The sequence below is a fragment of the Pinus tabuliformis genome, chromosome 5_1 (assembly GCF_031772625.1).
Source record: "Pinus tabuliformis cultivar Carrire ecotype Pingquan chromosome 5_1, CPIR1, whole genome shotgun sequence".
In the NCBI taxonomy this organism is placed as follows: Eukaryota; Viridiplantae; Streptophyta; class Pinopsida; order Pinales; family Pinaceae; genus Pinus; species Pinus tabuliformis.
This window is the reverse complement of record NC_142305.1, coordinates 996,322,367-996,394,455: the sequence shown is the minus strand read 5'-3', so window position 1 is coordinate 996,394,455 and position 72,089 is coordinate 996,322,367. Positions and strand designations below refer to the sequence as shown.

Here is a 72,089-nt window from a genome sequence, read left to right as displayed (position 1 = left end):
TCAAAACTTCCCCGGATGCTAAACCCATCCGGCAACGTTTGCGTTAGATCCACCTGCGAAAAGCTGCTGCTATTAAAGCAGAAGTTGAAAAATTACTCAAAGTAGGTTTCATTTATCTGATTCAGTTAACGGATTGGGTATCAAATATTGTTCCTGTTAACAAAAAGTAAGGGAAACTAAGAATATGTATCGATTATAGGGATATTAATCAAGCCTGTCCAAAAGACAATTACCCGACTCCCTATATCAATCAAATCATTGATGATTGTGCTGGCAGTGAAATATTCTCATTCATGGATGGTTTTTCCGGATAAAATCAAATTAATATTCTACCTCCTGATCAACCAAAAACGGCTTTCATTTGTCCATGGGGGACATTTTCTTATTGCAAATTACCTTTTCGGCTCAAGAACGCTGGGGCAACGTTTCAAAGAGCCATGTCTTACACGTTTCATGACATCAAGCACATTGTGCAACCCTATCTCGATGATTTACCTGCTCGTTCATTACATAAAAGCTGATCATCTCAGCCATTTATGAGCAATCTTTATGAGGTGTAGGCATTATTGAATTAGGTTGAATCCACACAAGTGTGTTTTCTATATAGAAACGGGTCGGTTACTGGGGTTTTTTGTTTCGAAAGCTAGCATCCACGTTGATCCCTCGAAGGTTGAAGCTATTGTCAAATTGCCTCCTCCTTCGAGTCTTCGCCAACTCCAAAGTTTGCAAGGGAAAGTAAACTTTTTACGACGATTCATTCCTAACTACACTGACATCACAAAGGGTTTTACCCGATTGTTGAAACAGAATACTCCATTCTTTTGGGATGAGATAGCTGATAAATCTTTTGATGCACTAAAACACACGTTGACCCATGCACCGTTATTACATTACAACCATGACTACTTCTTGTATCTCGTCGCCTCGCATTCCACCATTGGAATGGTGTTAGTTCAGGAAGATGAATTCGGTAGTGAACATGTGATATATTACCTTAGTCGAAATTTATATCCAACTGAGCTAAAATACTCACATGTGGAGAAATTGGCATTGGCAGTTGTTCAAGCTGTCCAACGTTTTCGTCATTACATTTTACTACGCAAAACTACATTAATTTCTGATTGCAACCCTATGATCTATATTTTGATCAAATAATTTCTAGGGGGCAAGTACTCCAAATGGATTGTGATCCTGTAGGATTTCGACTTGGAATTTGAAAAGTCTAAGTCGAAGAAATCTTTAGTTTTTGCGGAGTTAATGTGTGACTTCCCGTGTGCTGACACGGAAACTATGGCGGAGGAGCCCATTGCGGACGAATCCTTGTTTCTAATCAGCACTTTAGATACATGTTATGGGGATATCATATTTTATCTCCAGACCCAATCCTTTCGGATCCATGGTATGGGGATATCATAGTTTATCTCCAGACCCAATCCTTTCGGCCAAAAATTTCAAGGTCAAAACGTCGAAAAATATGATTCCAGTCCCAACAATTCAAAATTATTGGAGATACTCTTTATCATCATGGGGCGGACTGTTATAGACATTTTTGTGCCTTGCAGCACCAAGCATGAAATGTCCATAAGCCAAGGGCTCCTAAGTCCCTAAAAGTGTTGTTCCAACCCCTAAAGGAACAAGGTCAACAAATTACAGCTTCTCCCAGAAGTTCTCCACCAGAAACTGCTTAGAATCAGTCAAATCAAGATCATTTCAGCTGCTCCACTAGCAAGCTGCGTTTCATAGCACCTAAATACACTAGCTGGGTGCATTGCAATGCACCTAAATGCACTATCAGGGTGCGTTGAGCGGGAAATGACAAATGGCAGTGCCATTCTGCAAGGTGGAAAGACAATGGAAGCTTCCAGAATCTTCTCCTATGACACTTGCCTCACTGAATTCGACCAAGGATGAGTAAGAGGCTTTCAGTCTCCAAGTGGAAGCAAGAACTGACAGAGAGAAGACACTAATCAAATCATAATCTGACTCATCCTCCAATCTATATATGGATCCCTCATCCCAGAGATCCAGAGGCTGGAATTTTGTACATTGCAAGCAATTGCTGTTGGTTTTGAGATAGATATCAGAGTATTGGGTGATTTATGCTTTGTTGGAGGTGAAGAAGGGGCTTCTTTGCTGGGAGGTTGATGCTGGGTCAGGAATCATCGGTTGTAACTCCTCCTGGATCTTCTTGTTATATCAATAAAACTATTTGAGTTTTTCCTACATGCTTGTGTATCATTGATGTTTGTTACATTTGTATGTTTAGCATAAATCTGATCCTAAGCTGTTTATGAATATAGATCCATGTCTTTGTGTAGTTTTCTTCTTATGTGATCTTACAGGAACTTGGTGAAGCTGGGCAAGTAAGGGAGCAGGTAGCTGGAAGCTGTCAAAGAAGAGAGGGATTGGATCAAAGGATTAGCGCAAGACACAGGTCGGTTCTTTCTATCCCCATCTATCTTTAATTCATAAAGGAAATACAAAAGTAGTTTTCTCTGTTTGTTTCTAAGGCAACTGTCACACCTTAGTGGGATAGAGCAGTTCTAAATAGACACTTTTCCCAGTGACAAAATGGCGACTCCGCTGGGGACAATTGTCTAGTTAGTTTGTTTGTGTATCTTTTTGTTGTTTGTTCCATAAACTTATAAGTAGCATTCGAAATGCATTTGCCATAACAAATGCAAAGTAGACATCTTCTACTTCAATCCATTCACTAGATCTGTTTATGATTTGAACAGCTAATTCACAAATGATCTGATTACCCTTTGTGATAGCTCTTAGACCCTCCTTAGATCTACCCCCTGATTTTGCATTACTGATTGCTTTTACTCGGACAAAAAGCAAAGACTAAACTGCAAACCGTGGCCCAGAACCCAGATAGAATTCTCGTTTCTGCCCCAGCGCAGGCACTGTTAAGAGTTCCTGCATATCAGCGCACTTCCCGAAAGGGCAACCTACGCTGCAATCCAGTTTCTTTGTGTTACAGGTGCGCTGATCAGACTAGCCCTGGGCAGCTGAGGTTCTTGTGCTTCATTCTTTCCAGTTTTGTCTCTGAATCTTGCAGCCTATGATCAGTATATGTATGTCTGTTTAAAACCCCTTTTCCTTACTGTTATTCCGCCTCCTTTGTACAAAAGAACTGTAGATGTTTTTGTGTTTTTGTTGAGTCGTTTACAGTTTTCCATTTCAAAAGTAGAATAGTCGTACTGTCGTCCTTTGATTTAGATCTGTCGCAAGTGTCGATTTCGATCATAGGAGAAAGTTTGACTGTTGTTGATGGTCGATTATACTTTTACTTTTTCCTTTGGTCTGAATTTGTGACTTTCTAGTGTCAAAAACGAGTATTTATTTCAAAATCTTAAAGTGTCGTAATCGTCTTTATCTTTTGATTTCGAAAAGAAGCTTGTTTGTGTTTGTCGCTTGAAAGCAAATTCAGATTTGTACATCAACTTTCTTTTTAGCATCAATACTAAGAAAGTCGAAAACAAATACATGCATGTGCATTTGCATATTGACAGTCTGTTTTGCTTGATTTAGGAAAGTGCATTTACAGTGTGCTCTTTGCTCTTTGTGAAAAGATTGTGTCTTTCTTTTCCTCTAGTAGCTAGGATTTTCATTTCAGAAAAGAGATAAAAGTTTGTTTATCATCTTTAGATTGCATTTTAGGAATTACATCTACATCTCGTGGTGAACCCAAAAGGAAAACTTCATAAGCAAGATCAACTTAAAATAAATTCAATGAATCTAACAACGCTTTGGAACTTAACGCACAACATTTAGAGGTCTAGGCTAGAGACGTATTCCGGTGTCGTAAAGCCTGGTAACTGTTGTCCTCATTGATGGTTGGGTGATTCCTCCACTTTGAGACGATAAGTGCCAGTACGGACTTGTGCTCCCACGTACCGTCGAGTATATTTTGGGAGACCCATATAGGCTTAAATCCTTTATCCATAGGAAGCCGTGTCTGCCACCCTATCGATCGCAATGCACTGAACACAGCATTCAGGAAGATTGACTGCCATACCGTAAAAAGTATTCTGCAGTTTTGCAATTGGTTTGGTACTCCCTCTAGCTAGATCTCCAGAGCAGTCCCTTTCGTTCCTTTTCAGACTCCTTAACGGAAAAGGTCCATCTGAGCACTTGTCACTTCAGGCTCATTAAAAATCGAAGGAGACTAGAGTCATCTTTTGTTTTTCTCGACTCTTAAAAACTGAAAAAATAAGTTGTGTCAAAGCATCTAAAATTTATTTTAAACGGAATAATCATCACCTTTCCCTCGTTGATCTTCGAAGTTAGTCTCCCTTCATCGCAAGTTCTTGTAGAATCGCTAGGAAATCTTTTGGATAGACTAGATATGTCTGAACAACCGTCGACATCTAGGACTGTGTCATCCGACACAGCAGCAGCAGAACCTCCTGCTGCTACTCCAACAATGTTCGCCGGTACACCATCTGTCCCGGCAAGTTATCAACAACAAGCCGGAGCCCAATCAGGGACTGTTTCGACGACATGGTTAGTTCATATTTCTTCATCCGAATTATCATCTGGTATTTCTTATGTTGAAACTCAACAAATTGATCCAATGTGTCTTCAAAGGCCAATTTACCCTTTAAGTACTGGATTTACACCATATGGAGGGCAGTATGCCTTTTCATTGTTCCCCCCCAGAGAACAACCATATGGGAGTTTACAACAAAGTTCAGGTCAAACTGGAATTACATCCAGCGGTTGGGTACCAATACTGCCTCAGCAACCAAGGGTTGTATATTCAATGCAATCATTCCACCCTGTGTCGAATATTCCCACTATACCTGCTATCGTGACTGCATCGCAATTACAAGCGCTACCTTTTGTATGTCAACCCCAAGTTTCTTAGTTTGCAATACAACAGCCACTTGTCTCAACAACTCAATCACAACCTCAGATTAGTGCCTCCTTCTCTGGAGTGACTCAGGCTCAAACAAGTACTATGACTCCTCATCTTGGTTAATCATCCAGTATTGGACAACAGCAAATGGTCCAACAACCAGGGCTAGTTCAATCTCAACAACTGCAATTCCAGCAATCATATCAAGGGCCTGAGCAACAAGTATTTGTAAGTAATGGGCAACTGCATTTCCAAAGCGGTTATCAACAACCATACTATAATGGTTATGCCCATCAACCTTGTCAAAGTTACCAGCATCAAATACATTATGCTGGTATTCAAAGACCCACTGCTCAGGCGATTCCATCTTATCCTGGGTATGCTTCGCCTAACCTGAATCAACAGTTGCCCTTTGTAGCAACTCTAGAATTACCAGATCTAAACCGGCTGACGAACAATCCAATTGCTTATGCCCCTTGGTGGCCATCGATTCTGCATAAACTTCCGTCAGATATTCCTAAATTTAATGGAAATCCGGGTGAAGACCCATAGAATCATGTGATGACATTTCATCTGTGGTGTTCATCAAACACCCTAAACAATGATTCGATTAGGCTTCGCCTTTTTCAGAGGACGTTAACTGGTCCGGCAACAAAATGGTATATCGAATTGCCCAAAGCTTCGTTTGACAACTTCAGTACCCTAGCCACAACCTTTTTAACCCATTTTCAGTTACCGATAAGGTACGAAACGGAACTTCTTACCAACTTCAAACAAACGACAAGCACTCACATATCTGATCATATACATGAGTGGCGACGTCGTCGTAGAATGGTGAAAACGTATGTTCCCGATCAGCTTTTAGCTGAATGGTTTATTAAGTCATTACTACCTTCCATCACGGAAGATGTGGCAAAAGGGGGAGTCGTCGCAGAAGAGCAAGTTATCGCTCATGCACAATATTTGGACTTGATTTACACTCAGTTCGGCACGCTCTACGATAAAATACCTGATGCCCCTAGACCGGAATTCTCAGTTCCTCCTCCTCCTGAATCAAACAATGACTCTCATGCCGGCGATGGCGTGATTGGCGCGACAGACACAAAATCGACAAAGGCTACATCCAAAAAGGCCTGTAATATTTCTAGTCAAAATGAAAATGAGGAACTTCTTACCTCGGAAGTAAATGCCGTGTCGACCGACAAGGGAAAACAACTGAAGCAACCAGGGGGCAAGAAGAAAAAGAAAGGGAGAAAAAAGAAGCAAGATGAGTCATCTCCTGAAAAACCTTCTACAAACCCTTATGGGCAAAGGAAACCCCCTGCGGGGTGTCATAAATGCGATGAGGATCATTGGACGAGAGATTTTCCACATAAAGCTGAAGTTAAGAAACTCTTTAAGAGTTCAAAAACCTCAGCAGTATTGACTGATCCATTTCCAAACCCGAGAACCAAGCTGGTTGCTAATAAAAATGCTTCCCGATCCCAAGTGCTTATGTTGTCTATATCAAAGCAGCAAAATGATGCTTTGACAAGGAATAAAGATTACAGGAATCCACAACTGTCGAATAACAAGGCTAATGAACAACCTAGTAGTTCGACAACAACTTTGACCGAAGTTGTGCCACCCATCATTCCTGAACAAATGATAAAGCCACCAAAGGGAGTAGTACACAAATCGACATTTAATCCTCGTGCAAAAATAACACAGAATTATAATATAATAGAGGACCTGGCCCAATCGCCATCCGCTATGTCGACACTTGAGGTACCGCAAAATTTCCTCTCCCAAGAGAAAGCTTTATTATCAGCAATAGGTAGGATTGACCCAATGGATTCCAATCTTGTGGCCTTTGATCATAAAGGATATGACCCTCAGTTACTAGCTCAACAAGCTTTCCTTATTCAAGTGAAAGCCCTCAACAAAACTGTTCATCGAACAATTATTGATGAGGGGGAATCCACATGTATTATGTCGATGAGTTGCTGGAAAAATTTAGGCTCACCACCCTTGTCGCGATCGTAAACAATGTTAAAAGCATTTGATGGACAATCATACACTCCATACGGGATTTTAAGTAACTTGCAAATTGAACTGGGGGGTAAAACAGTAGAAATTGATGTTGAAGTAATCGACGAAAACCTCGATTACAACATCCTATTAGGAAGGCCCTGGATATATGCCATGGCCGCAGTTGTGTCGACCTACTTCAGGAAGATTGCATTTCCCTTCCAAGGGGGAATTACAATCGTCGACCAACAAACATTTCTCCCCAACAGTTCACAAGTTACGGGAAGCATTCCAATGATCCATGGAAGCAATCATTCGCTCCAAAATATCGGAGTAGGTCTCCTAAAAGACCCTGCCTTAATGGGTACTTTTTCCCTACCGCCTCCGAGTAATCTGGCGGAAGTGGCCACAGTGGAATATGAAACCTTCTATATCTAATGGATTTAGATGCCGAGGACGGTTCTTATCTCGTGTCGACCTCGTTAAAAAATGAAACAAGGAGTCATGAGGACAGTTCTTCTACTGTGTCAACCTCATTAAAAAAAAAAATGAAACAAATCCCCTTTCCAAATCTCAAAGGTAAACCTTCATTCCAACCACCAAGTTGAATGCAATGAAGCTTGGGGGGCATGCACCTCGATTTGTGTTATTATGCTGGGGGCATGCAAACTTATCATCGAGCAGTTTTAGCACATAGTTCAAGCTCGTTAAAAAATAAACATAAGACATGAGGAAATGTTTCCACCTGCGTTTAAGCTCATTAAAAAATGAACTATTCCCCGGTAAATAACCACCGTGAATGTAGTACTTCAGCCATTAAAGCCTTGGTCGTGTTTGCACCGTCACCTCCACTTTTCCATTGGCCGATCATTCACCTCCATTTGATTGTTTACCCATTTTGAGGAACAGCTGCGAAGAGTGATTTCACTAGCCATCCTTGTGACACTGCCATGATTGGAAAATTCCAAACCTTACCTGGAATCAGCTGCTACCCATTTTATCACTCGTTCCTCAAAAGACAAGTCTCCTTTAATCTCTTTTCAACTGACTCGTAAAATATGAAAAGATTGCCGAGTCCTTGGCCTTCTAGCTCGTTAAAGGGACAGGAAGTGCTATCCCTCTAGATTTTAATCTTTTTGGACCTGAGGGATTATTGCACAAAAATATCAAGCGCTTGTTTTGTTCGGCTCGTTAAAACTATCGAAAATTCATCCCTTCTGTATTGTTTTATACTTTTTCGGACTTAAGGGATTATATGACGAAAAAAAATTTTGGAGTTACCTTTACGTACCTTTTCAGACTCTCTAAAAATGAAAAGGACCGAGTTATCTTTGTCGTTAAACTCGTTAAAAAGATTAATAGCGACAAACTTGTCTTTAGATGAGAACGAGTTTCACTATCGCTAGGCTCGTTAAAACATAGCGATGGGTTTGCCCGAAGGGCAAATTATAGAACAAGCATATGTTATCCTCCTCAAGCTTGACAAAAATAAAGAGGTACTGGTCAGCAATGACTGGGGAAAAATTGGGAAGAAAACTCAAAGAATCTTTGTTGGTAGCAAGTCGCTCTTGAACATGACACTTCCACTCAATGTCCGAGTCGGGTCGGGTTGTTTCATTCACCGGACACATCGCCATGGTCACGCCATACCATCCACATTTGGGGTTAATGCTACCAATCCATCACGTAAGTGTCGCCGACATGTTCAAGAGAAGTCACCTGTGTCCCACCCACTACCATACATTATGCTCCATTCTTTCATGACCGCCATCCTGAACCATATATCATCAGATTGTTTTCACCTCCATCAAAATCATTTGCTCCGTTCCGTGTCATTGATGTGGGATTCATTAAGGCCCTCCTTTGACAGATCACTTCTTGTCGACATCAGCTCATTATCCAAGAAGTTGGTCTAGGAACACCCCATTCAGTACTTTGAAGCTTGCATGCCTCAATGGCAAGTTTCTCACTTCCGGCGACAAGTTTACATCAATGGCCTTCGACCGAAAGATTTTGCGTGGTGTTTGACGCCAAGTCCTTTATTCACACCACGTGAATTGTACTGTAGTACCTTGAGGGTCATTATCATTATCGGTGATTCCTCTCGCGCTTGTTAACAGTTTACATCATTGACTGGTAATCAAGCGATGTCTTTCCATGTTCGACTTCAGAACATTTCTCACATGGATCGACTTGTACTTCGAGTGAAGATCGGACAAGATTGAAGACCCCGGATCTAGTTTCATCCATCCGGGCTGGGATATATATTCAGGAAAATAAAGACATTAAATGTACAGCATTGCAGCACAGATAATCATCCTACCAAAAGGATGATGGCTCTATCAGAATCATCAGTCTACACTCAGACGATTGTCTGTCCTATGTACATGAAAATGAATTTATAAAGCTGAGCATGGGAATGCCCGCCTTAGCTAGATCATGAAAAACAGAATGAAGATAATGTATTGTATTGTATCTTATTACAGGTCTCCTCCCAGCATTGAAAGAACTTCGGATCCTCATAATAAAGCATTTCACCCGATTAACGGCCTCATACTTTAGGGGGAAACTGTTATAGACATTTTTGTGCCTTGCAGCACCAAGCATGAAATTTCCATAAACCAAGGGCTCCTAAGTCCCTAAAAGTGTTTTTCCAACCCCTAAAGGAACAAGGTCAACAAATTACAGCTTCTCCCAGAAGTTCTCCACCAGAAACTGCTCAGAATTAGTCAAATCAGGATCATTTCAGCTGCTCCACTGGCTAGCTGCATTGCATAGCACCTAAATACACTAGCTGGGTGCGTTGCAATGCACCTAAATGCACTATCAGGGTGTGTTGAGCGGGAAATGACAAATTTCAGTTCCATTCCGCGAGGTGGAAAGACAATGGAAGCTTCCAAAATCTTCTCCTATGACACTTGCCTCACTGAATTCGACCAAGGATGAGTAAGAGGCTTTCAGTCTCCAAGTGGAAGCAAGAACTGACAGAGAGAAGACACTAATCAAATCATAAGCTGACTCATCCTCCTTGCATACATCTATATATGGATCCCTCATCCCAGAGATCCAGAGGCTGGAATTTTGTACATTGCAAGGAATTACTGTTGGTTTTGAGATAGATATCAGAGTATTGGGTGATTTATGCTTTGTTGGAGGTGAAGAAGGGGCTTCTTTGCTGGGAGGTTGATGGTGGGTCAGGAATCATCGGTTGTAACTCCTCCTGGATCTTCTTGTTATATCAATAAAACTATTTGAGTTTTTCCTACATGCTTGTGTATCATTGATGTTTGTTACATTTGTATGTTTAGCTTAAATCTGATCCTAAGCTGTTTATGAATATAGATCCATGTCTTTGTGTAGTTTTCTTCTTCTGTGATCTTACAGGAACTTGGTGAAGCTGGGCAAGTAAGGGAGCAGATAGCTAGAAGCTGTCAAAGAAGAGAGGGATTGGATCAAAGGATTAGCGCAAGACACAGGTCGGTTCTTTCTATCCCCATCTATCTTTAATTCATAAAGGAAATACAAAAGTAGTTTTCTCTGTTTGTTTCTAAGGCAGCTGTCACACCTTAGTGGGATAGAGCAGTTCTAGATAGACACTTTTCCCGGTAACACGGACTCTATTTTTTGACATTGTTTAACTCATGAGGAAGCTGAAAGGGTTCTAAATGACTGTCACTCTGGAGCGTGTGGCAGTCATATGTCTGGGTTTGCCACAGCCCAAAAGATATCGCGCGCTGGCTATTTCTGGCTGTATTTGTTTAAATATTGTATTAACGCAGTCCGAAAATGCCACAACTACCAAATTTTGATCGAAAGATGCGCGCTCCACCTGCTCCTCTCCACCCTATAATTGCTTTCGGTCCTTTTGCGAAATGGGGTATCGATTTTATTACATGTAACCCTCACTCGGCCGAGGGGCATGCGTATATCATCCTTGCGGTAGATTATTTTACCAAGTGGGCCAAGGCGATGCCTACATTTGAGGTAGATGGAAAAACTGCTGCGATTTTCGTGTTCCATCATATAATTGCTAGGTTTGGTGTTCCACAAGCGATTATCACTGATCATGGGCATCATTTTCAAAATATTATGATGACTGAACTTACAGACCAACTTGGCTTGCGTCATGACAGTTCAACTCCATATTATCCACAGGCTAATGGTCTGGTTGAAGCCATCAACAAAGTACTAGTCATCATGATCCGACGAATCATTGGGATTCATAGGTCGAATTGGCATAACATGCTATTTTCAGCGCTTTGGGCGTATTGAACCTCAGTAAAAATGTCAACCAGGTTCACTCCTTTCCAACTAGTTTATGGTTGGAAGCTGTGTTACCCATTGAATGTGAAATCCCGTCATTGCAAATGGCCATCGAATTATTTCCAGCCACTTCCGAAGAGGAAAAACGTTTGTTATACTTGGCTCAGCTAGATGAGAATCGACGTGATGCTACATTAGCGATTGAAACTCATGCCAAACGTATTAAAGCTCAGTATGATCGAAATGTTACCCCTCGAAATTTTTCGGAAGGAGACCTCGTCTTATTGTACGATCAAGCAAATGATAAATTAGGAGCTGGAAAATTTGTACCCATGTGGCATGGTCCTTATGTTGTTAAGCGAAAGCTAGCAAAAGGGGCCTATGAATTGGTAGACTTTGACGGGGTCTCTTTAGGTAAACCCAGAAATGGTCTTTACCTGAAGAGGTATTATTCTTAAATCGGGGTGTGGATATTTTTAGTTAGGGTTAGTTTTCTTTCTAGCTGGTGTGTTTTAGTTTAAAAAGTGTGCTTAGCTTAGAGAGTGTTTTTGTCATTATTCCTGCTTATCTTGATTTTGCTCTTGATATTGCAGATGTCGACGCCTCTCCAAACATACATTGGTTTCGCTGATGGTGCTTGTCGTAATACACGGAACATTTCTTCCACAGCTTGGATTATCTATTCGCCCTTTGACGAGTTGGTATCTATGCATGGGGTAAGCCTCGGTCAAACAACAAACAACATTGCAGAGTATAGTGCAGTGATTGAGTTATTATCTGAATCTATTTCATTTGGGATTCGGAGTTTGATAGTGAGGTTAGATTTTGAACTCGTTGTATTAAAGCTTAACAGAGTATATGCCATTAGAAATCCAGTGTTATTGAGATTATTTTTGAGAGTTCGTCTCTTGGAACGTGAATTTGACTATATTGAATATCAGCATATTCCAAGATATTTAAATACATTAGCAGATGCAATTGCTTCTCGAATGTTAAGTAGACATTTGAAATAATCATACAAGTAAATTTAAAAACATTTCATAACATGTTTTACGAGATAAGCCGGTAATAGTGAGATAGTATAGCATAGAAGTGTGTCAAATATACATCGTCTTTGATCATAGGTTGAAAAACACCTTATGATCGGCAAAAATGATAATACAAAAAGCAAAAAATGTCATATGTGTCTACAATAGACGATCATCCTATCACTGGTGATGATCATGATAAGAAACCACTATACGTGCCACCTTACAAAGGAACCTCCTGAAAGGTCCTGGGACCCCAATAACATAGCGTTGTAGCCTAAGAGGAATGTCATCTATGCTGGTCTCTAGAATGTCTACTGTCAAACACTCTAGATGACTCTCCAATTCGGCCAAAGTCTCTGTGGATTCGTCCTATGGGGCTAGTGCTGCTGCAGCTGGTTGTTTCTTCTCATAGGGTCAGAGAGTGGCTGGTTGCCATGGACCAACATCTGCAGTTGAAACTTTTACTATCAATTTTGGGACGAGATAAAAACAAAAAAAAAAAAATTAGAAAATGTTGAAAATGATTTTACCTGAGTCATCCCATTGCTCTCCTGGTGGAAGAGCCATGTCTGGGTCACCACGATAATCTACCCTAGCGTAAGGAAAGTCTTGAATAGAAAAAATTTGGTTCTCCAACCAATGAAAGTAACTAGGAGTGAATCAAACGACTTTTGTCCCCTCCTCAGGATGACGGGCCATAACTGCAACCCAACGCATCAGTTTGGGCTCTCGGGGAAGTCCAGTTCCAATAGTGAGATGCTGTGGGACCAACATTGGGACCCTCTCCAGACCAAAGCTCACGACTAAAGCACCATATCCAAAGGTCTTCAATTTTCCGTTCTTTGCTCTAGTCAGTTGGTCTTTTATATTAGCCAACACACCATCGCACCAGTTGAAGATGGTGCCTCGAAAGCAGTCTACTGCCATCCGCATTTGGGATCGAGTGGCTATATGTAGTGCTGCGCTTCCGCAGAGCCTGGGAACAGTAAACGAAATCACTTTCAGTTCAGGAAGGGATATGGTTTTGATATCTATCCCTTTGTCTCTAGTCTGGTCGTTGCAAAACTCTAGGCGGAGGCTATTGAGAGACTGGCCACCTGGCCTAGTCCCGAATAGAGTCAAGTGTTCACCTCTCTTAGGCAAACCAGTTAAGAAGTAAATGTCTTCCGGCTCCATTTCGAGCTGGTGAACACCAATAAAGAAGCACTGGTCCTGTATGTTCCATCTATCTACCAACCACTGCAAAAAGTCCACCTGGGCCCTCATGCCAGGTATGGCCCAGAATTTGTATAAGCCACACGCCTTCAATGCATCAACCGAAGGTTGATGATTTATCGCGGCGATATCTACATCCTCGTGCTCCCGTTCTCACCAATCAAGCATGATGTATACCCTACATTCAATAAAAAGGCAAATTAGAATATCTAAAAGCAAAACTTTTGGGTGGAATTTGAGAAAATTTACGTTTAGAAACCCTTTCTGCGGGGACCGCACCCTCTCTGTTAGAGACAGTGCGTGGGTCTGCACTTTGCCTTCATGGCAGGTGCAGACCCCTGACTTTTTTCCTTTTACGAAAAAGTCGGGGTCCGCAGGTTACCTGTGCTATGCCTGCGGACCCCCGCGCGCAGGTTTCTAACCTAAAAATTCCTTAAAAAATGAAATCAAAGCCTAAAAACAAATTTGAAATGGATGAAATGAAAGAGTAGGATGATGTAGATTACCTAGAGGAGACGACGTTCGATTCCAACGGACGGATTTTCCGCAATCTTCACAGGAAGTTTCTGACCAAAAGCTCTCTTTTCTCACTCTGAAGTCAAACGGTAAAAATGAATTTACAAAAGCCCTTTTTATAAGCTTTTTTGAATAAATGAGTTTTTAATTTGTTTATTTTTTACTTTAAGGAGGCAACTTTTGAAGCATTTTTATCCATTTTAAATAGGTATGGGTAATGTTTGAGTTTTTGTGCAGGATAACGGATTTTTCAGGAAAAATTTGTCATTTTCGACGAAAAACATTAGAGTCACCTTTAAGCTCTTTTCTGATTCTTAAAACATGAAAAGATCGCCAAGTTTTTCTTTTTAAACTCATTAAAATGGAACTAAAAAGACGGTCCACTTACAACCCTTTTCTGACCGTAAAAACATGAAAAGATTGCCGGATTTTTGTCGTTTCAAATTCGATATTGATTATAAAACGACGTGTCATTGATCAGTTTTTACTTTTTCGGATCAGAGGCACTAATTATGAACTCCTTGGTCATAATGATCAAGCGGTTCTCTCAAGTATAATTTTATACTTTTTCGGGCTTGGGAGACACAAATTTACGAAAAATGACAACCATGGAGTTTTCTTAAGTTTTTTCAGACTCTCTAAAATTGAAAAACGCTGAGTTTCTCCTATACTCGACTCGTTAAAATTTAACAATAAAGGACCTGTTCAATTACAAACAGGAACGGACCACTCCTTCTTAGGGTTCGAATTTAAACTAAGTTGGACTCATGCGAAGGATGAGCTTATAATCAAGCAAATGTTATCCTCCTCAAGCTTGTCAAAAATAAAGAGGTACTTGCCAGAAATGGTGGGGAAAAAGAGAGAAAAATGAGCCTGTTTGTCATACTTTGTAACCACTCTTGAACACGACACTTTTATTCACCTAGGTTGGGAAATCCTTTGCCTAACAGTTGATCAAACCATATTGAAAGTCTTCAGCCGGTTTCTGGGTATTAACTTTGGGTCAATTGTCACCAAACCATTTGTTGTGTCGTTATGTGTTCAAGAGGTCAGTGCAAATAAACCATTCATCTACGAAATATCTGTCATCCATCTTGACCATCCCTAAGTCAGTCCTTGCAACTAAATTTCTTCAAACTTGATCTATGATTTCGTGTTGTGGGCTTGCCTACGACGGATCGCTTTCTATCGACTTTAGCTCATTATCTAGGAATATGATCTAGAAATCGTCAGTACCTTGGGATCTACATGCCTCAATGGCAGGTTTCTCACCTTCAATGATAGGTTGCATCATTGACCTTCAATCAAAGAATTTCGTGACATGTTCGACATCAACACATCTATTCACATTTCATGGATTGTACTGAGTACTTTGAGAACCATTGACATTACTGGTGGTTTCTCTCACACTTGTTAACAGTTTACATCATTGACTGGTAATCAAGTGGTTTCTACCATGTTCGACTTCAACACATTCATTCACATGGTTAGAATCGTACTATTTCGGGAAGTAGAAAGCAAGACCCTGGATCTAGTTTCCACCATCCAGGCTGCGAGGAATTTTGTATCCATTATACAGTGGACTATTCATAAACAGATGGTTGCGTCCATACTATGTCTACATGTGTCTATACTTGTGATGTATTACAAGATCATTCCTATATCAGAGCAGTAGTTAGTTTTCTAGTCAGTTTTAATCTGAATATGGGAATGCCTACCTCAGCGATGATATGGTCTCCTATATATATTTTGCATTGAATGTTTTTACAGGTTCCAACTGGGCTCTCCACAAGATGATCCTCGAAATGATAAAGTACTTCACTCTTCTTAGATGATAAATGAAATCCTCATCTACTACAGACTTCGCACTTTAGGGGGCAATCAGTTACACAGAATATTGTCACCATGACTATTTTCAGTCAGTATGGGTCTATCATCATTCACACTGTCCTCCTAAGCAAGTCTCAAACCTCAGCTCTTCATGTCAAGCTTTGAAAATGAGAGAAAGACCTTAAAAATCAATAAAGCTCTGGTTCCGCACTTTCTCTCACTGTTGCCTGCGGTCCCGCACCCCCTGTTCATGTTACCTGCGGACCTGCCCACTCTGTCTCTAAAGGAGTGGGTGCAGACCCCTGTGAAAGTCAAAAAAGCGCAAGTTTATTCTTAAAAACTCACTTTGGGTTAATTCTAGATGATTCTAGAAGGAACCTTGACGTGGATGGTTCGCTCCTAGGTGGTTCATGCATCCCAAAAGTGAAGGAGCTAATCCCTTCATGAGAGGAGCTTATCCCTTTGAAGGAGGACCTAGTATCTTCCCTCCATTGCACTATACATTAAGACATTGGGCTGGTTGCTAGAGAGGTTAGAAGCTGAACATTTTTTAGGGTAAATGTTGTTGGAATTGAGACTTCCTACTTAAGCTTGAGAGGGGAGATCACATACCTTTTGGCTTCATTGGGAAGAGAGTGAAACTTGTCAAAGTAGAGGAGACTTCTTGCTGGACCCTGGGAGGAGCTTGTACAGCATCAAGGCACAGGTTGTAAAGTTCTTCTTTGATTTAAGTTAATACAATCAGATTCATTTTTCTCAACAAATTGTCTTATGTGATTTGTTTCATGAATTCCTTGATCATCATGATAAGTATGCTTTATTATATTGGCTTTTCAAGTGCTATTTAATTTGTGTGCTTGTTTGTGTTTGCAGATTCTCTACAAGGGAGCTTATTTGGATCAATGGAGCGAGGCTTCCAAAAACTTGCATTGGACCCAAGGTAGGCCTAAAACACTTGTTTGCCTTTATTTATAAATTGCATATTTAGAGAAAGATAGAAGTTTATTGGTTTGTTTGTCGCTAGATATCATTAGATACTAGGGAGGTCGGTCTTGTCCGCAAGAACGACTCATCCGTTTGACAATTTCATCCATGGTGGGAAGTGGATGGTTCCTTGATAGTGGAGTTTCTTTCCACATGATCGGCGACAAGAGTTTGTTCAATAATTTGGAGGAGAAAGATCTCCAAATACTCATAGCGATGGGTAATGATGAGAAGTATAGTGTCTCAGGAGTAGGCACGGTTATTTTTTAGAGGGAGCATGGATCTCGCCTTACCTTGACCAATGTCAAGTATGTACCAAGACTGAAGAGAAACTTGGTGTCGATCGTGATGCTGGAAGATAGAGGCTATGATGTACTCTTCAGTAAGGGAAAGGTTTTCCTTAGACACATCATCACTAGATAGGTGAAGCAGATTGGTTCATGGGTTAAGAACCTGTATGCTGTTCAAGTTCAAGATGCATGCAAAGCCTTGAGAAACAAGGCAATTGATGGAGACTTGGTGTTTGAGAGGGAGGGTATATTACCTCTCAACATGTAGAGCCAGAAGAAGTCTCAGATGATTATGGAGGAGCCACAATTGGTGCAATAACTTCAGGAGGTTGTGGAGGAGCCACAATAGGGGAAGCTGAGTGGAGATCGAGTAGAGACATCTACTCATGCAGAGACCTCTAGTAGGGGGAAACTTCGAGCCAGGTGGGTAAGGGATCACATGCAGCCATACCTCCAGGTAGGAGGTGGGGCGATATAGAGTGATCGTCCCAAGGAGGAGGAGCAGTATCCTTGAGGTAACCAACCTCTTGGATGAGACCTTGCTACAAGAGCCCCGATGTGGAGTAGCAGGAACTAACTGATTGGGTAGAGACAAATGCGGATGGAGCGGCAGAGAGAGAGACAGTGCAGGGAATCCCAGGACAGTGCATAGCTAGTAAGCTGCAGCAATGCGAGAGGCACAAGTGTTTTGCACAGTGCTAGGTGGCACAGAGAGGTGTGTAATGGTGCGATATACATTGAGATGTTGCAGTAGCATAGATGTCAGAGAGGGAGCACTTATCAACAGTAGGTAGAGCTTCAACATCAGAGTATGCTCCTAGCCCAATAGAGTAGTCAGTTGGGAGTGTTTTTGTTCCAAGTGTTGTTGGAGAAAGTGGACCGGGTAGATGTGTTGTATGCAGAACATTCCAGATTTACAGGGTCGAGTTCGAGAAAACACCTTTCTTGTTGAGAGGGAGTGTTGAAAAATGTGCAACAAGAAATGTTAAATTTAGAATGTGCTAAAAATAGATCTGCTAAAAATAGAATGTCTAAAAATAGCAGTTTGGCTAGTGAGGTCATTGGCCACATTGGGTGAGAGGTGAAACTGCTAAAAATAGAAAGTTCTAAAAATATCATTTCTAGGTCCCTTCCTATTTATAGCAGTCCCTAGTCTATCTATAGGAAGTAAAATTAATTTTGGTCTTAACAGCAGTTAGAGATATTAATTAATTAATTTAGTTGAGTTAATTAGTTAAGGAAATTCGACTTTGAAGTCTTTGTGAGTATGCACATGAGTTTTCCCACTGATTGAGGAGTTTATCCTTAATTTCCTCCACTGATTGAGGAAATAAGTATAAGTTCTATAATGAGAGAATCATTTGACTTAGTTCTAACTAGTCAAGTCCAGTTATATTATTTTAACAAGTTGTTAAAATAATAAAATATAGTTTGTTAATGCTTGCATGCATGTGACAACTATTATTTTAGATAACTAAGAATTCACTCATGGATAATTGTTACATGTCAGTTCTGTCAGAGACCCAGTTGAGATCAGATGTGGGATAGTGAACTATCAGATGCTTGACTATTTCTATTAAGTAGTTTTTGCATGGTGGAGGAACTAGTGTCCTCAAGGATTGCGTAGTTGGACCATTGGTTAAGTTTGTATGTTTGGAATTAATTGTATATGCTTTTGCTATTATTTCCTAAGCAAACTGTGCTAGGAAATAGGGATTGGACCATAGGTAAAGCCTTTATATACAGGGCTTGGTTGGTTCATGAGACATATCTTCATATCTTCATAGTTCATTGAGAATTGAATAGCTTGAGAGCTAATTCTTTTTGTATTGTGAAGAGGATTTCCACTTGAATGATAATATATGGTTGGGGTTTTATGCTAGTGCTTTCCCCTAGATATATCTTGTGTTATGTGTGATTATTTCTCTTGATCAGTTATGCATGTTTCTACTTGATGTTGCTCATGAATTCGATTATGCTTCTGCTTAATGTTTTGTAGAAGTAGAACAAGTATTATGCTTTAGGACATTGCATATATCGGTTTGTTCTACAGGTGAAATTTCTACATTTTCCAATAAAGAAATGTCATTTAGGGACTCAAAACAATTCCAAAAGTTTAGGACCTGAAAAATTGCTGAAAATAGTAAATTGTGCTACTATTAAGGAATCTGAAAGAAACAGTGTCCGGTTCTAAGTGGAATAGGTGGGTGACCACCAATATCCACTTATATCAACCAATGGCTTCAAGTCGGGGAACAAATCACCATTAATGAATTCATGGTCAATTATTGCAACCTTTTTAATCTTTCCACGTAAATAATATATGAATTCAAACCATGGATTGATAATATTCATGGTCACCTCTTTCTTTCATTCATTCATCTTTTATTTTCAGCCCTATAATATTTTTCATATCTATAAGTCTCACCAACTAAGCATGCCTTCAAATGCTTGAACCAAGACATTATAACTAATTTTCTAATTATTGGCATGGTTATAGTAACACTAAACTTTTGATTAAATAAATTGTGTAAACCACAACAATTAAAAAACATAGACAAAATGACTATGCAGACAAATAAAACATTATGCATTTACTATTGGTTAGCAATAAATGGTAAACAAGTGCAAAAGATCATTCTACAACATATTTTCCAAAAACCGAACTTAATGAACATAGAAGACATAGCCATAATTGCATTGAAACTCACCACACCATCCCTTTAGTGGAATGGCATGCATTATGTATAAGTGAATTGACTGGCATCTTTTATGGTCATCATAACAACAATAATAAAAAATGTAAATGTAAAATATAATGTAAAAAGGAATAACTAATAAAAAAATAAGTGAATTAAATAAGGTGGACTCAAGTTAAAGATAATATGAGGTAAATTATCTATTCTCACTGTTGTGATTGGTTTTACATGAACTTCTTTTGTATGGTTACCTAGGGTTGAAACTCCAAAGTAGTTAGGAGGAGATATCTAAAATCTAGCTATGTTAAGGATTGGTGTGGCCCAAGATGGATGAAATCCTTGAAATTTAAATAGCTTATATGCCCCTTGGGTTGTAATTTCTTAAACCATAGGCTAGCCTCACAAGCCATACACATATTAGAAAACAAGGAATAAAAAATAAAAAATACATTATTAAATAAAGTGTAAATAAAATAAAAGTGAACACATGTTACACTTTTAAGTATAGGCACATTGAGTTGTATTTGGAGTAGTCTAGCGAGGCGGAGGAATTGTCCGGTTTCCAGTGCCGCCCGGAAAAACCTCCGGCTCCGGCAACCGGACAATTCCTCCGCCCTCCACCACCCTACGCGACTTCCGCCCACCTCCGCCACCGCCAGCTCCGCCACCGCCCGCATTAACTGCGTCTGACAGGAAGATGTGAGTTAATTCCGAAATTTCAATTCGAACTCTGGTTTTTCGCGCGGCACCGGAAACCGGACAATACTCCTTCAAAATAATACTCACAGGGATAAACAAATCCATTTTCGACATTAAATCAATTCCAGGCATTCTTCACTGGATGAAACGAATCACAGGCGAAAGGAAGTGAGAGTTGCTTCCTCAGCTCTTTATCCTGTAACTGTTCAGCCTAACCACATTAAACATTCATAATTACAGCGGTATTTAACCTAAAAAACCCTTAGATCACAAACAAAATTTCATCTGAACATTGCCCTCAGAATGGATCGAAATAAAATCGATTAGAGCTTAAAGAGAAAAAAATAAGGTATCGCTTTAAATTTTTTCAGTAAGTCTGCGCGAAATCCAAATATACAAAATGTTATGGATCTGCTGCGGCATACAAGCAGGATCAGTGCAATTGGACCTTCAAAGAAGTGTCAAACAATCGAGCAACTGGATTAATATAACTGCTCTATATACAGTACAAAAATTTAAGAAAATATGCAGAAGCTTTAACAGTATCAACAATTAAAGGTAGAAAGGAACCTCCAGAAATCAATAAGAATTACAATTAGAGCCTTTGGCAGCGGCCAACATTTGGTATTGTTCTACAGTTCCCACGCAGAGCTCTTCACTGAGAAGCTTACTCTGGATTGAAGGCGAAGTGGCGAGAATGTGAAGCATTTGCTGAGGAGATAGGGTTTTCAGCACGAATCACAGGCGAAAGGAAGTGAGACATGCACAGGGTATTTTCTGTTTAATTTAGTGCAAGTGGATTTTTTCCACGAAGGCATGCACAGGGTATTTTCTCTTGAGGTTTCAAACCTCCTGTCTATGTTATTTGAGTATTTTATCTGGTATTGGACTTTGGATTTTGAAAACTTCCTGTGCACGGGTTGAATCAATTTACTGCAAGTGGATAACTTGCATTTTTTCCACAGAGACATGCACAGGGTATTTTCTCTTGCAAGTTCCAAACCTGCTGTCTATGTTATTTTCCACTAACATGCATAGGATAGTTGGTGGGTCAAGCCAACCAAAAAAAACTCTATATGCTTTAGCCTGAGCTAAATCTTGTGGGACTTTTCCACTGAAACAAGCACAAAGAATTTTCAATTGCAGGTTTGAATCCTGCTGTCCACACCATCATGATATTCAAGGTTTGAAATTGTTGTCCACACATATACACTTGAGCAGAAAATAAATTGCAGATCTATGTGTCAAGCATAGATGTTTTAGGTATTATTGATTTATAAATTCTCAAGCATAGACGTTTTTGGTATAAATTGCAGATTTATGTCAACCATAAACATTTTAGGTATTATTGAGGTGTGATATTAAAAAAACATACATTTTAGGTATCATTGTAAGACGTATTGAAAAACTTAAAAGTGATTCCAGGTGCTTAACGAGTAACTGGAAGGTAAGATTATATTATTGCAAATGCAAGGGCTTGACTAGCCACTGGAAGGTAGGATTATATCTATCAGAAAACGTGGAAGTAATGCAAAGTAATTTAGTTTCTAGCCTTTCCTAATTCTAAGGTTTGTTAATGTCCTACAACAGTGCCCTGCTTATAGAAAGAGATAAGGCAGGGGTTTTTCTGAGCTACCTTTATCCTATCTATCTGTTATTTCTTCTATTGGGATGTTGCTTCAGAAAACACACCCCAAGGTTGGGGGCCTGTACTACACAAATTAAACTTTCTTCAGCCTTCATGCCAGGTTTGAGGGGCAACTGTTCCACCAAAATCATCTTGAAGGTAGGATTATATCTATCAGAAAACGTGGAAGTAATGCAAAGTAATTTAGTTTCTAGCCTTTCCTAATTCTAAGGTTTGTTAATGTCCTACAACAGTGCCCTGCTTATAGAAAGAGATAAGGCAGGGGTTTTTCTAAGCTACCTTTATCCTATCTATCTGTTATTTCTTCTATTGGGATGTTGCTTCAGAAAACACACCCCAAGGTTGGGGGCCTGTACTGCACAACTTGAACTTTCTTCAGCCTTCATGCCAGGTTTGAGGGGCAACTGTTCCACCAAAATCATCTTGAGATTAGCACCTGCCTTCGTCTCTTTTTGAGATGTGCCATTTGGGTGGGAAAAGACCACAGTGAGAAGTGAACCCTGGGGGATGGCTTACCACTATGTTGACCTCACCAGTGAACTTATGCCCTATTGGCAAATCCATCTGTTTTGATTTTTGGCAGATGTAATTTTGATATTTGAACATATTGAAAAATGCCTTTTGTGCACACTTTTAATATATCAATTTCATTTGTTGTAACTGGTGTATTGTTGAAGATAGTAGAATTTCTTTGATTGTTGCTTATGGTTATTAAATTCTTCATGCAGATTGTTGAAATTGTTAAAGAGCTTGAGGGGACAACATTTGCACTTGAACGAACAGAAAAAGAAGTTGGTGATGAAGTCATTTCATTGTTGTGGCAAGATAAGGATCCCAGTAGTGGAAATGATACATCAGAAATGGATGTTTTTCGTCGGGTGGCTACTAAGCTAAACATCATGTCTTCAAGAGCTGTGTTGTCAGAAAAAAGAGCCTTAAAGATATTGCTTGATAAAGCCCGCTCTGATAAAGACAAGAAGGAGTCCATTATCATATATCTCTTGCATCTTTTAAGAAAGCACGCTATGTTCTTCAAAAATGAGTATTCAGATGGTGCTGATTCCCCAAACTCAGGTCCATGTTCTCCATCCATCAGAGATTGCATTGGTGAGGTTAGTAGGAATGGAAGAAACATTGAACGTCGTGCTTCAAAGCTTCACTCATTTGATACAGCTGGAAAGGAAATTCCTGGAAGCTCAGGAAGCATTCCAGTACCTCCTGAAGAATTCAGATGTCCAATTTCTCTGCAACTAATGTCTGACACTGTGATTATTTCATCTGGCCAAACTTATGAACGGGTTTATATAGAGAAGTGGACTAATGAGGGTCATGATACATGTCCCAAAACCCAGCAAAGCTTGACACATCTTGGTGTAACTCCTAATTATTGTGTCAAAGGTCTAATTGCAAGTTGGTGTGAACAACATAGAATTGAAGTTCCAGAGCCATCTACTCCATGCCCTCCTGTGGCAGGTTGGAGATGGGACTTGGCAGATTCTGGATCTGTCAAGAGCATTGATGGTGGTCGCCTGAGGGAGGTCAAGGTAGTCCCATTGAGGGACAATCAAGTTGCATGTGCTTGTGAGGATGATGTTAGTAGATTATCAACTGGTAATTTTGGTAACAGTTCTTACTGTGATTCACCGGCTATGCTAAGAAATGAAGGATCGAGTGAACTAGGTGATACAAGCCTTTCCTGGTCATGTGACATAGTTGAATCTCAAAATGTCAAAGAGGACCCTTGTAAAACATATGAAAGGTTGCTCTCAAGCCTTGGTGGACCGTCACTAGAACTGCAATGTAGAGCAGCAGAAGAGATTAGATTTCTCACAAAGGATGATGATGAAGCTCGTTCTTACATGGGTGCCAATGGTTTCATTCACATGCTTGTGAACTTCCTACGTTCTGCTATTGATGCATGTAATGCCCAAGCACAAGAGACTGGAGCCTTGGCGCTTTTCAATATTGGTGTGAATAATAACAGGTAGAAGGATGTCTAAAATATTTTTTAGTTTATCAAAATACACAAGTCTAGCTGATGTGATTTATTCTTTTACTAATCATCTTAAAACATTTTTGCTTACTTGTGTTCATTCTTTGTATTGTAGGAACAAAGCAGCAATCTTGGCTGCAGGTGCAGTGCCTCTTTTGTTGGATCTTCTTGATTCTGAAACATCTGAAGCAGATGTAGCTGTCTTGCTTATGTTATCTAGTTTGGAAGGTAATAAAGCTAGCATTGGAGCTTCCGGAGCAATACCTTTTCTCATTAAACTGATGGACTCGGAATCTAACCAATGTAGACAAGCTGCTATAAATTCCTTGTATAATTTATCAACATTCAAGGGAAACAGGTCCTACATGGTATCTGCAGGAGTTGTTTCCAGGCTTGCTCATCTTCTTCTTGTTGCAGAGGGTGACTGTACAGAAAAATGCCTTACAATTTTGTATAACCTTGCTTCTACTGAAGAGGGCAGAGCAACAATTGCTGATACGGAAGGCTGCATTGGAACCATTGCAGATATTCTTGATACAGGTAAAACCATTGCACAAGAACAAGCAGCAGCATCTCTCTTATTGTTATGTACTAATAGTTTTGAGCACAGTCAAATGGTTTTAAGGGAAGGGGTCATTCCTTATTTGGTTACTCTTTCTATGAATGGAAGCCCAAGGGGAAAGGACAAAGCACAGAAATTTCTACAGCATTTCAGAGAGTAGCGACAGCAAGATGTTTCCTGCCAGTCTTCTACAGCTGTGTGTACCCCTCAGCCATCAATCTATGGGGAGAGCTTGAAGGAAAATAAAACAACTTATAGAACAACTTCCAAAAAGATTGGCTGAACATTAAGCCTCTTTTGGAAGGCAAAGTCATTTTCTTTTTATCAGTGTTAGTATATGCGAACCAAATGGAGGTAGAACGTTTATCTTTAGTTTCTGCTGGAAGTCCTTGTAAATCAATTTCGTTTATTTTACGGTTCTAAATTTTCTACGTAGTTGGGACCATTCAGAGGCTGCCCTGACTGTTTGTTGTAACGAAGTTAGGAATTGAATCATCTCATAGCTTGATGATTTAGGAATATACTGTACAAAAGTTTCTGAGGTGAAAAATAATTAGATAACACTGCTTTGTCACAGATTTGTACATTATCACAGAGAGGATAATTGCCTCTTTCAGTAGATGTGATGTTCTTCTATTCTAGTATAGCCTGTAAATATATATCGGAGATTTAGTTTGATCATCACATCTTAATACATTCCAGACCAACTTCTCCTTGTTTATTGGATCACACTGAGTTTGCACTTGTTAATCTGTTGCTGCTACCAATAGATGTGTAAAATTTTCTTTTCAAGGTGGCCTATGGGGAGTGGTGATTGCTATGTTTCTTGAAGTAATTGTGGCTGGTATAGTATTATCTGTCCACCAAAGGACAGGAAACAAGAGATCAATGCACACGGAGTTATGTAATCAATCTTTCTCCTCCCATCTAAACGTTGTATAAAAATGTTTATTTTCCAAGGTATATTTTTAAAAAATGCTCCATATATTACATTGTAAATCAAGGATACAAGTACATTAATATTGTACTTATTCTAAGAAAATTTTAAAGGGAAATATTCGACCACGCATATAGGTGTGCAACTTTACAAACTTTTTAGACTCAAATTGCAACTATGTTAATTTGATCTTGAATTTGGTTAATCTCTCTTCATTACTATGTATCTGTCCAAGTTTTGGTATTTTAATTTTGAACTTCTGTATCTGTCCATCTTTGCATATTATGTCACAAGCAACCATACTCTCGAGTCAATATTTATATGCCTATATTGTTACCTTTGTTTCTTGTTATGTAACTGTTGTTACCTTTGTTTCTTGTTATGTAACTGTATTTTCCTGCTAGCATTTTTCTAATGCCCCTTGATCTTTGTAAGCCTTTGAGCTTGCAATCTTTTGTTTTCTTCTTGCCTCCTTTATGCTTTCAAACATGCCTTTCTTTCCAGTGTCATGTTTGTATTGTTGATTCTGTATCTCTTTGTCTTCCTTTGTGACAACTTTGATTTCCATATTTATGGTGTTGTTGACATGCGAAACAATGTTGATGAATTGTTAGTACCTTGATTAGTAATCAACATTATAAACAGTTGACTACTAATCAATGTACTAACAATATGATTTATATAATATTTTAAATCATACATGTTAAATGCACAAGTAACATCTTTTAGGGCAATTCCAACAGCACTAAATTGTATGAACCTCCATGGTGATGACATCTCATGATGTTCTGCAATGCCCATGTAAAATTCTATTTGTGAATACCCTTGCAGCAAAACTTCTTGGATATACATTCCTTATACATTGATTGAGCAGAGCTTTGAATCTTGAAATATATGAGGAAATGCAAGTTGCAGGAAGGTTAGTTAACCATTACTCATTTCAAATAATAGGCAATAGAATATTTACTCTCTGATTTCATGCTTTGAGAGCATCATAAGCCAAAGAATAGGCTTTTGGTTGCTATAAGGACTAGGACAAATGGTTCCTAGCACACATCTTCTGAATTTCATATTCTAAAGTCATAATAAGTATTCTACTTGAGTCATGTGCATGCTTAGCTGATAGAAAGATGAGAAAAAGTGGCAAAATGAGGTTAACATATTAAACTTTCAAAGTCAATGGGATTGGTGAGTAGTGAGAAGTGATAGTAACTGAATTGGACACAAGTATCAAGATGTGGATTTTTTAGAAACAGAGAATCAGGCATGCAGTGAATTGGATAGGTTGTAGAGGTGCAATCCTTGGGATTTTACCAAGATATCTCAGCCATATTTAAGATACAAATGTACATGCTGGACATAAATATCTTCAGCACAGATTGTCCATTAGTTTCTCAACTCCAAAGTAAACAAGATGAGCTTTTCAGCACATAGTCAAACAAGTTATTGGAATCATCTGTTGCATGTTGCAAGACCCATCCTTGCTAGATCTACTTTTTTATATTTTGGAGTATGAAGGTCTTATTGAAACCAAGTTAACTTCCTTTGAATCTGGTACCTAATATTTTCTCATTTTCCCATGGCACTACATAATGTAATTAAGCCAAGAGGTAAAAATTGACAAATAAATTGCAACTTTAGCTACTGTGACAGACTGTAAAGTATAGCTCCAAATATGTGAGAGTTCCTGTTCATAACTTTACAGACAATGAAAGTCTCTTGTTCAGTGACTGTTCAATTAAATAACATGCTTACTTTCTCCCGATTTTTACTCTTCGTGTGTTTTTCTGCTATTAGCTATCTGGCACTGCATAGGTTACCAGAGTGCATAATTACTAAGTCATTCAGTGGCTCACGAGAACATAGCTCTCTTGAAAGAGAAGACTTTTCTTGTCAAAATTTTATGTGAAATACCAGTTTTTTTTCTAACTTCTTGAGTGAGGTGAATCTATTGAATATTCCCATCCAAAATGAATTAAATCTATTACCAACTAAACCTTGGCTCTTGCACTCTAGAGTATACAGTCAATAGTGTGCAAATCTGTTACTGAAGCCCTGCAAATTCAGTTGAGGGAGGAATAGCAGAATGAGCACAAGATGGGAGAAATATTGGTGAAGGATTTATCAGGTGGTTAGAAGCACTGGATGCTAGATTGCAGCATGGTGATTTTGAAGAGGGACAAGAGAACCATGGAGCTCAAGTCGGGGTAATTGATGTTGAGAAATGTAGCTCAGACAAGAACTTCCTACACAAGCTTCAGTATGAATGCGGAGTGAGTGGTTTTAGACATTATGAGGAATGATGCAGAGGACAAGATGACATAGTGAGACCTACAGCAGAGAGCAACAGAATCTACAGAATCCCAATCCTGCAATCGTCTCAACAATTTGATTTCCAGACAGATGCAAATTACTCACAATAGTGCCTTTTTCTGAGGTTCCATCAAAGAACTCCTAAACTTGTATTTTATTGATTACCAAATGGAGTGGAGCTGAACATCAAAAGTTTAGAAATATAACAGATTGCTAGCAAAAAATTCACTGCAATGGATTTCATTATATTCAATTTATTACAAAATGCTAGAACTGTTTCCTCAAGACCGTGGAAACTGCCACAATATTGAATAATACTTCCCTTGTGCTTCCAGAGCATCATTTCGTGTAATGATGCCTATACAAAAGGTAAATTAATCTATCATAGCTTTATCACTTGCTGTACAACTGGAAGTCGGAAAACCATGGACTAGATAAAATACAAGCCTTCAACCATGACCATCACTTCCATGATGCGTTTTACAACAAAAAATATTTGTATAGATAAACATTGTGTGCTTGGCAAAAGACCACATTGTGTGCTTGGATGAGAATTGCATGCTTGGAAAAATACCACATTGTGTGCTTGGCTCACAATTTATGTCTTCCACATTGAGGTTCAATGCATGGACAATCCTGGTTGGAAGCAGAACTGTAGAACAACCTAAAAAAAAAAGAGCATCCACGTTACAATTTTGAAAATTGATCAACGCCATCATTATCCTAGCAGACCATAAACTATATGTGACCAGGAACATCACCACGCATATATACATGAGCACACAAGATCAAAATAAAAACTTTTAACGAACACACACCTAAAAGATAACAATCGACGTTGATTTGGGCAATAGGACAGTTAACACTTTATCACAAGCATAAAAGGATAGAACATCGTTCAGTGAATATCAACAAATCATGAAGAGGGCATGTTCAGAATAACATAACAATCTACTATGCTATCATATACTATTCCATGAAGGCAAAATCAGCTTGATGAAGTCATGAAAATCCAACGAGATCTCTGACTAGAGGCAAGGAGCAAAAAATCCAACAACAAAAAACGAAATGATAAGGTTCAAACCTCATTGGCCTTTCACCATCTAACAATAAATTTATAAAGATGTAAAATATAAATATCTATAAATCTAATAAACATCAAACCATGAACATAGGTATGAGAACATAGTAACTACATGTTTAAGTATAAAAATCAAACATGTTGCATGAACATAAATAAGTAGAGAGATTCTATTTGACAGCCAGCATGATGGATAGGGAAAAAATAACAGCATGAGCATGAACAGATTATGAAAAAAGTATTTTCATAACAACATAATAGGGAAACATAAATATACTTATCATATGAAAATGGGCCACCTCACGACGCCATGAAAACCTAGCTTATCTATTCTTTTTGCATACCTCATTGATTCCCACTAGAGTTGAAGTCCTTCCATAGATGATCAGTCATGGCAGAAGATGATGCTTCTCCACTTATTCTATAGTTACCTAGAAAAGTGTCAAACGTTATCGCAAAGAAATTTTCTAGAACATCAAGGTATATGTGCACACACAATGAAAGAGTGTCAAATGTACCTGGCATGGCAGGTAAGGTTGGATGGTCTTGCATCTCCCTTTGGTCTTGGGTTATCGCCATGGTTGGGGATTGTTGCATTGCTGTAAAAATAAACATAGCACATGTTAAAGAATGGTGATGATGAAATACTTAAATCTAAAACGATGACTTTATTCAACACATGAAACTAACCTGGAACCATAGACACAACATTATTTGATCGATGACGTCCTCTCTTATTGAGGTATTGAAACTCAAATGGTTCATATTCTGATGGATCAACATTTAAATCAATTTCCAAACCATTGTTTTTTTTTATGCTTCTTCTTTTCTTTGTGGGGCTAAGGAAACTCTTTTTCCTCTTCAAAGATGGATCAAGAGAACCCAATCCAGGTGTGAAGTCAAAATCAGTAATGTGCAAATTATTGGCTTCATCCAACATTTTTTTAAGCATACCAGTCAACTGGATTGTCTTCGTCAAAGTAGTAGGAGGGTTATCTAAAATGAGACGTGTATAGCTAAACAACTCTTCCCTTGCCAAATGAAGTGCCTCGGCATCTGCATCAACAACAGTTGTGGCCATAAGAGTAGCATCGACATCTGCATCATGGTTTTGAGGCTGTATATCGATCTCAGGTGGGTCATTGCATATGTTATCCTCTGCATGCTGATGAAGCAATGGATTTGAATTATCCAAGTGGAAATACAACCAATTAACCTTTATGGCGTGCTTGCAAATGTTTCCACGGATAGACCATGGACATTCACACGTTATAAAATCCTTACGATACCAGGTGACAAGGTATTTTTTACCTCGATCTGTCTGACTTCTCACCCAATAAGCACAGTTTATGCTCTCATGAGGACAACAATCAGTATACATAATTTTTCTTGCTCGTTCCACTGATGATTCTAGTTTCTTTTCTCTCTTGTAGTTGTTTAGAAATCCTTCTTCTTTTAAGATTTCCTTGAACCGATAACAAGGTTCAACTGTTGTTAGTAGCATATGCAATAACCAATCCATCCTCCGGGCACATTTTTTCCTTCTATCAAATAGAAATGTTGTTTTTAAGTAACAATGGTATGACTCAACAGCATTATTGGTCTCCTGATTTGCATGAGGAAACTCCCGACAACCTTTCACCCACATGCCTAATTGCAAATAGAACGATGTCAGTCTCACTATATCACCTTTATAAAAGAAAAAAATGAAAAAAATGTTTACTTACGAATCTTATCTCCAATGACCCAATTCTTGTTGAAATAGTCTAAGAACTTCTCTTCATCTGCAAACTTAATAAAAAATTGATTGATTGCATCTTCAACTTCATAATTGAGAGTGTGTTTCATGATGAAACCTAAGTCACTGAACATCTCTTTGGCTTTTATGGAACTAGTGGCCAAACGATTGACATTTTTCAACCAAGCCCTCCGTACATGCCAAACGCATAAGATCACATCACAACCTGTGATCCTCCTGAGATATTCAATGCATGTTAGTATGGTATTTTTAGAAAAAATGCAAGTTTGGTTATATCATGACAATGTTAAAGTTACCTCAGGGCACTGATTTTAGCCAGTGCATCATCAACCATGAAAGCATTGACTTTCCAATCAGGACGAGCTTGGAAACACTTGTGCATGAGCTGCTCCAGCCATATTGCAATATCATCTGATGTGTTTCGTGATGCCACGACCCATGCAATAGGGACTCCGCTTTGTTTTTCATCAAATGCCACGAGTGTATACAACTGGTACTGTCATTTTCAACATTACATAAATTCAAATACAAGTTATTAATTATTCTGAATGTATACAAATTAAATAAATATATTCAATAAATCATTGGCATCTAACTTACCCCGTATTTATTTGTGTTAAATGTTGAATCCATGGCTATTAAGCTATTGTGCGATAACTTGACCATTGTCTCCAACATCCACTTTGTTTGAATCCCTATTATAAAAGGGACCTCCACACCATTGGGCTTTTGGTAAAAGAAAAAATCTTCTCGATGCTTTTGATACCAAAGGTTTACACTCATTTCATCCTTTTTGTGAAGTTGATAATTTCCCTTCGCCAACTTATTATAGATGTTTACAATATCTTTCCTGCATAAGAAGAAATCTCTATCTCGAGCTGCCACATCGATGTCAACATGCCTTTTAATGTGGGTTCTATACACTTCATCAATAGGCACTCCCAAAAAGAAACAACTCTCTACATATGCAACAATGTCCCTTGACAGCTTTGGCCTATGCAAGGCCCTGGTCTCACCTGAAATGTCACATTGACCATGACAAGCCCAACCTTCCCTATCTTCATGTTCATACATATTGAAAGTTAATATTCCTCTATCAGGAAATTCATGCATAACTTTCACAATAAAGTGGCATTGGCAACCCATCTTCTGCACAAATGAGGTCCTTCATTTAGCTGAAAGATTTCCTCTTTTGTCCTCTGGACCAAATGAACAATGATAACTACACAAAAAATTTAAATTGTTAGTACATACAAAGAAAGATAACCATGGTTTCAAATGATCCAAACAATACATATTTTAAATACTCACATATCATATTGCAATGAAGCAGTAGCTCATCCTGTTGGAAATAATACTGAGAGGGGGGGGGGGAGGGGGGGGGGGTGAATCAGTATTATCAGATCAGATAAAACTTTTCAATTTCATACTCAGAAACATATACGCTACTTCAGTTAAGTGAACCCGCGTGTACATGTTACTGTGTCTAAAGCAACTAGCGTATATCCAGAAATCTTATGATTCAGTTAGCTTATCTTCAGTAAATGCATCAGAACATTATTAACCACATTGACAGTAAACAGGTGCAGTATAACAGAATAGATCATCACATAAAAGCCACACACATGAACACCATGATATAAGGTGGAAACCCAATGTGAGTGAAAACCACCTGCTGCAAGTCGTCTCTTTCTTTCTTTAATAAGAAACTTCAGTTTACAATCTTTTGTATTGGTGCAGCCTTATACCAGTACACAGGCTACAACCTGCAGAGGGCTACAACCCTCTCTCGTTTTCAAACTACTTCTGGAAGGGAGCTACAACCCCCTCAGCTCTTGTACTAGCCGATCCATTTACTAGTACGTAGGTGCTGACCCTACAGAAGGCTACAACCTTCTTTCCTACAGGGACCACGTTTCATCAATTTTCAAACTGGATCCATGAGTATAAAACAAACACTGCTGCAATACAATCATCAACTTATACTTGCATCATAATTCTCTATATCACCCAATATTGAATCACTGAAACCCTGTCATCAAGAACACATAACACAAACCAGAGCCCAGAACTCTGCAACAACCACCAGAATCAACAGCAACCTAAAATATCAAATCTTATTATGCATACGCTACTTTGATATACCAAAACCGCGTGTATACGCACTTTCTCCAAAGGCAACCCGCGTGCAGATCTAGAAATAATTACTTATACCTTCGCTGTCAGATCCGACCCTTGCCAAGCGTCCCGAACAGATAACCAGCAATACCAGATCTTCTCACTTCATCAGACACACATTGCTTACACCCTTTGCCTAATGATCTTCTCCTTATATAGCCTTAGGCACTTCACAATACCACGGACCAAAACCATAGTAACACAATACCATCAACTTCAAAACTAGGGATCGACACGCCCGTCGAGACACCATGGTCCAAAAGGCACAACTTCCAAGGACTAACCGCCACGGACCAAAGGTACTTTTCACATGTACGCGCTTTTACTGAAGCCAACCTGTGTGTACACGCTGGTTTTCCTTAATGAACCTACGTATATCTCTTTCTTGTCCTGCTGTACTGAGATCTGTCCTCTGATCAAATTGCCATCACTTGTACCTGTCTCTGAGTGAGTTTCCATCAAGGACAACACTTGTATCATAATGCCAACAATCTCCCCCTTTGGATTTGATGGCAACCACCACACCAAGTCACTCTCCCCCTTTGACATCAAGGGCAAAGGGCGGACCAAGATATTCTCTTCTTTGGTATACCTTATGCTGTCCATACTCCCCCTGAGTACCTGCTGAAATCTCCAAATGTGCTCCCCCTTTGTGTATGCCAAAGTGTACCAATCTATCCATGCTCTTGCTGAATTGTGTTGTTCATGCTCCCCTTGACTGTAGGCAAGATCTGCAAAAGATGTTCTTCAAGAAGAACAAAGACTTATACATCATAGAGGACCTTCCTATCACCAAAAGACTCAATACATACATTCATCACCCAACCTAGTGGGGATATACCAATATTGACTCATCCACCTAACCATGTGGAGATACATTAAGAGTTTACTCATGATAAGACATGAAAATTACATCATTCATCCCAGGCATAGTGGGGAAACCAACATAGGCCGTTACATGACCTTGACATCATAAAAGAGATATCACAAAAGAGATACATGACATAGTGATGAAATATCTAGACCAAGACTTATGAAAGCCACCAGCAGCATCATGATCTGTACCATAAGCATCAGCCTGCATTCCTTTGATCAAACAGCAAGATGTATCATTTAGCTTCATAGACTTTATCAACAACTTCTAACCATAATTCCAACAATGAATAATTTGAAGTAGATGCTCCCCCTAAGCGTGAGCCAACCATGACTGAACCATTTCCTGAGTCTGTTCTGCTGTCCTTTATGCTCCCCCTGAGCCTGAGCCAACCATGACTGAACCATTTCCTGGGTCTGTTCTGCTGCCCTTTCTACATATACGCGACTTTGCAGCCTGTAACTCGCGTATATACGCGACTTGTCTTCATTATATCAGCGTATGCAAGATGGAATACTGAAATTCATCACTTTCAGATTCCCCTGTGTCTGTTGTGTCAGATGTCTGAGTTATGCCACACCTTTCTGTCTCTGTCTTCTTCAATTCCTGGAACTGTGATGATGTATGGTCCTCTTGTTTTGAATTTTGAAATCTGCTCCTGCATTCCCTTGCTTTATGCCCATAGTTGTTGCATGTATAACATCTTACATATTTCATGTTCCTTCAATCACAATCAATTGCTTTGTGTCCATATGCATTGCAGGCAAAGCAATATCCTCTGAAATACCTGGGATGTGATGATAATTTGTAATGGTCTTGAACCATTCTACTTCTACATCTGGCTGCAACATGTCCAAGATTATGACATACATAACATTCAACATTATTCAGTGGAGGAAATAATCGTCTATCACGTCCATAGTTAGGAGTAAAGGATCTTCCTTGAGGAATTTCTTTCCTTGGTTGTTCCTTGTTGAGCATTTCAGATTTCTCATTAGAGTTTCTTGCCTCACCTTGTGAACTAGATTCACCTTCAACATATTCATGAAAACCAAGACCAGTTTTGATAGCAGGAGACCTTTGACTATTAAGAATATCGTCCAAGACTTTAGTACTATCTTGAAATCGTAAAAGCTTATCCTTTTCTTTTAATTTACCTTTCAAGATATTTACCTCAACTTGATGTTGTTCTTCCTTTTCCAGATACTGATTCCTTAGGTCTTCTTCAGCTTTTCTTCCTTCTTCCACTTGTCGCTTTAGTTTGATCACTTCATGTTCTTGATCTTCAAGAGCTTCTCTGTTCTGTTCTCTTGATTTTTTAAGATCTTCTTTTAGAGAGAGGATCTTTGATTCAAGTCTCTGAATAGTTATGCTCTGATCCTTTACTATATCCTGCAATTGCTCCCTTACCCTGGTTTCTGTCTCCAATTGTTCATTTAATTTGGTAACTTCTTCAGTTTTTGCATTCTTCTGTTCATGTGCCATGAGACTTCTAATATCTTCACTATTATTGGATGAAGTATTCTTCTTTTCATGTGCCATGAGACTTCTAATATCTTCACTATGATTGAATGAACTTTTAATATGGGTATAATAGCTTCTACCATCTTCTTCAGATATCTTTCCTTTGTTATGAGGGCATCTAGCAGCATAGTGACCAACTCTACCACATAGAAAACATTTGAAAGGTAGCTTACCTTTGAACCGTCCAGTTCCCCGTTCAAGATTCTTGACAAAATTTACCTCATCTTCTTCCTCTGACGCTTCGAATGCGGCTTCTGATGGTACCTCTTCTCGCATTTCAAAAGCAGTTAAGATCCCGTGAAGCTGTGACATGGTGATTTTCTGCACATTCTCCTTTTCTTCTATGGCAGATACTTTAGAATCAAATTTAGCAGACAGAGATCTCAAAACCTTTTCAACTAAGACAACTTCCTCAAATTCTTCACCTAGATCCCTCATACAATTTACAATCTCATCCATACGCAGGAAATAATTAGCTATGCTTTCATTACTATGCATCTTAAGAGTTTCATACCGGATTCTGAGAGTTTGAAGCTTTGCTCTTTTTACCTGATCATCTCCTTCGTAGCTTGTAACGATTTTGTCCCATATTTCCTTAGCTGATTTGAAATGCATGATCTTCATAAATTCTGATTGTGTCAAACTACTCAATAGGACAGTAACAGCTTTGGCATTGAGCTCATATTGCTTTTTCTCTGTTGGATCTGTAGGAGTTGCTGATGGGAATTTGTATCCTCGTTCTACGATTCCCCAAACTTCTGCTCCAAGTGATTGTAGATATGCAGTGGTTCTTATCTTCCAGTGGGTAAAATTGTTCCCGTCAAAGACTGGTGGCCTGATCTGTGCCTCTCTTTCTGGATTAGCCATTCTGATGGATCTTTTCCTTCAAGTGATCAAGCTTCCTCTGAAGAACCTGCTTTGATACCAATTGTTGGAAATAATACTGAGAGGGGGGAGGTGAATCAGTATTATCAGATCAGATAAAACTTTTCAATTTCATACTCAGAAACATATACGCTACTTCAGTTAAGTGAACCCGCGTGTACACGCTACTGTGTCTAAAGCAACTAGCGTATATCCAGAAATCTTATGATTCAGTTAGCTTATCTTCAGTAAATGCATCAGAACATTATTAACCACATTGACAGTAAACAGGTTCAGTATAACAGAACAGATCATCACATAAAAGCCACACACATGAACACCATGATATAAGGTGGAAACCCAATGTGGGTGAAAACCACCTGCTGCAAGTCGTCTCTTTCTTTCTTTAATAAGAAACTTCAGTTTACAATCTTTTGTACTGGTGCAGCCTTATACCAGTACGCAGGCTACAACCTGCAGAGGGCTACAACCCTCTCTCGTTTTCCAACTACTTCTGGAAGGGAGCTACAACCCCCTCAGCTCTTGTACTAGCCGATCCATTTACTAGTACGTAGGTGCTGACCCTACAGAAGGCTACAACCTTCTTTCCTACAGGGACCACGTTTCATCAATTTTCAGACTGGATCCATGAGTACAAAACAAACACTGCTGCAATACAATCATCAACTTATACTTGCATCATAATTCTCTAGATCACCCAATACTGAATCACTGAAACCCTGTCATCAAGAACACAGAACACAAACCAGAGCCTAGAACTCTGCAACAACCACCAGAATCAACAACAACCTGAAATATCAAATCTTATTATGCATACGCTACTTCGATATACCAAAACCGCGTGTATACGCACTTTCTCCAAAGGCAACCCGCGTGCAGATCTAGAAATAATTACTTATACCTTCGATGTCAGATCCGACCCTTGCCAAGCGTCACGAACAGATAACCAGCAATACCAGGTCTTCTCACTTCATCAGACACACATTGCTTACACCCTTCGCCTAATGATCTTCTCTTTATATAGCCTTAGGCACTTCACAATACCACGAACCAAAACCATAGTAACACAATACCATCAACTTCAAAACTAGGGATCGACACGCCCGTCGAGACACCATGGTCCAAAACCATAGGCACAACTTCCAAGGACTAACCGCCACGGACCAAAGGTACTTTTCACATGTACGCGCTTTTACTGAAGCCAACCTGCGTGTACACGCTGGTTTTCCTTAATGAACCTGCGTATATCTCTTTCTTGTCCTGCTGTACTGAGATCTGTCCTCTGATCAAATTGCCATCACTTGTACCTGTCTCTGAGTGAGTTGCCATCAAGGACAACACTTGTATCATAATGCCAACACTTTCTTTTGGTTCTTTTTTTGTTTTTCGTTCGAATTTACATGGAGCAATAGGATTTTCCTCCTCTCCTTTGATAAAGTCAGCAACTCGTCGTAATGGGATTACAGCAACTCGATCAATACTATTGTTTTTTCTATTTATTTCCGCCCAAACCAAGTCTTTACTAGAGAACGTCATTTTGTCTTTGAGGTCTTGCACCTCAAGATCAATGATATATTTCCATTTGCTTCGTTTGTGCATTTTCAACTGATCTGGTCAAACAATATGCAAGGACATCAAAACCAAAATTTCAATCTTAACAAGTTATCCAACATATATATAAATATAAAACCTCTTTTATGCTTTTTTTGAGGTCTAAAATATCAATCACTCAATAATGACAAAAATAAATAGCACAAAAGGATACAAGAAATTTGGAATGCAAGCATTTCCTTTAAGATGTTGCTTCTTTCCTCATTCACTTTGAACATGGCGTTCCTAAAAGAAAAGATTCCTTTGACAACATGAACAGATGCAATCCAATGAATGTTGGCCATGTTTTTTTAGGGTGACCATTTGCTAAGCAGGACTAGACTTGAATGAAAGGGCATTCTACAATGTATGTTTACATCACAACTCTACTAGTACTAGCTTTTGATCAAATGCCATATTTGAGTTTTTCAACCAAATACTAAAAAGAGGCTTCAAGCCATTTACTTACCCTTGATAAGGTTACTGCCAATGGATCAGATGGATTCTGATACAACCTATTAGGAGACAAAAGCATTCAAAATCAGTCCTTGAGTCCATGGGCAGGCTCGGTTCCCATAGCCATTGCTGCTCCTCCGAGCAGGCCCATTTCCTCTACATCCCATTGCTGCTCCTCCGAGCAGGCCCATTTCCTCTACATCTTAATCTCCTGCCAAATCTTATGCCAAGTATGCTGAAATGATCTTGAACCCAAAGGAGCTTAAAGGTGGAATCATGCTTTCTTTTAGTTGGATTCTGCTACTTTTACTTTCATTCATTCTTATTCTAAAGTTGTAATAAAACCTAAATCCCGACTAGAGGTTTAATCTTAATAGACTTGCATCTTTCGAGATCTGATCATGGTTAAAGTTAAAGTTAATCTTCTCAAATGCAAAATTGGGTTCTCTCAAGGATTAATATCGTGTATGTCTGATCTTTCTGATTTATTCAGGATATGGTGATTGGTGCAGGTGTAACCACCATTGCTGGAGGGAGGTCGACTAAATCAGGGCATATCGATGGTCCCAGTGAAGATGCCAAGTTCTCAAATGATTTTGATCTTGTATATGTTAGCAGTACATGTTCCTTGTTGGTTGTTGATCGGGGAAATCAGGCTATTCGTGAGATTCAACTTAACTATGATGACTGTGCATATCAGTATGGCAGCAATTTTTCTTTAGGTCTGCATCCTATATTTTAACAGAACACAAGACTTTTTAAATTTGTTGTTTTGCCCCATTTTATAGAGCAACACCAAAGATTAGAGTCTTGAGACAACTCTCTCCATTTTTTCCTATACGTTGAATGGAATAAGATTACAACTCAGAGATCTTGGAGAAACTATTATAATAATAGAAGAAATTTCATGTTCACCCATCCTGAACTGATGATTTTCAAGCTATTTATATTGCATCGCTAATATGCAGGAATTCTTTTAATTGGAGGTGCTGCCTTCTGTGGCTATGTCCTTGCTCTACTTCAACAAGGAGTTGCAACTGCAGTTTTTCCATGAAGGGTAAATTCAATTACGTTTGTCACATTATTCTTTGCTTTTTGGAGATCATGACCGTCTATTTTGATTCGGGAAGTCATGTCATAGTCCTCATATAACACAAATAGCATTGTCAGAATCTTTGATGTAGAAGAGGACATAAAGCCTAATGGTAGAAAACCAGTTTCTTTGGGATACAATTTGCACTACAGAACTTGTTTCCTTAGACAGTTGCTTGCATAGGTATTTAAAAGCTCACATTTTTTGCATATGGATGGGCAGGGAATTCAGGAGAAATCAGGAAGGTCGAAAAACTTGCCTGGACCTGCCAAAGGATCAGAGAGACCCTCATTCATCCCCATCGATGGAGAACAAGAAATCGTAGATGGTGGCTGGGTTTCCTTCGGGAAGTTCTTTGTAGACATTTTGAAGTCTATTGCGGAGATCATTGGAGGTCTTTTTTCCTACCTTACAGGTGGATTTAGAAGAAATTCTCCTTATAAGAAAGGAAATTTATGGCCACTTCGGGATAGCCTTATTCCAGAAGATGATGATGATATTGAACCCCAGCTAACACCAAGAAAAAAGAAAACAGTGACATTCAGAGAGCCAGAAATCGACACACCCATCTCTCCTCCTTCTTCATCTGGTTCACACAACGGTGATTTTGGGCCCATAAGAGAATATATCAGTCCATTTATTTCTAATAGGTCTGTCAATCAAAATCATGGGTATTATCGGGATGAAGACAATCAAGACCATGTTCAGCCATTGAGACATCATTCTTCTGCTCCTGAAACATATTTTGAAAAGGATTATGATACAACTAATGAAGTTGTCTTCGGAGCTGTACAAGAAACCGAAGGGGTTTATAAACCAGTGGAAATTAAGCTTGTCGACTATAGCGATCCGATGTATAATCATCACAACATCCGGCCCCGAATGGGAATGGGACAATACTATGATTACTGATTGCATTGCATTGCGTAAGGCCTCGTCATAAACAGGGTCCTTCAGCGCTCAAATTCGTTCCTTCGGACAGTGCAATGCAACCTTGGCCAGTAATAGGATTTGCTCAAGCCATTCACTTTTGAAATTCCAACCCTTTGAATGGCTGCAACAGCAGTCACTTTCAGGGTTTCGGGTAGTTCGGCGGTCTGATTTCCCCTCTATTTCCAGCTTTAACCAATGTTTGTGATTGCTATATGTATAAAGCACATTGGATTTGGGTTTGAGTGGGGTGTTTTCGGGGTTGGGTCGATGTAAAGATTCAAAGAATCATGGAGAAAAAGGATGGATACTGTAACAAAGATATGTATGAGTTAAACAAGCATCGTTTCTAAATCCTTACTCAGCGAGATCCTTTTAATGAATTTTGTACCACAAAAACGGTCTATATTTTCATATTGAGGCATATAAAAGTTCTCTCTTATATTCTAAATCTAAGAAAAATTGTGAAAGGATTGGATTTTATTGATATGGATTCAGTTATTGTTTCAAGTTGCTGCTCTTTATTTAACTGGATATCCTAGAAGAATTAGAGTTTTTCAAATTGAATATTTTTCTTGAATCTTCTCAAGAAGAGGATAGCTAATCAAGATCGGGTGAACCTAAATCTCGAACCCCAGTATGGAAATTACACACTGTCTCCTCGGCTGGAAAATAGATAAGCTCACAAGGCCATGTTTGGCCTAGATTTATTTGTGCCCCCTCACTGTCATATCAGGTTTAATAGCATCTTTCACTTCAATTTGTCTTTAAATGTTAGCTATCATCTATAGTGTAAGTTTAGATCGGAATCACACTCAGTTTGTTCTTGAAAATGTATTAGCTAATAAGGCCCTGCTTGGCCTATATTTATGTGTTTTCCCTCACACTCATATCAAGTTTAATAGCATCTTCCAATTCGATTTGTCTCAAGTGTGTACAATGAATTAGCTGCGATCTACAGTGTAAGTTGACATCTCGACTATTTTGTGCACGAGTGCTTAGCATAGAAAGTGCATCAGAATAAGACCGTGCTTGGCCTATATTTATCTGTGTCCTCACTGTCGTATTATCAATTTTAATAGCATGTTTCAATTCAATTTGTCTGAAGTGTTCAATGAACTAGCTGTGATCTATAGTGTAAGTTGAGATCAGAAGCAAATTCAATTTGTTCTTGACATCTCAATTATGTTGTGCACAAGTGCTTAGCATAGAAAGTGTATCAGACCCTTTGAGTGCCTGAGATATTTGAAAGATAGTACTGACCATCTTTATGCATTGGTACTTCAACTGACTGGTGATCAGATCCGGATGTTAGCGAATTTATACAGCCATTCATATCAAGTTTAATAACATCTTCCAATTCAATTTGTCTCAAAGTTTTCAATGAATTAGCTGTGATCTAGTGTAAGTGGACATCTCAACTATGTTGTGCACAAGTGCTTAGCATAGAAAGTGTGTTAGAATAATTCAATTTGTCTCAAAGTGTTCAATGAAGTAGCTGTGATCTAGTGTAAGTTGAAATCTCAACTATGTTGTGCACAAGTGCTTAGCATGGAAAGTGTGTTAGAATAAGGAAATGTTTGGCCTATAATTATTTGTCCCTCACTACTGCCATATCAGGTTAAATAGCATGTTTTCAATTCAATTTGTCTCAAGCTAATTCAATAAATTAGCTGTGATCTATAGTGTAAGTTTAGATCAGAATCAAACTCAATTTGTTCATGAGATCTCAACTATGTTGTGCACAAGTGCTTAGCATAGAAAGTGTGTCACAGTAAAAATGAATGCCCGAGCTATTTGAAACAGAGAACTGAGCCTCTTTGTGCATTGGTACTTGAACTGACTCGTGATTAGACCCAGATGTTAACAAATTTTTACAGCCAGTCGGTATGAACAAGACTTGGTGTTTCAGTGTATGTTGTAATTTTGTGTCACTGTCAGTGGTAGTTTGGAATTTTCACGTTCTATTCACAGAATACTGGATTTAAATATTTCTAAACCTTGCAACACTCACAGATTATTAGAATAATACTGAACTCAAACATATGTAACCGTTTAGATTCTTGGATATCATTAATACTGAATTCAAATTGCTATATCAGTATTTGTGGTTCTTGAATTGCATTAATAGTATTGATCTTTTATGAAGAGCAATATCATGAGCACCGAAGCAGGAGACAGTCCACGTTTCTTCTCAGAGTCCACTAATATGATACAAATGGCCCAATTTAAGAAGGAAACTAAAATCAATAAATAAGAAACCTTTTAGGCCAATACAGCAGGCATAGATATTTCGTTCAAATTCTCTGTTAAAAAAGTGAGATTGAGATATGGCTCCTTTCTGTCTTTTTCATGAGTTTTTAAAGTTCAAGGCTCATTGAGGCACTACCTACTCTTACATAAGGAACAAAAATAATTCTATACTCTTAACACAAAAAATAATTCTAGACTCTTACACAAGGAACATAAATAATTCTAAACACAACCCACTAGAAGTTTCTTTGCTTCTGCATATTATTATATAGTTCATATTAAATTAGGACTCTTTCACATTAGATTATGAGATGGTTTCTACTGCACATTATTATATAAATTAAATGTATAAATTAAGATTATTTTGCATTGCTCTGAGACGCTTTAAGACCTACAAAAGTCCATCTGAAAGTCAGCCTGCTTTAAGAGTAGCAAAATCAATCTGAAAAAGCTAGCTCGAAAAATTCAATCTGAAGACTACGCTGGGACTGATTTGGCCAGCTTGCACTAGATGCAAATCCAACGGTCACAGCCAATGGTAACCACTGCTTTGAACAAGGCGAAGACTATGCCCATGCAGGGTTAAAGTGGATTTTATCTTAACTAATTCAATTCCCTAGCCTTTTGCAGAATATTGCAGAGGCTTTTTTAAAGGTGCTGCATAAGTGCATAATTTAATCAGAACTCGACTGGAAATTAGGTTTCAGAGTGCATAATTTAATCAGACATCGACTGAAAGCTAGACTTGGCAGAAACCTTAATTGGATAACTAGTCTGCAAAATCCAATCTAAAGGCTACCCTAAGACCATGTCCATGCAGAGCCAAAGTAGTTTATATCTTAACTAATGAAATTCCCTAGCCTTTTGGCAGAATATTGCAGATGGAGGCTTTTTCAAATGTGCTATAAATGTGCGTAATTAAATCAGAGATCGACTGAAAATTAAGTTTAAGGTGCTGTATAAGTGCATAATTTAATCAGAAATCGACTGAAAACTAGGCTTGGCATAAACCTTAATTGGATAACTAGTCTGCCGAATCGAATCTAATGGCTACCCTAAGACCATGCCCATGCAGAGCCAAAGTGGTTTATGCAGAATATTGCAGATGGAGGTTTTTTCAATTGTGCTATAAATGTGCGTAATTAAATCAGAAATCAACTGAAAATTAATTTAAGAGTGCATAATTTAATCCTACATCGACTGAAAACTAGGTTTGGCAGAAATCCTAACTGGATAACAGTTCATAGCTAGTCTGGGAAGAAAACCTCATTGGATGACCGTGCACTATTAACCATTTAAGCTGGTTTCATTCAAGCTGGTTTCATTCGGAGTAGTCTAGCGAGGCGGAGGAATTGTAGGCAGGTGCTAAACCACCACTCATGCACCGTTCATGGGTTCATCACGAGTCTCTTTTTGTTTCAGAATACAGGGACTTGGTTTATTTGCTTAATTATTTATGATTAAAATGACACAGGGTTTGAATGAATAAATAAATTCTCGGTGATACCAAATGCTACATTCATGGGTTCGACGTGTTGACTGGTTTTAGCCTGGCTGGTGCAGGTGGTGAGCTGCAGAGCGTCTGAGTGAATTTTTCGGTTGTGCTGGTGAGCTGCAGGCGCGAGTGTTCTGTGAGTTTTAGGAGTGTTCTCGTGACCTGGTGAACTGCAGGGGAGGGAGCTACTGAGTACCAGGTCGAATTGGTTAGGAGCAGCACGCGAAAAACCAGAGTTCGAATTGAAATTTCGGAATTAACTCACATCTTCCTGTCAGATGCAAGTTAATGCCTGGCGGTGGCGGAGGTGGGCGGAAGTCGCGTATGGTGGTGGAGGGCGGAGGAATTGTCCTGTTGCCGGAGCCGGAGGTTTTTCCGGGCGGCACCGGAAACCGGACAATTCCTCCGCCTCGCTAGAGTATTTTGTGTGTTCATAACCACAACCAAAATAACAATAATAAATAAGCCTCATTACAAATTCAAATTTAAAAATAATAATAACTAATAAAAAATTATTGATTTGAGGTTTCTGTGATCTATATTATGTGGTGTTGTCTTCTAGAGTCACCGCATACAAATTTTTGGAATCGACATTTCAAACCATCCTCCGTGGTTCATCATCACAATAGATCCATGAGTGAAGAAGTGAGGACTCAATAGTGTAAATAAATAAAGGTGAGTGTTCAGATGGAAATGAATGGCAGTCGACCAATTTTTGGAGAATGAATTGACAAGTGGTGATTAATTCAGATTTAGTTTTACTCTTAATTTTTAATGATTATAGTCATAGTTTTTAATATATATCTAGTACTTTCTTCTTTTTAGGATTGTTAATAATTAAAAATTATTGATATTAATTCATAAATTAATTGTTAATTTATTTTTATTTAATGTAACTTATGTTTAGTAGGATCATGCATATTATTTTTAATCATTATAAAATGGATCTAATCTATCTCTAAATTAAATAATTTAATTTATGAGATGGAAATTAAAACTAAATTTAATTTTTGTTTTTATCTCTTTCTCAAATTATTAATGTTATATACACTTTATTTAATTCATTATTAAATACTATTATTTAAATATTAATTACTTTGGAATTGAGATTAAATAGAATTAAAGTTTTTTTAGCTCCAATTTAAAATTGAATTAAACTAATTTTAATTTGAAATTGTTCTAAAGTTTATAAAGTATTATTTTTTATAAATTTTTAAAATTAATTCATTATTAAATATTATTAATCAATTATTAGTTTTAGTTCATAAATGTCATAAAGCGGTTTATTTAGCTCCTTGCTCTTGTGGCAAAACATACATAGGTGAGAGAGGTCTATCTATATTAACTAGGATTCAAGAGTAGCAGTCGATCTATGTTAACTAGGATTCAAGAGCATGTCACTCACATTAAACATAACCAGTCCAAGACCTCAGCTTTGGTTGAGCACTCCAGCAAAACCAATCACCATATTTGTATTGAGAACTCCTATGTGGTGGCCAAGATTGATCATTATCACCATATAAAATTTAGAGAAGCCATTGAAATAGGAAAACACCCTAACAACCTTAAATGCCATAAAGGATTGGATTCCTGCTCTAACCCATGATTCCACCTACTCCTAACTGAACTTGATCTTTCTAGGTTTTCCTCATAATTCACCATCCCTAAAATTTATTAAAATATTTTTAATAAACATATCCTTAATATTACTAAAAATTTATTAAAATACTTTTAATAAACATATCATTAATATTACTATAATATTTTAAGGGATAATAAAAAATTTCAAATGAAAGTTAATTTAATTTAATTTTAAATTAGAATCAAAACTTTAATTCAATTTAAATCTCAATTCCAAAATTAATAATTGATTAATAATATTTAATAATGAATTAATTTTAAAAATTTATAAACAATAATACTTTATAAACTTTAGAACCATTTCAAATTAAAATTAATTTAATTCAATATTAAATTGGAGCTAAAAAAAACTATTTTAATTCAATATTAAATTAGAGCTAAAAAAAACTTTAATTCTATTTAATCTAAATTCCAAAATAGTTAATATTTACATAATAATATTTAATAATGAATTAAATAAAGTCTATATAACATTGATAATCTGAGAAGGAGATAAAAACAAACATTAAATTTAGTTTTAATTTCCATCCCATAAATTAAATTATTTAATTTAGAAATAGATTAGTTCAATTTTATAATGATTAATAAATATTAGGCATTATCCTACTAAACATAAGTTACATTAAATAAAAATACAGTAACAATTAATTTATGAATTAATATCAATAATTTTTAATTATTAACAATCCTAAAAAGAAGAAAACACTAGATACATATTAAAAAGTATGACTATAATCATTACAAATTAAGATTAAAATTAAATCTGAATTAATCACCACCTCTGAATTCATTCTCCTTTAAAAATTGGTGGGCTGCCATTCATTTTCATATGAACCCCCACCTTTATTTATTTACACTATTCAGTCCTACCACTTCTTTACTCATGGATCTGTCATGATGATGAACGGCACATGATGGAAATGTCGATTCCAAAAATTTGTATGCCATGACTCCATAAGACAACACCACAACTAATAAAAAAATTACACCATTAACAATAAATTGAAATTATATTAAAAGATAATAAAAGTTACATTGTTTAATCTTTATAGCATTATGAATTTGGAAGAGGTTGTTTTATATGAAAATTCAAATTAGATACATATTAAAAAGTATGACTATAATCATTACAAATTAAGATTAAAATTAAATCTGAATTAATCACCACCTCTTAATTCATTCTCCTTTAAAAATTGGTGGGCTGCCATTCATTTTCATATGAACCCTCACCTTTATTTATTTACACTATTCAGTCCTAACACTTCTTTACTCATGGATTTGTCACGATGATGAACGACAGAGGATGGAAATGTCGATTCCAAAAATTTGTATGCCATGACTCCGTAAGACAACACCACAACTAATAAAAAAATTACACCATTAACAATAAATTGAAATTATATTAAAAGATAATAAAAGTTACATTGTTTAATCTTTATAGCATTATGAATTTGGAAGAGGTTGTTTTATATGAAAATTCAAATTCAAAATTTCATGGTAGTTTAGAGGAGATACATAAAATCCAACAATATTAGGGGTTGGTGTGGCCTAATTTATTTGTGATTCCAAAATGATTTGATAAAACTAACAAAAATTACATTGCAAATTAAAATAAAATTAAAGTAAAAAACACAATTGCATGGATTTCAGTAAAAATTTAAGCATTTGGATTTTTGCAGGGATATAATTGAATAAACATTATGTAATAGATGTGAAAGTAGTTGTGACGACTTAACTTTTGGTTTTTTTATATGGACGAGAGTCTAGTTTTATTCTAGATTGAGAGGTAGGTAAAGAGTTATTGAAAAAGGCTTCCGGTGGTATTAGCCTTAAATTAAGTTAGTTAGAATAAGGGCTATTCAAATTGTTAACTAGGTTTGAGAATTCTATAGCTAATAGCTATTTGTTAGAGTTTAATTACTTTATTGTCTCTTATTAATCAATTTAATTAAATATATTTTATGTCTACATTTTATTGAATACAACTATTATATAAATTTCCTTGAATTTTGCTTACTTTTAACGAATTATTAAATTTATTAAAAAAAAAATTGATTTAAAGTTATTATAATTATTAAGTAAAAAAATATACACAAATTTTATATATGATATTTTAAATCTATAATTCAAAGTTAAATTTAAAATGTTAAAAAACTAGAATAGTGATTAAATTTACTCTTCACTACATAATAGTTAAATTAATTAATTTAATTATTTTATTAAATAAAAATATTAAATTTATTTTATATAGTTAAATTAATTAATATAAATATTTTATTAAATAAAAATATTAAATGTATTTTAATATATAATCTAGTTAACTTAATTAATAAAAAAATTGTCTTATATAAAAATATTAATTTTATTTTAATATATAATCTATTTAAATGAAAAAAATCAAATTTAAGAGTATCACAACAAATCAAAGTTTCTATTAAATCCAACCAGTAATATAGATACACAGTATATTATAAAGACATTGCAGCTTGACCATTAAGGACCTCTAAGTGTCTCGTAACCCGGGTTTTAAACACGTGGTTGCTTTTGAATATTTTATTTTTAGTGAACAAGAAAAGACGAAATTATGTGTTGGAATTTAAAATGTCAAACGCAAAGAAGCCCATAGCTAATCACATTGGATATTTCTGGCCCATTCTCATCATCATCTTACTCACTAGATTAAAATTATAGTAAATGTGCTGCCATACGGGCAGTTATTATTATTCTAAACAATTGCCTTCTCCATCCAGGAAGTGAAAAAAAATTATGTACTTTACTTGATCAGATACAGCCTACCCCTACCCCTACCCAACCAAGGAGGGGCGCCGACAATAGCTTTTATTGTCTACAAGTTCATTGAAAGATTATGAAAGGTGGCGAAGTACGAGATGAATTAGGGGAAGAGAAAAGCGGGTTATTTTTAGGTAGAATAATTGATAAGTGGAAGAGAGAAGTGGGTTATTTTTAGGTAGAATAATTGATAAGTGGTGGGTTATTTTTAAGAGAAAAGTGGGGTTTTGGTAAAATATTTGATAAGTTAAAATTTTATGGAAAAAGGTTAAAAATAGAAATCATATAGTAAACCAACAACCTCACTTGATAACAACATCTTGCAAATGAACAGATTGTTTTTCATCCCAGAAACTCTCAGCTACCTAGATTCAACCTAATTGACACACCCCAAAATTAAAAACCATTGAATATTGAAAAGTGCCAACCTAATAATAGTTCAGTAGGTGGCTGCTGGAATGAATAAGTAGTCAACCTGAAAAGTACATTGGTTGAAAAGAGAGATTCCTCCCACCCACCATGGTAATGGTAATTGCAATTCTTCTCAAACCAACCTTTTGTTAACAATAATGGAAAACCCAACCTAAATGAATTTGGCCAAATTGGTAAAATCAGATGAAGCATCTCTTCGTCAAATCATATAAAGCAGCTTTCATACACATTCCTCTCTTTCTAAATTGGAGAGTTATTATTATTTTTGTTAAATGCTCATTTGGTAAAGGCAATTACATTCTCCCCTTTATATTTTATTTATTTATAGGTGACTCGAAAAGACACAACTCCTTTCTTTATAAACGCAATCCTATCCTAGTTTATAGACATACTTTAATATCATTCCTTTTTATAATAAAATCTCGGAAGATGGCATAACAGTGTTAGATACCAATAAAATTTTACAAATGGTAATAAACAGATACATGTAAGAATAAGTATATAATATGGAAATTTGTCATTTTAAGAAAGAGAAATAAAACATAAAATTAATGTAGATTGATTTTAATTATTGATTTCTAAAATATTGAGAGGGATTAAATATGTTAAGATAAGAATTTCTTTCTTAATATAGAATTTTATAAAAATATTGCATTTTAAATTTACACTGATGATTTATGTTAATTATTTATTAGTATAGATTCATCTTAACCATGGATCAAATATTCTATCCCCTCTCTCTCTCTCTCTATATATATATAATATTTAATTGTTTAAATTACTTTCCCAAACCCTCCCCATGCAACACATATGTAAATTGTATTCACTCTATTCATTCCCATATGAAACCTTAGTCCGCTCTACTATTTTGTGAGGGGAGACATTGCTCTCTATTTTTTTAGTGTGCTTGAGCTTCTTCTCGTGGGAAAATTCCCTTGGGCGGCTAATAGAGAAAGGTCTTTGTGCTATGAAAAACTTGTTGAGTCATCGCATGATTCACACAGCTTGGTCATTGTTCTTTGGTTATGGGGTTGAAGTGACTTGTGTCTTCATGCAAAACAACATGGCTTCTAGGTTTGGAGGCTTTCCATACAAGCACTAGCTGCTGAGCAACAGTTCTTGGCATATAAAGGTTTCAAATCGCAAGATTTCACTGGTTACGTTGGGGCTTGATGATGTAGGAACTGGTGGCTCTCTCCTCTCTTCAATTCAAACACATTCATTGATCTAGGTTTGGTGGGATGGAAAATTCAGGGTATTATCTTACACTTTTGGCTCAACTATTTTATTCTCTAGTTTTGTATCTTGCTAGTGGAAGCTTGGTGGCTATGTTTTCAGCTCTACTACACTAGGTTGTGGCTTGCATTAAAATGTCTCCTCACACGCTCTAGTCCCTACCACAAGTCATTCTTTTTCCTTTATTTTTCATTAGTCCTTCTCCATCTATTAGCTTGGTCTGCCCTAGATTCCCAGAATCCCTTGTCTTTCACATCTTTTTGGCTTTCTCGACCTCTTTCTTTTTAGTCCCTAACTGTTGTGTGAAAGCTTTCATGTGTGGATAATTTTCTTTTGGAACAATATGCCCTAACAACAAATATGTGCAGCCGTCGCCCATGCCCATTAATAGACAACTATCTTCTATTCTAAAACCCTTGACATCCCCCATGGAAATTCACAAAGAAATCCACCAACTTGAAGCCCTCACCATGAATGATCATAAAGATTATTTAGATTCTAATATTTTGGAGGAGGTAGCCAATTGGGTTCTTGATCTTGGCCATACTAGGGGAAGACTAAGCAAGTAAATGAACTCCATCACCCTCCATTAATAGATGAAAACTAATTTTGGCAAGGTCTTGAAGGAGAAGCATGAAGACCATAATGATATCATCTATTCCTTAAATGAAATTAAGTGGGTGCAATGATATCAACACTCTTGTCTTGCTAGTTTGGATGCTTGACTAGCTCACCTCTAAATTTGTCTTCAATGTGAACTTAAACGTTCTACTCCCTCTAGTATAAGCACTCAGAACCCAACTCCAGTCGCCTCGTCAAAATCTTGATATCATGATATATCTTCTCGAAAATGTTTTACTTCTTTATGTAGTCCAATATATGGTAGTTTTAGTAGTTTTAAGCATCACATGTTTTTATTTTGTAATGATTAAACTTCAATTAACGATAAAAACATGTGGTTTCCTTAGAGGAAGATTAAGACCCGTCATTGCATGAACATAGATATTTATTATGATGTATGTTGAAATTTTGATCCAATACAATCTTAATTCACAAAAAAATGGAAAAAGAAAAGTGCATTTTCCTTGTATTTAAATATGAAATGATAAGAATTCATATGGACATAAAATATTTTATTTATGGCCCAGAATGAGACTGAAATACTTTTACGAGATCTCCTTCATATTGGGTTGTCATATCAACAACTCACTAAGGTTGATTTTTAATTTATTTTATTTACAGAATATTTTATTTTTGTTTTAAAAAGGGACATGTCAATTTGAGGATGATCACTCAAGGAATTACACACCTCCCTCATCTTGAGTTGGAGAATGTTCCTTACACGCCAATATTACTATTTATATTGTATATAAATTTCACATCTCTATTATAGAAATATTCTTATTTCTAATTCTATTAAAGATCTCACAATGCCTATAGCTAAACATATATCTTTTTTTTTAAATGTAGTGTACATTGCATAACATAGGTTTTATATTACATCTCTGTATAGATAGAGCTTAGAAAAAGAATTTATTATAAGTATTAAGTCTCTGGTTATTAACTAAATTTAAATATGGAGTTTCTCAAGATCATGGTAAAAAATAAGAATCTTCATTATTTAAATTTCTTTTAATTCGATATGCATATTATGAATGTTTTATATCTAAACAAAAAATTGTGATTTTATTAATAAAAACAAAATAGGAAACTAACCAAATTGAATTGGTTTGACTTATTATTTTTATTAATTTTTTAACTGAATGGACATTATTATCTTTAATCTAATGTCTTATTACATCCCCCTCAAGGGTTTGTTGATGCGGGTTTTACGCACCCTAGTCAACAAACAGGAAGTGACCCAAACCGAAGCTCTTGATACAACACAAGCCATTTGGAGTAGTCACCTTTGACGGGGTTTATAAGCTCGTTTATCCTTTTGCCTCTTTCTCTCACAAAATGGAGAAGACAAGAGAATTCTACAATTATCCTAAAACTATCTTATATAAATGCAATAATATATAAACAATGAAACATAATTATTAATTAATCTAAGTAAACACTACATGCTACAACCAATGTATATTATATACAAAGAATAAGATGGCCAAAAACTCATGTAATTGGCAAGATATGTGAATGTGTATCCTCATTTGTATAAAGAATGGAGAATAATAAGGATTCTAATTAAAGATGAAATAACTAGTTTAAAATGATAACAATTCTAGATGCTAAAGTGAAGATGAAGAACCACAAAAATGCAAGCCTTCAATTTCTATATAAAAAAATCTAATCAAACTAGATTCATTTATATATTAATACATCAAGAAATGTCATCATATGCAAATACTATTAATTTAGCTCAAAAGAAGGAGAACTACAATAACCTATGAAGTTTGAAAGATACTTCACTAATCTATTCATGAATCAAATCAATCAATAAATCACGAAGCGAGATAACACATCATAAATAATTACAATTAAATTGTCAACTAAATTTAAAGAGAACGACATCCTTTACAATGAAAATCCTGGAATCAAATCACAAAGACTCTAATTGCAGTAATGCCCAAGATCAATATCTTTCTTAGAATTCAAATTACTAAAGAATGATACAATTGATATAAACCATGAGTTAACAATATTTCAAGGAAATGCAGGATAGTCTACATTTGTCCATAGAATCAAATCATCGAACGAAAGTAGACAACCTTCAAAAAACTTTCAGAGATAAAACTACAAAAAAGCTTCAAGAAGAGAACATTAAAACGATCACGGAAACAAAATTATGAGCTTATATTAATCAAGTTAAATAAAAAAACACTTTCTTACCAATAGTATTCATTATCATTCATATACAACATTTTCATTCCTCTTTACGTGTGTGCCCCATACACTAAAGATACATCCCCCATATATGAGACATAATGCATAATATTTACATAATATATGCATATAATATATATGATTATATCTACATATTTATAAAGGACAAGAGTTATGAAGATGCCACGTGAATATCTTGTCAAACCAATGTCTTAAAATATCTTAAAGGAGAGAGTCGTCAAAGTGAGGTGCCAAAATGACGAAAATAGTCAAATCTCAAGAGAATGAGTGGAATGTGCCAAAGTTTAGAAATCGTAAAACTAACCTCAGAAAATAAAATCATTGGAATGGCTCAAAATCAAGGGAGGTTTGTATGATCATAAGGGATGTGAATGCAACCATCAAACACCCAAATCCAAAAATATAATGGAAAACCGACCAAGAGCAAGCGATGAAAGGGATAGGACCAAGGATCTAAACAATAGACATGATCAAATCATAGAGAGATGAGATACTAGAATGTTAGAAAATGAGGATAAGGGAGGAAATCATTGACCAATCAAATACAGGAAAGGGTAAAATTTTTGAAATCTATAGTGGGGTGCCCTACATTTTGGGCCAAAATGAAGGGGAGTTATTGGCATGCCAAAAAATGGTGACTGACTGGGAAAACCAGTTATCTCTAGTTAAATGATACAAAACTTATAAATATAAAGAAATCAAGATTATATGATACAGAATACCAACTTCGTATATCCTAAAATTTTCATCCCTAAAATTCTAAATCGTATTCCATCATCATCCATGAACTTATTAAAATATTCCCCTATGAATTGTACCAAATTTTGTATATAAAATATTAAACCTCCTCAACAATAAGTTTTGAGAAAGCAAGGTAACCAAGTAAATCATAATATTGAACTAACTTCTATACCATAGGCATGAACATTGCTTCCAGCAGACATATATAACCTTGACAAGCGTACATTTTAACCCAATGAGATGTCATTGTCCCATCTATTATAAATAATACATAGTTTCGAAATCATTTGAGTAACTTATTTAGATGTCAACTGAAGATCATTGTCCTGGCTTGGTAATCAGCTGGTGATTGTATCATTCACAATAACTAACAAAGTGAAAAAGCTCGCTCATGATGAGACCTCTTGTCCGTCAACCTTATGGCTGAATACGTTGGCTTAGCGACAAATAGTGGTAATGTCACTTTCCTAGGGGGTATCATCATGGTAATAAACTCGTGATGAGACCTCCTATCCTTCAATTAACTACTTTAAGATTCAAATATAGTTAAAGTTAATATCAAAGAGATTACTTAATAGATGAGGAGGAAGGCCATCTCCTTAAGAGTAAGAGATGGAATAAAAGGTTTTCTGGTAGCTAATCATTGCTCGTCTAGCCTTGTTTCAAAGAGATAACTACCTTAAAAGCAATTGTTGATAAAGATGGTTTTCCTTCTTATGATTGGGGTTATAAGTAGTTCATTAAATAGTGACAGAAATATGTAAGAAAAAATTGTCATAGCTTGACGATAAATTTTACCAAGCAAGGGACTTCACTCATTGGGAGAGTTGAAGGTCAACATAATGAAGTCATCTCCTTAAAGAATAATTCCTAAATGTTAAGCCCCTATAACACTAGTGACTCCCCCATTACTATTGTCATTGTATCCCTTACCTATTGTCCCCATATTGTTATTAGTATGCCCCAAAGAAGCCCACTAATGTTATTTTTGTGCCCTTATGTTATTACTGTTATGACGACTTGATTATATTGTGACCCATTAGACTCCTATATATAGAAGGGAGGTTTAGTCATTTGTATCATCCAAGAATTGTTCATTTATGTAATTTAAAGGAGGTTGCCCCCTCGAAGAGTCTGAATTCTAAGGCTTTCATCTATCTTTTCTATCTTTTTGTGAGTTGGTTTCCTAACATTTGGTATCAGAGCTTTGGATTCTAGGGTTTCGCTGCTCCAAACAGGTCATCATGACATTTTCTCTATAACTATTTTTCTACGATGTTCCAGAAGCTACAACAAATACCCATTTGAGCCGAAATCGTGCTGAACGTTGGGTCCGAATTTCAGAGCTTGTCTCACTATATTTGTGGATATATGATCTGCAGTAGTTAGGGTTTTTGTAGACTCCCAAATTACATTCCAAACAAGTGACCTGGGGAAAATTGTCATAACTTTTGTTTTGAGCATCAGATGGAAATTTCGTAAGATGATTCAAAAAGAGGATGGCATGTAGTTTTCTTTATATCATTTTTAGGTACTAAAGTCAAAACAGTGACATGTGGCACATCGTACAAGTTTGCTCTACTGAACTAGTCTATAATCAGGTCACCGTGGGAGATTTGGCATAACTCTTCCTTGGACAATCCAATCTTGATCAGACTTGCGAGGTTAGAAAGAGGACTCAAAGGGCTACCACAGGACATGATTTTCGATATTCAAGATCCATAGTTATAGAGATACAACAGATTCAAAATCGAGCTCTTACAAAGTGAAAAAAAAGGTGTGTAGTTTTGTTTTAAATTTTCCATAAGATTGGTTTGAAAATTAGTTTGAAGGAATTAAAAGGGAATAGTGAAGAATTATTAGCATTAATTAATGCCCCTAAGAAAGAAAATGGAAACACCTAGTAAGCAACCTGAAATCTCTAGCATGACTCGTGAAGAAGAGGAAGAAATGCAACATGATATATCAAAATTATAAGACCAAGTAAAACAAATTTCACTCTCACTAAAGGTAAATGAAGCCAAGATGAGTGGCGTGGAAGCTAATATGAATGGAATGCAAGTTAAGATGGATGGTGTGAAAGCTAATATGAATGGCATGCAAGTTAAGATGGATGGCATGGAAGCTAAGATGGATGGCATGGAAGCTAAGATGAATGGAATGGACGCTAAGATGAATGGCATGGACAATAAGATGGAAGCATTGAAGATAAATTTGAATAATTTGCTACAAGAAATGGTCACTAATGGTGAAATGGTAGTAAAGGAAATTCATGATGAGAACAAAATAAATGTTAATCATGATTTCATAGACTCTAATTTTGGATTGAAGACCCACCATGTTCCAAAAATCGATATGAGGAAGTTTGATGGCAAGGATATCGGAACATGGATACTATAGATGGAGCAATTTTTTGATCTCCATAATGTGCAAAACACACAAAAGGTAGGTATTGCAACTTTATATTTGGAACCAAATCAGTTTGTATGGTATCGATGGCTTTGCTCTCATAAATTGATAAATCTCAAACAAAAGGGTTCAATGATGGAGCACATTGAGGACTTCCAAAAATTGAACATAAGGGTAAAAGATATTCCAGAGGAGCATAGGATTAATCTGTTCATAGGGACTTTAAAGGATAATATCCAACATGAGGTTTGCCTTTGGGAACCTGATTCATTGGAGAAGGCATTTAGGTTAGCAAGAAAAATGGAAAGAAAAATTATGGCAACCAAGAAGCCTACCACTCACAACTATAAATATGGAAGTGTTGTTTCCCCTAGCCTTCCATAACCTACAAGGTTGACACACAACAATTGAAAGAAAAAAGAGCAAAAGGGCTTTGTTACAGCTATGATAGCAAATACACTAAAGGTCATAAGTGTGCTACGAAGAAATTATTCTACATAGATTCTGAAGAGGAGGAATAAAAGGAACAATAAATGTCAAAAGAAGAGGATGTACTCCAGGAACAAACCCTAGATAAAGAAGGAATGAATCTGACCACATCTTATAATGCACTGGATAGAATTACCACTCCTCAAACTATCAAGATAGAAGGACATATCAAGAATAAAAAGGTAATAGTGTTGATTGATTCGTGAAGTACCCATAATTTTATTCATTGTAAGATAACAAAGGAATTGAATTGCTTCCTATATCCAGCACTAGAGTGTCAAGTGATGATTGCAAGTGGAGGAACCATAAATTGCTCTGGAAAGTGCCATAATATCAAGCTATCCATGGGAGGATATGTATTAAATAGCCCAATGCTTTCCATTTCAATGGGTGGTGTTGATGTTGTATTAGGAGTCCAATGGCTACAATCCTTGGGTACAATATCTTTTAATTTTCAAGAACTTTTCATGAAATTTTGTGCGGAAGGAAAGGAAGTTGAATTAATGGGTATTGCAGGGAAACCGGGAAATATAATCAGCTCTAATAGTATGACAAAGCTTCTAAAGAAGGAACAACGAGGTGTAATTGCAAAATTATGCTCGCTAGAGGTTCCCACATTGAAATCATCTATTTCTCCAGATCTCCAAAAGGTATTGGACAATCATTCCAAGGTATTTGAGACTCCCAAAGGTCTCCCACCTATTCGTGATCATGATCATGCTATTCATTTGATTCCAGGAAGTGTTCCTCCAAACATTAAGCCGTACAGATATCCCTATGCCCAAAAGAGTGAAATTGAACGTATGGTTGCAGAAATGCTAGAGGCTAGTATAATTCAACCTTGTCAAAGTTCTTTCTCTGCTCCAGTAGTATTGGTGCACAAGAAGGATGGATCATGGTGCATGTGTCCAGATTATAGGGAGCTCGACAAGCTCACTATTAAAGATAAATTTACCATTCCTGTAATTGATGAATTATTGGATGAATTGCATGGATCAAGTTACTTCACCAAGTTGGATCTTCATTCAGAATATCATCAAATCAAAATGAAGACTGAAGACATTCCGAAAACAACATTTAGAACTCATGAGGTTCATTATGAATTTTTGGTCATGCCTTTTGGCCTTACCAATGCACCTTCTACATTTCAAGGTTTGATGAATTCCATTTTCATACCCTTCCTTGGAAAATTTTTGTTCGTATTTTTTGATGATATACTAATCTACAACAAGTCTTGGAAGGATCATGTTGAACATGTTGATAGGGTGCTCAAACTATTGGAGGATAAACAATTATATGAAAAAATCTCCAAATATTTCTTTGGAGTACAAGAGGTGGAATATCTGGGTCATATTGTATCTCATGAAGGTGTTAAGGTAGACCCTAGAAAAATTAAAGCCATTAAGGAATGGAAAATCCCCACATCCATAAAGCATCTGTGAGGATTCCTCGGGTTGACAAGGTATTATCACAAGTTTGTTACGAATTATGGGAGAATAGAAACACCTCTAACAACATTATTGAAGAAAGATGCAGTTTCATGGACTCCAGAAGCAACAAAGGCCTTCGAACATCTTAAAGAGGCAATGTGCCAAGCACCGGTCTTAGCTACGTCGGACTTCACAAAAACCTTTATTATGGAATGTGATGCTTTAGGAAATGGAATTGATGTTGTTTTAATGCAAGATGAAAGACCCATTTCTTTCGAAAGTATTTACAAAAAGCTATTTATGAGAAGGAAATGTTGGCAATACTACATGCACTTAAGAAATGGTGACCCTACCTGATGGGAAGACGCTTCAAGGTAAAAACGGATCATGATAGTCTTAAGTACTTTTTAGAACAAAAATTATCCTCTGAGGAGAAAAAAAATCAGTCATAAAGATGTTGGGTTATGACTTTGAAATCATCTACAAAAAAGGGAAGCAAAATGTTGTGGTAGATGCACTCTCAAGAAAGGATGAGGATGTCGAAGCATTGTTGTGTGCCATTTCTATTATCCAACCAGATTGGATAAATGAAGCAAGGGAGGAATGGAAGAATGATGAAGAAGTGTGGGCACTCATTCCAAAGTTACAACAAGATCCCAGTACATCTGATACATTTAGCCGGAAAAATGATTCGTTATGGTACAAAGATCGCTTATAGCTATGTAAAAATTCCCAACTCAAACAAAAGATTCTTATGGAATTGCACACTTCTCCCTTAGGAGGGCACTCAGGATTTTTAAAAACTTACCACAGGGTTAAGAAGAAATTTTTTTGGGATGGCCTTAAATCGGATACTCAAAAGTTTGTAGCAGAATGTTTGGTTTGCCAACAAAATAAAGTTGAAACAATTAAGACCCCAGGTCTATTACAACCTTTATCCATTCCAAGCCAATGTAGGGAGGAGGTTTCAATGGATTTTATCACGGGTTTACCCAAGTCCGAAGGAAAGAGTGTCATCATGGTGGTAGTTGACAAACTTACCAAGTATGCACACTTTTGTGCATTATCACAACCATTTAAATCCAGTACAGTTTCTACTGCATTTATGGAAACAATTCAAAAGCTACATGGAAACCCAAAGATTATTGTAAGCGACAAAGATCCCATTTTCACTCGAAAGTTTTGGACATAATTATTTTCTTGTCCCGGTACTCAGTTAGCTCATAGCTCATCTTATCATCCTCAATCTGATGAGAAAACTGAGATAGTAAACAAATGTTTGGAAGGATATCTTCGTTGCTTTGTATCTGATAAACAGACAGAATGGGTCAAATGGTTGCCTCTAGCTAAATGGTGGTATAACACTTCCTTCCATAATGCAGTAAAAATAACCCCATTTATGGAACTTTATAGATATCATGCACCATCCATCACATCATATTTAAGAGAAAATTCTAAGGTTCAAACAGTGGAACATCACATCGAGCATCAACAACAAGTTCTTCAAATTTTAAAGGATAACCTCATGTTGGAGCAGAATAGAATGAAACAACAGGCAGATCAACATCGCAACAAAAGAAGTTTTGATGTAGGTGACTGGGTATTCCTATAGCTACAATCATATAAACAAACATACATCAAGCAAGCTAATAAGGATAATAAATTATCACCAAAGTATTATGGTCTGTACAAGTTGTTGCAAAAGATTGGTACTATGGCATACAAATTGGAGCTTCCTGCAACTTCCAGAGTGCACCCAGTTTTCCATGTTTCATGTTTAAAGAAGTTTATAGGTGACAAGCTCCCAGTTCAAACAATATTTCCAGAATTTAACGAGGAATGAAAAATCATATTGGAACCGAAAGCAGTCACAGAAACAAGAACTCGCCAGCTACAAAATCGATCAATTTCAGAGTATCTCATCAAGTGTAAGAACTTATCCACTGAAGATTCCACATGGGAGGATGAGAATTTTATACAGAAGCATCCAAAACTACTCAAGCATCGAGGACAACGCTTTTCAGAAGGAGAGGGGCATGTTAGGCCCCTATAATACTAGTGACTCCCCCATTACTATTTCCATTGTATCCCTTATTGTTATTATTGTGCCCCTATTGTCCCCATATGGTTATTAGTATGCGCCAAAGAAACCCACTATTGTTATTTTTGTGCCCTTATCTTATTATTGTTATGTCGGATTAATTATAGTGTGACCCCTTAGAATCCTATATATATAATGGAGGTTTAGTCATTTGTATCATCCAAGAATTGTTCATTTGTGTAATGTAAAGGAGGTTGCCCCCTCGAATAGGCTGGATTCTAAGGCGTTCATCTATCTTTTCTATCTATTTGTGAGCTGGTTTCCTAACACTAAAGGATAAGGATTTGTTTCTATATATATTAGATAATAAACTAATTTCCTAATAGGCATGCCAAGGAGAACTCGAAAGATTTCTCAGTTAAAATATACCGTCATTCAAACTAAGGAGAGAAAGACCGAAAGAACCTATAAGTATCAAATCGATCAAAACAAACAAAATCATGAAAACATGTCAATAATAAATGAACATTCAACAATATTATGTTCAAATCATAAGTCATGAACGATAGGAAAAATCAAAGTATAGGGATAAGTTGAATTTGGAAAACTTACATATTTTACCCCTTTATAAGTATATACTTGGTTTCTAAAATGTTTTATTTAGCATTGTGTGAGATGTTGATGATTTGAACTTTTATTATGCACTAATGAGGTTAAGCACAAAAAGAAAATGAGCAGTTATGAAGTTCATTTCAAAGTTAAGGAGATCCATGAAAGCTACATTTAATGAAATATGAAAGAGAAGTGTTTGAGTTGTTATTCAACAAAATGTGTTATTGTTTGTTCATCTTAGGATAAAATTTACATTAATAATACAAAGAGTGAAAGAAACAAGGTTAATTAAACTCCCCTAAAAGTGTCGAGATGATGGTTCGTCTCTAGCTCATGCTTTTCATACTTGCATTATTCGACAAGAAAGAATAAAAATCAAACAAAGACTAATCTACCTCTAAACCTGCCCTAAACTACTTAATGATCACAACATCAAGTAAATTCATATACCTAATGTAACCATTGACACAACTCCAATTTTGTAACAACAAAGAGACCTGAAATTAGTAAAAAGAATTGGAGCATACTGAAGTTAAAAATAAACAAATCATGCGTACCCAGGATGTCTTAATTTAAAAAAAAGAAAAAGGCAAGTATGATCTTACCATTCCGCGGAAAATTTTCTTGATAGGATTGCTCAATCCATTCTTCAATCATATCTTATTATGTTTTAATATTAACATAAAATTGTTTAAAAGAATTTGGAGATGCCAAAGGACCCTGCTCGTGATGAATAAAATCTTCTAAAAGAATCTTGGTGTCTTCACTAGGATACATTTCAAGGATCACATCAAGAGAATAAGAATTTATCAAAGTGATTAATTGAAGTGTCCTATTCTCTTGATAATTCTTATGAATATCACATATTCAAAATAAAAAACTTGAGATGAAGAGACAAAATTAAACAATAACTTCGAATCATCATTACTTGATGCAAAGCTCGTGTAATTTATATTATGATGAGAACCAATAATTAGTTGATTATTATTTTCAGTCTCATGTAATTGATTATCATTAAACACAAGATTCTTTGTTAAACATGGGTTGATCTAAATCAATAGGAGACATACCTAGAATTAGATATGAACCACTTGTTAATCCATTACTGATAAATAATTAATAAGTCCACGGGATGATATGTTATCATTAGAAGAACATAAAATTGAGATTTCAGACTTATGTTTAAGAAGTTATATGTCATCATCTGGAAAATAATCATCATAACGAACTTCCCTCTCATGAAAATCATAAAAAATATTAGATTGATTAACATCAACAAATGGATATGCAGTAAAATTGTTAAGATATAAATCCTTTTCAATCCCCATTTCATAAGCATGGTCCTCATCAAGTTCATTGCGTTGATTCACATGATTTAATCTTTAGTTAAATCTGAGCCAGTTAAAATAGAAGCTTCAGAATTAAAATCAAAAGAATAATTATTTCATGTATCAAAATTCATAAACAAATCAGGATACAAGAAATAGTGACTACCAGAGTACATGTGATTTTCACAAAGTTAAATATGTTCAATAATATCATCAATTAGACTCTATTTAATAGATGTATTTTATGCTAGAATTATAAGAAATGGCTTGTAATTTTCCTTTTTTGAGTTATACCCTTTACAATCAAAATCAAAAGGAGTTTCATGAATAGTTTCCTTGTGAGATTTACAATATAAACTAATTTTAGTTTTTTTACAAAAGGGAAGATCAATTCCTATTATAAGTGATTATGAATGGATTTGAGATTCACTAGTTGGCACTAAAGATTCATAGGTAGGATTAGGGATAATAATTGGTTTATTGTCTTGCTCAACCTGTGAACAATCTAATTTGTTATCATTACCATGTTTATTTCCAGAAATATCACGTTTAAGAAACTATAAAGCTAGCTTGCGCCTAGGAGGTAAATCTTCTAATTGAAATATCCAGTAAAGTATAAGAAACCTAGAAGAAAACGCCTTCAATGATTAATTTTCATGCATAGATAAAATATTAATTTCTAAACATAATGAATAATAATCATAATTTCATGAGAATTCATAAATGTTTCAGTGAATTGGTTCCACAAATGAATAAATTTAGGTCTAAATGCTTTGAACCAATTTCTGATTCTCCCATGGAAAGTAAGAGCGAACAACCTACATAACGCATCATCAGTAAAGTCTCCAAAATATTACATTTAAACTGAAAATGAAGAAATATAATCATCTTTGCTATCAAATATTAGCTTTAACAAGTGTTTGATTTTCCTTTTGGAAATGATCCTAGTAGGGCACACACTAAAAGCATGCTCCGAAATAGAAGTTGGGAAAGGAGCCATAATGAATTAAAATGTCCAAAAACTTTAGGATTGTGTGAGGATAGATAATCAATCAAGCTTTCGTTACAATGACACAAAAAGAAAGAAAAATAAATCTAGAATTGTTAGAGGATGAGGATTTAATGATCTAATGAATTGATTTTACCTCATTCCCTCATTCTAGCACCATTTTATTGACCTTGGTTTTATGCACTGTAATCAACAAGAAGGAAGCGACCCAGATCAAGGAACTTCACACAACCCAAGTCATTTGGAGTAGTCACCCCTGACGGGTTTATAGACTCTTTTAGAATTTCACCTCTTCCTCTCATGAAATGGAGAAGACAAGAGAATACTAAAAATATCCTATATAAATGCAATTATTAATTAATCTAAGTAAAAACTACAAGCTACAACCAATGTATATTATATAAAAAGAATAATATGGCCAAAAACTCATGTAAGTGGCAAGATCTATGAATACATATTTTGATTTATATAAAGAATGAAGAAAAATAAGGATTTTGATTAAAGATGCAATACCTAGTTTTAAATGATAATGATTCCTAATGCTAAAATGAAGATGAAAAACCACAACAATGCAAGCCTTCGACTTCTATAAAAAAAATCAGATCAAACTACAATCATTCTTTTATTGATACATAAATAAATGTCATGATATGCAAATACAATTAGTTTAGCTTACAATAAGGGGAACTGCAATGACCTCTAAAGTTTGAAAGATACTTCATTACTCTATTCATGAATGAAATAAATCAATAAATCACGAAGCGAAATAACACATTAGAAATAATTACAATTAAATTGTCAACTCAATTCAAAGAGAACAACATCCTTCACAATGAAAATCTCGGAATCAAATCACAAAGAATCAAATTGTAGTAATGCCAAAGATCAATATCTTTATTAGAATTCAAATTACTAAAGAATGATTCCGAGCTGCGTTAGGTGTTTTTTTAGGTTTTGAGTGATTCCGAGCACTTTTGTATTTGAGCAAATTTTTTCCCTTAATCCAGGTTCCGATCACTCCTTCCCACTGACATGATTTTGGACCCACAAAATCTAGTTATCTGATGAGAGTTGAATACTCTTATCGTTCCCAAGTTCTATCAATTGATTCTACATGGAAAAATCTCCATGACAACCACTTGGGTTCACTAATATGCCTTGCCTTGCAAATGGATTGGCACTTCAACCAATGTTCTCCTTTTGTTGCTGACCCAATCCAACACTTTTTGGCTGCTTGTTGATTAAACAACCTGTTGTACCAAAGTGATGCGTCGGTTCTTGGAAAGTTGACTGATGACCTTCCCACTGAGAATCATGTTGCTCCTTTGCAACACATGCATTCGATGCAAGCTTCTACTTGGAAACCACTTTTCCAAGTTAAGCCCATCTGAGTGAAGTACAACAATGAGTTACAATATCAGTAATAGCAAGAAAAGAAATGACCATTATTTTACCTCCACTTTTCCAAATTCGACATCTGGAAGAATGCATTCACCATCTCTTTCGCTTCTTGGTGTCAAGACATCAAATCACATTGTAGACCATTTGATATTTTATGAGGGCTGCAATTTTTTTGGCATTTTTGTCCACTTTCACTTCTTGATTCCACATCCTCTAGTATTAACATGTTGCTCATGTCATGATTTGACAATGAAGGCTAATCATGAGCCACTTGCTCAAGCTTGGAACTTCCAAAATCGTGCGACATCTTGTCACAAGAAACACCATTAACTTTGAAAAACACTCATGCAAGAATATAAATCGGCAACCTCTTCCTTTTGATTCTTCAAAGCAACAAATGTCACATCATGTGAGAATTTCCATGTACTCTTACATATTGGTGTATAAACCATCGACTAAACACAAGCCGACAAAACATGATTCTTCAAACAACTAAATTTCAAGTCGAGCAAAAGTGTGTACAACAACATGATGATTTACAGCAAGAATTCCACATTCTCATCAGAAAAAATTCATCACATCTCCCTTATATCTTTGGAGACAAAATCAACTCTTCCAAGTCGATATAACATACATGTAACAATCAATCGACCACACAACTTGGCACTCATGCATGTGCAAATGATCAACATTATCAAGTTGACAACATACATGTTAACAAAGCAATCAACCAACACAAGTTAATCATTGATGCATGTTCAAGCACAATGAAACTATTAAAAATTCCACTATTCACACTGACAAACTCTGATGCATGTATAACAATTCTCAATTCTCTCACAAGTACAATAAAAAGTACAAGAATCCCATTGGTATGTACCAATACTTAAAGAGCTGAAATGACAAAATTTGCTACAATAAAGTGAGTCAACATACTCAACTTTTTAACACCTTCCTGGCATAAACATGCAAGTTCAAGAATGCAACATGCATGAAAATTTGTAGTTGCAAATTTCCATCTTTGCTGCATCTAAGTGAGTCAACATAACTCTACTTTTCCAACATCTTGGTTCATGCAATATGAAACATACTTTTAGGACAAAATAAATGCATCCAAATAACAAGGAAATGCATCAATAAGGAAATATTTGCATCAATTATCAAAAGAAATGCAAGGCCTTAACTGGTTAAGAAATCTAACCATCTCTTTCCAAACCATTTCAATGGTGCTTCTTTCAACTGCACTTCATCATGTGTATCATCCTGACCCACATCAATTATGGAATCTGTAGAGCCTCTACTTTACACTTGATTATCCACCATTACCTACAATTTTCCCTCATTCATCTCTCACTTTTGCCTCATTTTCCTTGCAAACCAACCCAGATCATTACATTATATGACTTTAAGCATGATTAAGGAATTTTGCTAATGTGTGACTGTTTTGTTTAGATTTTGACATATTTACAGGCATTCCGCAGCCATCTGCTGATTCCGCAGCCATCTGCTGATTCCACAGCAATCTGATGATCCCGCAGCCTTTTTGTTAATCTCAAGGTTCCACGTGTCATTTTGCCAAACCAGCCACATGGGTACTTAGGAATCAAGGTGCTCGAGGTTCCTGTGCTATTTTTTCAGCCATCCACGTCATCTGTACCTCCGGTCAACGAGGCTCAAGTTACAGTCAACAAAGGCAGCTTAACGGTGATACGTAAGCTGTTGGGTCACGTCAGTTCAAATGGTGATTTATCCGTGTTACGCAGGTTGTGGGGGACATAATCCAACTCTGGATTCAATGCCCATAACGACCAGAACCTCCAGCTCATCCACGCAGGCTTATGACGTGTTATTGAACCTTAATTACGCATGACAGTTAGTTTATTTTTCAGTTTTAGCTGTACGCATTAGGCCATCTTTCAGATGCCTATAAAAACTTGCGTCTGCGTACGCTTATGTTACTTTTTAGTTGCTGTGTTTTATGAACTTGTTATAACTTTAGTGCATTCCAAGACTCTGTTTTGATAGTGTTGTTCTAGCACTCTTGACTGTAATTTTCTGCACATGGAGTAATAGAAGCAGTGCTGTTCTGAAGTTTTCAATACCTTGAGTCTTCTTTGGGTTATATGAATGGAGGGCCCCTGTTCATGTTAGCCTTGTATAGTATTTTATGCTCAGCATTTCCTTATTTTTATTCAGCATTTCCTTTTCTTGACACATGTACAGCGTAATTTACTTTCATGTTATTTCATTTACAGCCTTTATTTTAAGCTGATCAGCATTGTTCTTTTGCAGGTTTTTAACCCGGGATTGCTTGTGTGTTGTGTATTTGCTTTATATCTAGTGGTAGTTTCAGTTGACAGATTCTAAGTTGCTGCCTTTACTTTATTTTCATAGCTGATTTTTAGTTTTATTTCTCAAAGTTGTCTGCTAACATATGAATGGTCTCTTTATTATAAATTGTCTATCTTTTAGAGATCAGAATACTAATAACTTGCAGCTGGCTTTGGGTACTTTTTAGACTAATCTTTAACTACTTTCTAATCGTGCTTTACACAGTACTATGTGTTAGAGGCAGAGAGTTAGAAAGAGCAAAACATTACAACTAGTCTTTAAAGTAGATTTTTCTCATTTTTTTATCATTTCTTAGACTTATCTTTAGCTACTTCCTAATCGTGTCTTACACAGTACTATGTGTTAGAGGCAGAGAGTTAGGAAGAGATAAACATTATCATTGGTCTTTTAAGTGATTTTCTTACCTTTTATTTGCAGCAGCATGAATGGTGTCTAATGCCATTAGAAAGTGGTTCTTTGCTTTCAGTTCATTTTAATTTATTTATTTCCTTCAAGCTTTTCCTTTTCAGCAAGTAGTTAGAAACCACTAATCACACACCCTCACTCATCTAGAATTCACCTTACACACACTTTCACTCATCTGTTTATAATTATCACTCCATCTTAGGAAGATAAAATTAACCACAAACAACACCCCAAACGACAAAAAGCTCTAAGAGGTTGCTTAAGTACATATAGTACACCTTCACTTCATCAGCTTACGAGCCCCAGGTTGACAATTAATGACATCAATTTAGGAACACTAAATTGACTAAACATAATCCTCTTTTCCATTCTTGCCAAAATCTCTCTCCACCTTCTTCAAATATCGTGGATTACTTGTAGGATGAAAAGTCCAAACTTGTCTACAAGATGACCCTACTTATGGCAATGAGTGCAAAATAATTGCATATTCTTTCCAACATGGTTTCCATTATCCAATGGACCTTTGGCTTTTTGTCTCTTTTGCTTTGAATGTTTCTTGTGTATGGTTATCCTCTTCCAACACCTTGAAATAGTATGGTTATTCAAACCACAAAAGGAACATGTAAATTTTCCCCAAGTCTTATGTGAAGATTTACCATGTTTATCATAATTAAAAGAAACTTGATTAAAGGAAGATTTATACCTTGCACATTCACCATTGTCGCCTTCTTGAGGATGTGAATTTGATGAGGTAGTGGATCTCCTTAGAATACCAACAATGGTTTCAATGACCTTAGAGATTTCAACATCCTCTTGTTTGCCATTTCCACTAGTTGCATGCTTATGAGCATCTTCTTGCAAAGTGGGTATAAAACTTTTTCATTCCTCATGAACACAAACTTTACAAGCTTGAGGTAATGAAAAAGTAATGAAAGTCCTTCTTGGAACATCTTCATGTGCCTCCTTTTCTTTGGAGCATTCTCCATCATGTTTTCCATAACCAAGACCCAAATACCTAGGCCTTTCCTCAACAACAATTGGCTCAACTATGCCTTGTGCATGTTTACCTAACCCTTTACCTTCATAGCCCATCTCCATCAATAATTTTGACCCCATTCCTCTAGTGTGTCTTTCAAAAGCACCAAATAATTCATTTTGAGAGGATATTGAAGATAAATTTGAATTTCATACCTCATTTTCATGCACATACTTGGCTAGGGTTTCCTTGGAATCATGGAGTTGAATCTCCATCCCATGCATATTTTCAAGAAGCTCTTGCTTCTCCTCCTTTATGGCCATCAACTTCTCTTGAAGTATAGTGTTCTCCTTCCTATCTTCATACATCTCTTGTACCATATCTCTCATGATGATAAGATCTTGCAACATCTCTAAATCAAAGAGTCTTTCTAAGGAAGATGGATTAGAAACATCACTTGTTGAAGTTGCCATCACACTTGTAATGCATCAAAAATATTCACAAAGCTTCAAAAATTTTCTCAACAAAGAATCATCTCAAACCATCTCCTTTCTTCAGCTTATATACATAAACATGCACACAGTTAAATTCTCCTTGCACAAATACAAAACCAGTAGCTAATTTTCTAGCTAACCTTGGCAAACCATCTCAGGGTTAAAATGAGCTAACAGTGCTCTGATACCAACATGATTTGAAATGTTGGGCAAAATTGTTAATGTTGTGCAAGATCCCTCATCAGTATAAAAGAAATGTTTTTAGTATTGTATCATATTAACCAAAATGTGAGGAATTCTGTGTCAAGTGTTGAAATTTCCAAGTCTAACCAGAAATTCTTCCTGCACTATGTGGTTTATTTCACCTACTTGTTTAATTTCTTAAAAAGTTATTTAACCATACAAATATTGAAAATAAACACAAATGTAGTCTCAACCATCTATAAATCATCAACTAAAATAAATAAGCAAACACACAAGGGACACCATTATTTTTGGACAATTGTCCCTGGAAAAACCCAATGTGGGAAAACCGGTGCAGTAGTTCTGAGGGTTTTATTATTAAGCAATTTTTCTTGAGTATAACAAGGTGCCAAACTGGCTCATGCTATAGAGAAATCAATATGGCAGTAATACCTCTCTTCAGAAGCAGATATTTGGCAAGTTTTCTCCACAAAAATATCTCCAACGCCTCTCTGAGGTTCTATGTCAACCCTCCTAGCCTCTTCATCAGAATGGAACCCTTTGCATCAGCCTTCTGATGCTTTGCGCTAGCTCTCTAGCCCTCTGCATCACCCACGCATGCCCTCGTAGCCTCTCCGCAATCCCTCTGGCCCTCTGTGTGGATCTTGCTAACTCTGCATAGCCTTCTTTGCCCTTGCGCTGATCGTTTGGCACTATTTCTTCCTCTCTACTCTGCACTCACTGCCCCTCGCTACAACTCTAATCACTGGTTTAATTTTTCTCAACAAACCCCACTCTAGAAGATCAAACTCACTGATCAACTTGGTGTATCTCCAACTGACTCTCAAGCCTCCTCTTATACTTTTTATGTTAAGTCTTCAACGACCGAGATTAAATCTCTGATCAATGGCTAAGATTATATTTGGCTTGATCCATGTCATTTAGGACCTTCTCACCCAATTTTATATTAATACCCATCAATATTTTAATTTTCTTAAGTTTAGACTTAGGAACTCCATTAAAAATATTAATTATTTTAATATCTCTCTAACCAAGTGAAATTTCCCCAAACCATTTCGAAGTATTGGATATCTCATGTGCTTTAGCCTCTCCACAAATTTTCATGGCTAGAGCACATCTGGTGTGACCCCAAATCAACACTCCCTATTAGCGAGCAATGTGCTCTAGTAATTCTCCACAACTGAACATCACAATGATCATCTGGCACCAGTACCTGTGCTGATGTTTGGCCTTACTGGCCAACATCCTCTGTACTTCTGCCTCCTATACTCCTATCCATGGCTCTGCCACTACTACATCTATACTACAACTCCCTCTGCATCCGTGTTGCTGCTGGTTCTTTCTCCCAACACTGCATCTGCACTACAATCCTCTCTCACCATGCTGCATCGTGCTGCCTATAGCACTACCATGCCACACTACAACCCAAGTACTGAAACATTGGTAACTTATCTACCCAACTACTGACATCCTTGTAAGGATAAAAACCCTCCTGATGTTGAAGCTCTCTCTTCTGCTATCCTGTGCTCCCTCTGCTACCTCTACACTGCTACAACAACTATGTTCCTCTCACACTATTGAAAACACATTTGTGCCTTCCTGCACTACTGAAACCTTCTCTGTGCCTCTCACACTTTTTCAACCCTCTCTATGCTACTATAGAATACTGCACTCTAACACAGTTTTTCCGCTCCATCTACATCTTGCTTCTACCGACATTCATCATCCTGCTACTATCACTCTGGCTCCCGTAGTTGGATATGGTCCAAGAGTTTGGTTACCTCAAGGATCCAGCCCCTCATCTCCTATAGTCCTCCTCACTATAGCTCGATGTCACCCCACCTCTTCTCTAGAGGTGCATGAGCACTCATGGCACAATCATCATCAGCCTCCACTTCCTTCTCCACCTTAGCCGACACTGACTTGGAGTGAGAAGCCTCTCCCTTATTCGTCTTCCTGGGACACTAGCTTGCATAATGGCCCAACTCCCCACAATGGAAGCACTTTATCTTGGATATGTGCTTCTTCTTCCTCTTCTCTTGTTGTCCTAAAGATGCTAGAGCCGCATCCTCTTCCTCCTCTTGCTTGATTCAACCTCCTTTGTTGCTACTTCCTTCCTTGGTCAGCCATCTGATCTCTTCTTGGTGAAGAGATGCTCACAATTCTTCCCATCCTGGAAGAGTCTCTCTGCCCAAAATTCTTTGGAAGGATGTCTCTCACTCCTCAAAGATTGCGTTCAGGGCGGTCCTCACCATTAACTCCTAATTTGGGGTGGCCTCTATTGAAGTAAGTTGGTCTCGAATCTCCTGCAACCTGTTGAGGAATAGATCTATCTTCTCCCCCTTTTTCATTTGATACGATGCAACTAACTCTCTAGTAGCATCTTCCTCTACATGGAAGTTCCTTGATACAATGTTCTCAAGGTATCCCACATCTCCTTTTCCATATTCGTCTCAGAAATATGTTGAACTACATGATCCTTGACCCCATCAAGGATTATGCACTTTTCCTTGGCCATTGCATCCTCATACATTTCATTATTAGTTGGGTTGACTAGGATAGCCATGGTTCTCAAGGTGAAGGCCTTGATGTGATGTCTATCTAGAACAGATAGGATCTCGGCCTTCCAGATCACAAATTTGGATGCCCTGTCCAACTTGTCTTGATCCCTCCGTTCGTTCATTTTCATCTTCTCTCTTCTCTTCGACTCCCTCTGAGTCTCTACTTCCCTCCTAGAAGTTCTCTCTTATACTCCCTTTGAGTCTCAATTTCCTTCCTCGAAATCCTCTTGCTAGTTGTCGAACCGCTCCTCTTTGATCCCTTTTCTCCTGCAATAATGATCTAGATTTCTTGGTTAGAAATTCGCGTAGGTAGCAATTCCCTCTACCTTGGTTCTGTCTCGTTAGGTACTATTCTAATTCGACAAAAACAACACCCCACTAGCTTCACACTCCACAATCTTCCCACAACTCCCTAGGCCCCAACAACTAAAGAAACTGAGCCTCTTGGCTAGTGCAATCCCAGCAGTGGCTGAATCGCTCCTCTAGCCAACTGCATCACTCCTACTTGGCTGAGAAGGATGAAGTGGCTCTTCGTGATCCTCTTCTGCCTCTCACTACTTCTGCACTAACCCTTTCTCTGGCTCAAAATGATGACACTGGCCCTCTGCGTCACTCCTTCTTTGCTGCCTTCTACCTAGGAACAACTTTTGTCTCTCGGGACAGCTATTTCTGCTGCAAATTATTTGATTCAACTGGTGCCTTCAACTCTCCTGTGA

At 36.9% G+C, this 72,089-nt stretch overlaps 3 protein-coding genes and 1 pseudogene across 4 annotated transcripts; 3 read left to right on the top strand and 1 right to left on the bottom strand.

Annotated features, from left to right (window-relative positions):
• Positions 1-22,774: 22,774 nt before the first annotated feature.
• LOC149168066 (U-box domain-containing protein 45 pseudogene) lies at positions 22,775-24,941 on the top strand (annotated as a pseudogene). Its single transcript, XR_016260161.1, has 2 exons — positions 22,775-24,036; positions 24,161-24,941. The product of XR_016260161.1 is annotated as a U-box domain-containing protein 45 pseudogene (transcript).
• Positions 24,942-28,071: 3,130 nt separating this feature from the next.
• Positions 28,072-30,030, bottom strand: LOC149168065 (uncharacterized). Its single transcript, XM_089431637.1, has 4 exons — positions 29,629-30,030; positions 29,457-29,537; positions 29,283-29,369; positions 28,072-28,521 (listed from the first exon to the last, which is right to left on the bottom strand). Exons 1-3 carry the CDS (start codon positions 30,017-30,019, stop codon positions 29,284-29,286), a joined length of 558 nt encoding a protein of 185 aa, XP_089287763.1. The 5' UTR covers positions 30,020-30,030; the 3' UTR covers positions 28,072-28,521; position 29,283.
• An 8,602-nt stretch (positions 30,031-38,632) lies between these two features.
• Positions 38,633-40,678, top strand: LOC149168063 (uncharacterized). The gene is made up of 3 exons (XM_089431636.1): positions 38,633-38,926; positions 39,173-39,261; positions 39,520-40,678. The coding sequence occupies exons 1-2, from the start codon at positions 38,701-38,703 to the stop codon at positions 39,256-39,258; spliced, it is 312 nt and encodes a 103-aa protein (XP_089287762.1). The 5' UTR covers positions 38,633-38,700; the 3' UTR covers positions 39,259-39,261; positions 39,520-40,678.
• On the top strand, positions 39,508-40,209 carry LOC149168064 (uncharacterized). The gene has a single exon (XM_089430685.1). It carries the CDS (start codon positions 39,508-39,510, stop codon positions 40,207-40,209), a length of 702 nt encoding a protein of 233 aa, XP_089286811.1.
• Positions 40,679-72,089: the final 31,411 nt, after the last annotated feature.

Bases quoted from the DNA above. Each gene is read 5' to 3' on its own strand.
- LOC149168065 (XM_089431637.1), bottom strand. From the start codon at position 30,019: ATGGCCACAACTGTTGTTGATGCAGATGCCGAGGCACTTCATTTGGCA. The intron at 29,538-29,628 runs GTTAGTTTCATG...TTATTTTTACAG, and splicing joins TGTTGTGTCTATGGTTCCAG to CAATGCAACAATCCCCAACC. The intron at 29,370-29,456 runs GTACATTTGACA...ACACTTTTCTAG, and splicing joins AACCTTACCTGCCATGCCAG to GTAACTATAGAATAAGTGGA.
- LOC149168063 (XM_089431636.1), top strand. From the start codon at position 38,701: ATGGTGATTGGTGCAGGTGTAACCACCATTGCTGGAGGGAGGTCGACT. The intron at 38,927-39,172 runs GTCTGCATCCTA...GCTAATATGCAG, and splicing joins TGGCAGCAATTTTTCTTTAG to GAATTCTTTTAATTGGAGGT.
- LOC149168064 (XM_089430685.1), top strand. From the start codon at position 39,508: ATGGATGGGCAGGGAATTCAGGAGAAATCAGGAAGGTCGAAAAACTTG.